General features: G+C 42.7%; 1 protein-coding gene across 5 annotated transcripts; it reads right to left on the bottom strand.

The window, feature by feature from the left end:
- Positions 1 to 31,429: 31,429 nt before the first annotated feature.
- HTR1E (5-hydroxytryptamine receptor 1E) lies at positions 31,430 to 68,350 on the bottom strand. 5 transcript variants are annotated; one of them, XM_027645100.1, is made up of 6 exons: positions 68,109 to 68,350; positions 52,172 to 52,441; positions 52,001 to 52,078; positions 51,758 to 51,878; positions 51,015 to 51,290; positions 31,430 to 34,957 (listed from the first exon to the last, which is right to left on the bottom strand). In XM_027645100.1, the coding sequence occupies exon 6, from the start codon at positions 34,792 to 34,794 to the stop codon at positions 33,700 to 33,702; it is 1,095 nt and encodes a 364-aa protein (XP_027500901.1). In that variant the 5' UTR covers positions 34,795 to 34,957; positions 51,015 to 51,290; positions 51,758 to 51,878; positions 52,001 to 52,078; positions 52,172 to 52,441; positions 68,109 to 68,350; the 3' UTR covers positions 31,430 to 33,699. The 5 variants fall into 5 exon arrangements, with proteins under 5 accessions (XP_027500901.1, XP_027500897.1, XP_027500902.1 ...); XM_027645096.1 differs by having other exon boundaries at positions 51,015 to 51,878; XM_027645101.1 differs by lacking the exon at positions 51,015 to 51,290.
- Positions 68,351 to 72,089: the final 3,739 nt, after the last annotated feature.

Raw genomic sequence — 72,089 nt, 5'->3', positions numbered from 1 at the left:
GACTTGGTATTGAAAAAAAACCTCCAGTGGTTATTCCAGAAACTTGCAAAGAGACTGATCTTGTTGCTTCACTGTTCTCATTATACTGGAAAATTTCAACATTCTGGAGAGCTTTACCCTCAGTGTTTTATCTGTCTCATTTGCTTCAACATTACTTTTGGTCAGAGGGGAGGTAGTTCAGTAGGGTGGTCTTTAAGATTAGTTTAATAACATCAGCAGCACAGGTTTTCACATGAGAAGTGTAATTTCTCATTCTGGGTCATCACGCAAGACACTACAGACACACATGTCAAGCAGCTGCTATAACTGACTCACAATTCCAAGCTGTTGTATAATTTTATTAAACATGATTGATGTGGCTACTTTTAAAGGAGAGCCAGGTCCTGCCCGGGATTTCTGGGTAGCAAGAGAGGAGTGATTTGAAGATGCAGCATGATTACCTTTGGGGATGGGAATGGTATTGCATTTTTTCATAACTTTTACAGGATTGGAAGGGAGGGCAGGGTAACACATTCTCTGAAGTTCGCTTTCAGGAGTGGTGCTTTTTTGTGTTGCCAGCCTTCTTGGATGACCTCTTACTCAAGTGAGCTCCTCCGGCAGTATTGAGTACTTGCTTGTCTATCTTGTGCTGCCCACAACAGCAGGTTGGTGACATGATAAACTTTTGTTTGCGTCTTCTGAACCAAATTCTGCATTTTGCATTGTTAAACCATAGAAATACCAAATAGAGTGAAACCCATGCTTTAAAAAAGGCACGAGATGCTCTAGCCCTGTGTCCTCCTAGGATGCCTGGCGTTTTTTCAGTGGTTTTACCCCTCTTGCTTGTACAAAGCCATTTCGTGCAGAACTTTTCAACTCATGGATCCCTCCCCCCTCTCAGGCAACCTCAGGCACCGAGAGCTCAGCTCGCAAAGTGTGTATCATGAGGATATGTGGAATGGGGGAGCACCATCCCTTTTAAGTTATCTAACTTTTCAGCTTAGAAGTACTAACACAAAGAAAGTAACAAAGAAAGTGATAGAAAAAACACCTAGATACACAAACTTAACAGCAGGTGGTGAAGAAAATAATAAGAAGACCAGAGCCTTTCAGCCACCGGCTGATGGGCCATTATGGATGGCCCTCAGGCACCGCGGTGGGGGGGCCAGCCATCCTGAGCTCCCTAAGCGGTGGGAAAGGGGAGCGAGGCTGCCTTCGGGCGGTGGGTGCTTGGGGGCTGGGCAAAACTCGTTATGGGATATCAGAAGGTGCTCCTGGGACTGTGCAAAATTTATTATGGGACGTTTAGAGGAGTGGCCAAAGGTGGAGAAAGGTGGTGGCGGGGACCAGAATGGACTGGGGAGGAGCAAGCACGGCAAAACAAGGGAAAGGGGCCGGTCGTGCGTGCAAGATGCCAATCAGTATGCTTGTCTGACTGAGTCTCTGACTGATCACTGCAGTCTGTACTATATTGGTATTAAAACCTTTGCTTAACCTTTTTTTCCCCTTCTTTTTCTGTGTAATCCTGCTTTGTATCCCACGTGTGAGTGCTGCAAGGCCTAAGTGCTAGCTAGCAACTTGGAGGAGGGACCCACAAATCTTGGTGACAGCAATGAAACAGACCAATATGCTGGAAACCAGTGTGATAAGGTCAGGGGAGACGTTATCAATCTCTACAACTACCTGAAAGGAGGTTGTAGTGAGGTGGGGGTCTGTCTCTTTTCCCAAGTATCAAGTGATAGGACATGCCTCTAGTTGCACCAGGGGAGGTTTAGATTGGATCTTAGGGAATGTTTCTTCACAGAAGGGGTTGTCAAGCATTGGAACAGGCTGCCCAGGGATTGGTTGAGTCACCATCCCTGAAGGTATTTAAAAGATGTGTATATGTGGCACTTAGGGACATGATTTACTAGTGACTTGGCAGTGCTAGATTAATGGTAGACTTAACGATCTTAAAGGTCTTTTCCATCCAAAATGATTTTATGATTCTGAAAGAGAACACTTATCATCTGGAATGAAATTAATTTCTTCTAGACACATGGGTGGTCCCAAATGGAGAGACAGTGGGTAGGTCAAGTTGTCACAACTGGAGGGACCAGGGTGTGTGTTTATGTGGGAGAGGTCTAAATAATAGCACCTGTAAATACCAAAGTGTGTTTATTTTTCCCACAGTTGATTTAATCCTGTATGCACATGTATGTGCAATTGTATGGGAAATTTTAAGCTGGACAAGTTGGTGAGTAGGAGGAAGCCTGCATCTGGAAGGACTCAAGGTTTGAGGCCATGCTGGGTAGGGGGACAGAGGGTCTGGGCATGGGTGGACTGAGAAGCTGTGCCAATATTCAAGGAATCCATGCCTGTGGGGACTCCTGTGAGATAAGTGTGCAGCACACACCTGCCTGTGAGCAAACTTCAAGGTGGACTGCCCAGAGAGTGGGAGGATACCCACTTACTGGTTAAGGGAGTCCACACATGGATATTAGAGGGCTTTGCAGGCAGGGCTGATATTGAAGGATCTGTGAAGGTAACAACACCTGTGAATCTAGAAAGTGAGAGCACATAGAGGACTTCAGTGCTTATCATTAGAAGAAGAGGAGCAGGACTGGGTTTGCTTACATTTAAGTGAGGGTTGTTGGTGTTTATGTGAGTGGGGCAGAAAGCAAGGCTCTGTAAGGTAATCTGTGCATGCAGTTGCCTTGGTGCTCTCTGTGTGCGTGTGTGTGTGTGTGTGTGTGTTTGTGTGTATGTGTGAGCCTCTCTGGGACAGATGCTCGGTTTTGCTGCTGGCCAAACATGCCCACAGGGACAGGAGCTGTGTCCATCAGATTGGGATGGAGAGTTCCTGCATGCCCACATCTGGGCTGCAGCAGTCAGTAAGGAGGAATTCCTGGGTCCTGGAGTCCATGGGATTCAGCAGCCAATCTTTACAACCTTAACATATCTAAATACATTTTTTGTCATTGTAGCTGTTAGAATCAGGCCAGAATGTAATTGCTATTTTGTGAAAGTAAGTGAAAAACCCAGACCATTGTTGAAAGAGTGGTGATGGTAGGTCAGTGAGCCCACAGTCAGGACTTGGAAAAACAATGCAACATGTCATTATGAAGCTAATACAGTTGACCATTATAGCTAATAAATGGAATATGAATGGGAATATATAATAGAAGACAAGCTAGATTTATATTTGTAGGGATTAAATAAGGTATTTGCAGTAGAAAAGGAAAACAAAAAGAAATATGATACAGTTCCTTTGCATTAGAAAATGGCTGAAATAGAGGCTTGGTTGATCATCTATCTTCAAGAGGGCATAGAGAGAAAATGTAACGAAATCAGAAAAAAGCCTAATCTCTTGTTTACACAGATAGGCAATGTGCATCTTCTATATTTTAGGAACAGAGTATTTGTGCATGGAGATAAAATGAAGTCTTTGTCAGTGTGGTTTATAAGTAGCAATAAATCAGTCAGAGTGATACTGTGGATTAAAAATGCTGAAGATCAAGCAGGCTGAAGATAAAAATATGTTTTTACTGTCACAATGACCTATATAAACCTACATCACCACAGTCCTAATAAAAAATTCATTCTGTGAGCAGAGAGACTAGTGAAGCTTGGTTTCCTGACTATCTGCGCCACATCTCACTGAAGATCCATTTTGCCATGTCCTAAGCAAATCCCTGCCCTTCCTCCCTGGTGGTCCCATCATGTGCCCTTCTGAGCTTCTGCAGAGCTATTAGCCAGAGCCAGGGTCACTGTTCGTCCATCCAGAATGTTTTCTTAGAGTTGCTGCCAACTTCTTTTCAGTCAGACCCCAATTTTTATATTTTGCTATTAACAGATGTTGATTTTCACAAAACTGGTAGGACTTTCCAAGGCTCAGGTCATTACCCATCATCAAATAATGCTGAAAACTGACAAAAAGGTTAAACAGTTGCTGATGAGTGGCTGTCAGACAGCTGTATGGACAGACTGACAATGTGAGTGCCTCACTGCTTTCGGGTGCCAGGCTAAAAAACTTTGCAATGATTATTAGGTATTGTGATTTTCAGTCCACAGCTGGTGAGTGCAGGAAGGGTGTCTTCTTGTCAGAAAGATAAATCTTTCAAGCTTTAGGGATTTTAGTGAACTGACACTTTAGACCAGACTTTTCATCCAAGCAAGCCTGAGAACTCTAAGTGAGCACTAGCCTTCCTTTCGTCTCCCTGTCACCCTGCCTAAATAGTGTTTTTTAATAGTGGTGAGAGGGAAGGAGGTTATCCAAGGGTTTGTGTTAGATAAGCACAGGCTATGTGTTTTCCCTTTACAGCTGGATGAAAGCTCTTCACTAACTTGGAATTCACCAAAATATATTCATATATAGCGGGAATCTCTTGCAGCGGGGGGAAGGGCATTTGGCTGTGTCAAAGAAGATTGCAGTGAAAAATGATTGATTTGAAGATGATGTCAGGAAACATGTAAACACATTTGGCAGTGGAATAAAACTAACAGTTAATCACTTCCTTGGGGTCTGGAGGATTTCCTCATTTAAGGGATTTCCCTGTTGCTCTGCAGCTTCCCATGTCTCTGGCATATGCTAACCCAGTACTTGGCCTGCAGTCAGGTTGGAATAAGATGCCATCTCATTATATGTACATGTGTAAGCAGTAAATCTAACAGTTACTGCCCTGCCAAACCATTCTGGGTGCTGAGGTTTGAGAGAAACCAGTATTCTTTTGGCTGAGGAAGACAGAAAAGCCAGGAAATTTACTCTGGGAGAGGAATTCAGCTCAGTGTAATTTCTTAAGAATTTGGTTTTTTTCATTCGATAATTTGTTTTTAAAATCACCTGACTCTCTCCACTATCTGGATGGTCTAAAAGCATAAGAAATGTCTTTCAGGTCAAAGCAATCATCCTTCTAGCCCAAGCACTTGGTTTCTGACTCTGGAAGTGTCAGATGCTGTTTATTGGAGCACAAGAGTCTGGCCGGCTTCTTGCAGGAAGTTTCCTTTGTGCCACTCCCACAGTATCACGGTATCACTCCCACATGTGCCAGTATCCACACTGGTTTACTGGGCAGTGTTAGAGGTTACTTCTCTTTGTATCTATCCATGCACTTCTTTTGTATTAATTTATCTGTTCTGGTTTGAATCTGCTGATATTACGTTCCTCCATAACTCCCTGTCACAATAAGCTAGAGAAGTATTAGGAATAAGTAGAATGTTCTTGCAAAGTCTGTAGTAGTCACAGTTAGCTTAGTAGTAGGGGCACAGAAAAGTTATTAGTTATTTAGTTGCCCAGCATAAGATAATACAGTGCCCAGAACACGGAGACCAATCAGCAGCAAGGGATAAATATGCAGTAACCTCCATTTGGAAAATGTTGGGGACCCTCAAAGCCCTTAATGAACATGTAATGGGGGACATGTAGTAGGCTTGTCAGGAAGCCTGTAAACCTGGAGTATCTCAGCCAATGGAGAAAGGGGGAGGGACCTGCATTTCGAGCAAAGGGAATTAAAGAGGCTGCAACCTCTATCAAATAGAGAGACCTCACTGGAGATTGTCCAATGAACTCTCCCTTTTATTCGACTAAAAGTTTTAGTTAGCTCCTCTGTCTCTTGGCTAGTTTTGAGGCTCTTAGTACCTGGATTTTTTTTTGGAATAGAAGTATAAGAAGTATAAGAAGTACTTACTTTAATACTTACGTATTCTGTTTTAAACTAATTTCCTGGATATTGTCTTCATTATTATGTAATATTCAACTGTTCCTCTTCTCAGTGCTTTTCTCTCTCTTGCAAAGACCCCAGCATTTTTAGGTTTTCCCTCGTCAGGCAGCTGCTTGATCATTTTGTTTGGTTTTCTCCATACTTGCTGTAACTCTCCTGCATCCTTCCTGAGATGCAGAGAGCAGACCATGACCTGTACTCAAGTGCATATAACCACTCAAATGTGGTTGTACCAAAGGTGTAGGTAGCAGCAAAATGATGCCCTCTGTCTTGTTCTCAGTACCTTTTTTCATTATACAGCTTTGGCTTTTATTGATGACCAGAGGCTTGTCAATGACGACTCTTGAAATATTTTTTCTGACATGCCGCTTTCAGTTCTGTATTCAGCATCATGTAGTTTTGGCCTGTCCTTCCCCGTATGCATTAACTTACATTTATATACTCTGAAGCTTATCTGACACTTCTTTGCCCATTTCATTTTGTCAGGTCTTTCTGGAGTTCTTCACCATCAGCATACGAGTTGGCTGTCTGAGAAAGAGTTTAGTACAATTTGGAAATTTCACTGTGGATTTCCTTCACTAGGTCTCTAATGAATATGTTGAGTAAAACTGATTCCAGCATTTTTCCTTGCAAGTAAAAGGCTTGATTTAGTCTTACTCTTTTGTTTCCTATTCTTTAGCTAGTTTTACTTTGCAAAGTATCCTTTCCTCCAACCCTGTGGCAACTTAAGCTTCTTTAAAAACACTCTTTAAGCATTGTTTTGGCATGTCTCTGTTTTCTGTGTAAAACACCACAAATTTTAGCATTCAGTTCAAGCTGTCTCAAGCTGCTGCTTGATAGAGATTGAACAATCACCCGGTAACTTCTAGGACTGCCTTTACCCTGCTGCTGGGTTTGGAGTCAGGTTTCCTTATAACTGAGTCAGGTTTCCTTTTCATGAAAATTTTGTTACGGTACTTTCTTTTGGAGCAGGTCTAGCTATAGCTAGGCTCAGAGACAACAAGATTTGAAATTCCTAGACCTCTGTGTGGAGAGAGCCTGGAGAAGAGTTGGTCCAGAAATAAAACCACCACTCAAACCATAGCTTCTATCTCTGTTTCTCCTACTTCCAGAAATTACTATGTTAAGTCACTGCTAGCCTGTATCAGCACGCGGTAACTTCTGTGTAACTTCTACCACGCGGTCACAGCTAAGTTGACCAGTGTTAAAAGAGGAAAAGCCAACATGCTCTATTTGTCTGTGTTTTTGGTTTCCCTTGTCTTCTCCCTCTCTGCCCATCTTCTACATAGTGATACTCGAATGAGTGCAAAGGCCCATCAGCCCTCATCCTCAGCAGACAGTGAGAGAGGATGTTATTACTTGTTCTCACTTCTTAACATTAATGTATGCTCATTAATTTGCCAGGTGAGGTGAGAGCAGATGACAGCATAAAGGGAGAATGATTTTTTTTCCCCCTCCAGGTTTTTGAGTTAACTTGATTTGGAACAGCTATGTTTTCACACGTGTTTGTCATTTCACTTGTTTTATGTCTTTATACTAAGTGGTTCATAATGTTCCTTTCATGCAAATATACTCCCAGAGGAGGATACAACAGCAAAGCAATTCTGAAAAGTCACCAAATAAATTAAAGCACAAAACATTGAGCCATATATTCCTGAAAAACATGAGGGTGCACAGTTGCCTGAGAGCCCAGGGGAAAGAGCTCCAGCTGATGGGGCCTCCAAGCATGGGGCTAGATGTAGGAGTCTGAAACAGTTTGAAGTTAATATTTGAAAGAGATAAGTAATTGCATGGCCATTAGTAATATTTGCAGCCATGAATGCAAAGATAATGGGAAACATAAAAAAATCTGGTGCTTCAAGAAGTAAGTTGGCCCTGTAAACATTAAGGAGCAATTTTTTTTAAATTGCTTTTTGGTCAGACCAAATACCTGTTTGTGATAGGTTTTTTTTTTTTTCCATTTCCTTGGGCATGAGGCATTAACCTTGCTGGGGAGATGATACAGGGGTTCATAGTGCAACAATGTTCCTAATAAGGATCTTTTCTATTGTCTTAGTATTACTCAATATTTTCTGTCCCAAGCAGAAGAGAAAACATAGTCTTGCTTTGGATTTGTAGGGAGACTTAAAAAGAGTGGAGTTTTCAGAATTATAAACATGGAAACAGAATGAAGTTATTTTGCTATAACAACTTGCCTTCCTGCACTCTTCAGTTTCTCCATCCTTGGGCAGCATCAGCCCATTGGCTTTTTCTTGGTGCCAAGCGTACGATAGATTTCTGAGAAGTGATTGGGAAGAGAAAGGGTGTTGACATGAATCAATCCAGTGGTTATGCTCCGGATCCACCCAGTGGTTGCACTGTGGACCAACAGAAGTAGTAACTGAGCTCCCGGCTGCTATCTGGATAGTAGAGCTAGGGCTGTCCGGGCACAGACTGTGGGACAACATATCTCATTGGCTGATGTGATTCTAGTGCCCATGTGGCTGTGAGTGTAATGTAATGACAAAGGGGTTTTGCCTTTTGAGTTGTTTGATTGGAGAACGGCTAAGGGGCGAAGATAATGCTGTGAATCAAACATGAGGAATGTGTTAGAACATAATGCCTTTGTTGTGTATGTAATCTCTGTTGAGAAATGATTATGTGTTTCAACTGTGCTTTGTAGTTTCTAAAACCCTATTCACGGTCACTGTTTTGATACTTATAGTTAAAACTCTGCCCTTGATGTTTCCAATTTCTTCTGGTTTATATCACACTGTACTATTAAGTGTAAAAAAATTGTTAACTTTTTCTTCCAGAAAAAAAAAGTTTTTCTGCTTTTGTTATTTTAAATACTCAATTCAATAGGAGCGGCAGAAAATCTTGTGCATAGTAGATAGTATTTTAAGACTGAAAATCACTCCACCCCCTTCCACCTCTTCAGGTAACATAAAATAAGCCTTTTGGGAAGAGGGTTTGGACGAGGTTTGTATCTGATAAGGAGTCCTCTGAGCAGACAGTGTAAAAGAAGACCAGAAGATTGCTCCCTGAGAGCCTCTCCCTGCCCTTAAGCCTTGATGTGAAGAACAGTGCACAGGCTGGGAGAACAAGGTTGTATGTGCAGGACTGTTGTCACTCCACTGTCTTCTTTCTAGGCCTCATAAGCTATACTAGAGAGATAATTACACATTATCATATGTCAAAGACCCAGAGACCAACACAAGTCTCTCTAGAAAATCAGCAACCAAAAACCCTGAGAAGCAGTGTAAAGCTGGGTTTTAAGATACCACCAGCCTGTTGTGAGGAGTGGACCCCATGTGCACTGGGGATCTTCTCTTAATAATATATGATACACTATGTATATTTATTATATATGTTTATTACATATATTTATTATATGTTATACTATATATTATATATTTTTTATGAGCTGCTTGAACACTACAGACACATTCACTGCAATGGAAAGATGAAGCCTCATCAACTGTACACTTCTCTGTTGCGAAGTACCCTATATAGTAACAGGAGAAGATCACATTTTAACTTATGTATTCTGAGATCTCCCCTTCTTTTACCTGCAGGCATCTATCCCCTGAGCTATGGCAAAATCCTCACCAGAAGCAAACATACCCTGTTGCCATCATACCCCAAATGGAGCTAAACTGCACCAGAGCAAAGAGTCCTGAGCACGTCACCAGAAACACTGTGACAAGCACTCCAGGCAGCACAGCCTGAGAAAGACAGCTCATTAAACACCTTTGGGTGAGCGAGACCAGACCACCACCACCACCAGTCACGCTCTCAGCATGTGGCAGGAACGTTGGCTTCCCAAGGCAGACTTAAAAAATTAAAGAGGGAACTAAAATTCATAGCTAGACTTCATAGCAGAAACTACAGACTTGGCAGGAACACTGGTTTCCCAGAATATCACAGCTTTCCCTGATGAGTCTTCTGCTGCTTGTACTCCATCTTTACACAGCAGAGGCTGTGGCTCTGTCAACTCTCATCTTCCAGACTTTCCTTTATAACACAGAGATGCAAGCTATCTTTTTCTTTGAAGGCTTTAAGTGGTGAAACTCAGCAAATGTTGCCTTCCTGAAGCTTTCTCTGTTCTTTCAGACCTGAGGGGATATTCATCTGCTCCAAAACTCACCCCCCTTTCCTAGTTATACCAGCTGGTGTGTAAAAGCAGTTATCTCTCTGCAAACCTGACCCTACTCGCACTCCTAGACCATTATGGCTACACCCCCACAAATACTGTTACCGCTGTGGGGTGCTCTTCTTATCTGTAAAAACTGTCAATCTGTCTTTATTCTTAATGATGCAGTGGAAGTGCAGGGTGGCTCAGGTGGGAAGGGACGCCAGGGGGTCTCCAGCCCAGCCTTCTCTCACAGCCGGCTCAGCTGTGAGATGGGTTGGATTTAATGATGCTGCCTGGCAGTAGGATGTGTCTGAGCTTTAAAGAGGGGATACAAAGGCAGAAATGCTTTAAAGAGCTTTTTGTGTGTGCAGGTGTTGCACAAACAGGGCATTGTGTCTGTGTAGACCCATGGTCAAGTTATTACATCTCACTTTTTCTCTTTCTGTTGGTTCCATATTGGGAAGAAAAAACACAAGTCCCATCCAATAGTTTCCTGCCAACTCATATTAATGAGATGTCTAGATATGACTGTTGGATTCTCCTAATTGGAATGCTACTTTTAGATCTCCTGTCCTACATCCTACATGCATATTCAGTTGCATCTCAGAGGAAAACTCCTTTCTTCTCAGAAACTGTTTTTTCATCTTTCCAGATTTATTTCCTTGGAACTTTGAAAGCATGAATATATTACAGAAGCATTACCAAGAATCCAAAGGCTTTGGACGCTTTGTGTTTTAATTTTCTTTTGCTGCAGTTCCCAGTGTGAGTATTTATGGCCCTTGAATGCCATCCAGTGGTGGAAAAGCAGGGCATCTCCCAGCCCGCTGAGAAACTGCCTCCAGACACGGCAAGTTCACAGGGAAAATTATTTTTACATTAACAGCTTATCATTCTCATGCCCTATTTGTAGTAAAATCAGAAACCATAAAAATATATTTTATATGGTAGGGCATAGTGACAGAAAAGCCATCTGGTGTTTCACAGTTCTTTAAAATGTGAGACAGAAATAAACCCTATTTATAATTTGATTTTGTCTGGCTTTAAAGCTCGAGCTTTAAACAAATGCAAGGGCTGACTTTTTCATCTTCATCAAGATATTTTAAGGTAGAATTTTCTCTTGTGATTTGTTGCTCAAGAGAGCTAAAATGTGAACTCCCATGGAGGGAAACAGTTTTGTTAACACAATTTCTGCTTTTCCCCATCCCTGCCATTTAATGATGGCAATATAAAATGAAAAAAGAGAAAATGGCCAGAAAACAGAAGGAAACTATTAAAAAGCCCACCCCAAAACAACAACAAAATCCCACCAAATCCTCATTTTCTTATTTCTTCTTATAAAGAAGAGCATCTTTTTTTTATATCACTGCAAAAATTTGATTTTCAGTCTTTTAAAGCTCATGCCATTTGGGACAAATTTTCTTACTTAGAATATTTTCCATCCAGTCAACTCTGCTTTTCAGTGACAATTATGTCAAGCCAGGATTTCTTGCCCTCTGGGAGCATTCCCCACTTGCACCCTGAGCTGCGACCACTTACGCTGCTTGGTGCTAAATCACCATTTTGACAATGAGGGTCAGCCCTTGTTCTGAAGCCTCAGGCTCCCATGTGGACCTTCCTCACAGATTGCCTTGCAAGGAGCGCAGAGATGAATGTATATCCCTGGTTTTCCACCTAACAGTTCCCTTCTCCCTGGGAAGTTCTGTCTGTACTACGAGACAGTGCCAGGGGATATCCCAGCTACCTGGACATTCATACTCATGACCTGTTAACACACCCAGGACATTGTGTTGGTTTATGCCATATAGCACAAATCCTAGATCTAGTTCAAGAGAGAACACTTGGGACTCTTCTGATATGGCTTCTGTTTTGGAGAGGGACATAGAGCTCCGAGCTGGCCTCAGGAGCAGGAAGCAGTGACTTGTGCAGTTAGTTTGCTGAGTGTCTGTACCTTTTGCACACAGGTCCTGGGCTTCTAGAATATAGTACTCAAATATTTCCTGAATCCCAGACACTGTTTATAGTTATGTTTGGCATTAATGACGACTCAGTCCTTAGCTATTGTAGCAAGGCACAGAATGGTACCTACTATTTCATCCCGAGTTTTTAAACACCTTGCATGTTTGGGACTGCTATGGAGTGGGGACTATGGGATCAGCAATGCCACTGAATTTCCTAGGTAAATTTTTCAGGGAACCTATTGCAACAACAGTGACACACATTTTGGGATTAACACTCTGAGTTTGCCTGTCACTGAACACTAATTCCAGGAAAGACGTTTTGCTCAGCTCTGTTGGTGTTACTTTTCTTTACTCTTTGCTCTGACAGGCATATTTCCAATGCCTTTTCCATTAAGATCTTGTATACACTTCTCTTGATGAGGCAAATCACATCTCTCTTTTATCTGCCACATATCTCAAGGAACAGAGTGCTCTTAGAAATCAAAATTAGTAGCAGTTCTCCAAGTGCTGAAAAATAAGCACAGAACAAGCATCAAAAATGAAGAACCTAGTGTAAAAGTAATTAAATTTTTAGCAGTAATAGATTGTAAGTTTATTTGCCTGCTAGTTTTACAGCCTTTAGTGGTACCATACTTTCAAACTCCCCTACCTTCCTTGTACCCCCATACCTTGGAGGAAGGCACCCAGTGGAGAAAGACAGGCAGAGGCAGGCAGGGCTGCTCATGGTCCAGGGTGCCTGGTCCTTCCAGCATCTGCCTCTGCTCCCCACTTCAGGGTGTCTGGGGAGTTCAGCGTTTCCCTCTGTTTTTGGTGTTAGCCACTAATTCCTTTTGAAGGGTAAAGTGAGCTGATTCAACCAGCAGAGAGGGAATGTGACTTCTACACTGGTATCATTTGCATGAGTAGGTGCCCTGCAGCCATTGCCATGTGTCCTGCTGGTTCTCAAGATGGTGGAAATACCACTAGGCAGCACAGATCTCCAGTCCTAGCAGAGCTGGCCCCAGCTGGTGCCATGCATAAGTTTTTTTGTCAGTCCTGCACAATCAGAGGCCATGGTTCTCATGTCTGAAGAAGCTGACAAGTACATTGTGCAGCCACGTTGAGATCATGCTATTCTAGTCCCACACAGGTGCTTTTTTCTTCCTTGCAACAGGGCTTCTGCCTGGAGCCTCTCCTCGGATTTCTGAGTCTAGGTGGTTGTGCTATTTGATATGTTCCTCTCTATTTGCATGTAGTGCAGTTAAAGTCTTGTTTCCAGCAGTACAGAAACAAGCTTAGATGCTGGGTGGAGATAATTTCCTGACAAAGCATCACCATTTTTCACCAGAACCTATCCTTGCAGTTCTGTCTCACTTTGTTTTCTGTCATGGGGATGCAAATATTCCTGTTGACAGTCCATATCTGTCTGCTGGCTCCTCTCTACTTTGCAGTGGCATATCCTGTGTCTGCCAGCAGATGCCATCAAAACTAATCAGACATGAGAAACTACACAGAATCATAGAATACCCTGATTTGGAAAGGACCCACAAGGATCATCAAAGTCCAACTCCTGTCCCTGCACTGGACAGCTCCAAGGGTCACATCATGTGCCTGAGAACATTTTCCAAATACTTCTTTAGCTCTGCCAGGCTTGGTGTTGTGACCACTTCCCTGGGGAGCCTGTTCGAGTGCCCAACCACCCTCTGGGTGAAGAACCTTACATCCAACTTAAATCTCTCCTGAGACAAATTCTTGCCATTCCCTCTGGTCCTGGTCACAGAAAGAAGAGGTCAGTGCCTGTCCCTTCGTTCCCTTCATGAGTACCTGTTCAAGGGCGGAGGACAGCTCTGCTTCCTTTGTGCTTTCTCTGCTCTTCTCCAAACCACAGCCAGAAAGGGGAAGGAGTGGTCAAGGATAAACTAAAAATATTTCAAGGAACAGGTTAATGAACATATAAGTTTGATATCAGGCTGAACACATCTGATAAAATAAATATGGAAAGAACTAGTCAAAGCCACCTCTGTATAATTAACAATTATCACAGAAAATTAAAGGAGTGGGGGAGGGGGTAGAGACTTAATGTGCCTACATTTAGAAAACTGCAAATAGGGCTTGAATAATGTCATTCCTAAGAAAGGAAAACTTTCTACATGCCCAGCCAAACTAACTCTGATATCTGACAAGATGTAGGACAATCTTTTAAGTGATCAATCTGTATACACCTCCTCAGGTAAAAGGAAATAGTCAGCATAGATTTGCTGAAAATAAATTGTGTCAAAAAAAGCTAGTTTCATTCTTTGACAGGATAATGGCCTAGGAAAGGAAGTGAGAAGTGTGATTTACCTTGCATTTAAATCAGACGTCTAGTACAGCTATTGGATACATTATTTTAATATTTTTAATTCCTAGTGCACAACTAGCTAGAAAACAGTTTATAATTAATTTTCAAGGACTCACTGTTAAAGAAAGAGGACTTCATAGATGTGGCCCTATGGGACAAGACCTGAGGGCAGCTTTAATCATTATTTTATGGATGACTTGGATGATAAACTAGTTGGGATATTTGCAAATTTTGTGAATTACATTAAGTGGTCAGTGGTTTTATGTACCTTGGAGGAGAAGAATTCATATTTATTTTGATAAATTGGGCAAATGTTTCAAAATCAAGGAAATAAAAAAAAAGGCAAGTGAAAGGAGAGACAAGTCTGACTCTAGTCAGTGCAGAGCTGAGGCTCTATCCAGGTGGTTTGGGAATGCTTTTGGGAAACAGGAGCTTTGAATGTTAGTAGGCTAAAAAGTCATCATCAGAGGTCCCAAGGACCAGGTGGATCTGAACTTAAACAACTCCATAGGACAATAAACTTAATCAGATTGCACTCCAGAAGGGTCTTTAGATTGATGGCCACACCATAGAAGAAGATGACCACACCATTTTTCACTTAATTTCTTTGCCAAGAGGAATCCACGGCTGAAACATCTTCAGGGTAGAAAGTGTGTTTGGTGGAGTTCAGTCCATCAAGGATGGATGGGAAAACTTGCATGAGAAGCTACAGCTTTGTGGCTGCCTGTTAAATTTTTAACTAGGAACCTTTTCCTAGTGGAAAGCGTGTTAATACTCTTGTCTAGAAATCACCTGTAGAGACTCTCCAACAAACGCTGCCTGTCAATGTTCTACTGCAATGTAAATTAAGGGAAAATTTATGTGGCACTTCTTGAAGCCATTTGCTTTCCTGTTGGTTCTACAGCCACAAATGAAACTTGGACTTTGATTTTCTGGGGACTCTGCCAGTTTTGAAAACACATTTTCACGGTGTTTCTACCACTTGCTAATGCAAACTCTTTTCAAGGAATTGTTAAGATCTGACAAATAAACATTAGTTGTTTAATACTGAGGTTAATTGGGAAGACTGCTCTTTCAAGATTCTCTAAGCATGAGTAACTGATGGCCATACTGTTGTTTTGTGTTGCAAATCTCCTGAAATAGATTCATTTGTCTAATGTTATTCCAAGGGAGGAATTAAATATTTGAAAATGGACTTCAGGAAACATAGTTGTTCAAGTCTGTTGTTGCTGCCCTTTTAAATTTCCACCTGTTGCAGCTGCCACTGCACTGTAAAGCCATGTAGGATGAAGAGGAGAATGCATATAGTTGCATTAATGCTATGCTACATACATTATTAAATCACTGAACTGTAAACTGCTCAAGAGAATATATTTGTCTTCCTAAGCCATCCCTGCATCAGGAATGGTAACCTGAGGAAGAAGGGTGGGTAACATACATAACACAGCTAGGAGCCACAGCTGTGCCTGCTGAACTCACCACCCAAAAGCAGTCAATGAATTCTGGTAAGAAGAGTAGAAGACTGGGGGGCTGGTTTTTTCAGGTTGAGATTTTGATTATCACACTGGTATCTTACAACAGTTAAAAGATAGAGAGGACTTCAAATTCTAGGTCCAAATTGTCAGTTCAGCTGAGAAGGACTGGCATGCCCATATTCATGCATTTAAACTGAAATATTGTAGATGTTATGAGAGACATCAGCTAAAATACACACTGCACCTCCTACCAGTAATAACTAAAAGCAGTGGGTGCTGTACTGCAGAACAAGAAAAGGCATTGCCTGCCCCGGGATCTGGAGAGGAAACTAGAGCTTTTCTCTTCACATGATTGATAGCCAGAAGGAAGAGGAATTGCTTTTGCAAAATGGTCAGAGGCCTTGAACATGGTTGATGTCTACATTCAGAAAGCTCAATACACTGGAAATTGAGACTGTTGGTTTCTGAGGTGTAGAGTGGGGCAGTGTGAGTGCAGAAGGAAGAAGTGGGACATTTGTATTTACAGAGAAACCTAGTCAGTCATGGTAGACAGAATATTTTGAAGCCTGTGCTAACTTAAGTGTTGATCACTGCAAGACATGTCAGGCATGTGGGGGGATAAATTCTTGCTCTTCTGCAAAGAGGAGGAACCTAAATATTGTGACTCCGCTGCCTTGTGTGCTGTGATTTCATTTAAACTTTTGAAGAAAAGCTCAGAGAAGTGACAAAACCGAAACTTTCCTCTGGGTTGCTAGTAAATGGACCTGAGTTTTCTCCCTATGTCAGTTCTGTGACTCAGGGATGGAGAGAGACAAACCTAGATCTTTTCCATTGTCACATATTGTGCTGGTTTAAAAGTAAACTCGTAGGAGAAATGAACCCAGCTCAAGAGAGATTACAAGTCACAGTCAAAATTTACTGAAAAGATTACAATAAATACAATGATACACAGAAAACTGGTTTTAACCCACAAACCCACATGTATAACCTAGCACCCTGGGACAGGAACAGAACGGTGTTCCTTAGCCCCTGTGCTCAGCACCACGTGGCCCCCCTGGGTGCAAAGGTTATACCTACATAGTGATAAACTGGTCCCAGCCTCTGCAACTAGGACACATATATACATAACAGAATCTTACCTTCCCTTGGGGCAGAGGTAGGAGAGAGGGCCTAAGGGTGTGTCAACACAATGCACTGAAAGTCATAGTGCGCTGACATCATGCAGCAGTCCTTGTGTTATACCTGGGCTGGAAGGAAAAAGTGGCTGCCTAGTGTAAAGGTTAAGGGAATGATGCTTTGGAAGAATGGATGTCTTCACATGCTCGATTGCCAACTTCTGGGAACTAATTTGGGAGAACTGTCCCAAACTTCTTGAAAGAAGAAGGATGTGTTACATAGAGCTCAGTCTCCCAGCTTTCCCATCAGCATTAGTAGACATATGTTCTCTGCATCTGTGATAGCTCAGGCTGCGTTTAAGCAAGCACTGCTGTACTTGGAGCCCCCAGGAGAACTAGAAATTGAATAGAAGGCTGTCACATTTGTCCATTCAGTAATATTTGGATAGAACAGAAACTCATAATGTAAAGGTAAGCCCAGAACCATAATGCCACCAACTGGTTGAAGAGAAATGGCCCCATCCCAGTGCATGGGCTGAAGAGCACTGGGCTTCGAGCTCTCACCAGCTCACACTGTCAAATCATTGGGATTTTGGAAGAAACTTCTGTTCTGAGGTGGGTAAAGAAACAGAGAAACTAGACTAAGGTGGCATGTGGTGTTTGTAAAAGAGATGTTACAACATGGCATTTGGGGGACAACATCAAGGCAGAGACAAAGACATCCCATCCTGTCCTAAGCATGCGGAGAAGCTCTCTCTTACCTCTGACAGGCTCTGCTACACAGTGTATGTGGAGCAAGGAGGGAAAAAGACTCAAGTGACAAGGGCTGGCATTACTGTACAAATTGGTCCTAGACCTGCAAGATTCCTGGATTGCCATCCCATTCTGCTAGCTGAGAGCACTTGTGCTCTTCTTCCCTAGTCAGTGTCTGTAGAGTTATTTGAGAATGCCACCAGTGGTTATTTTAGGTGCAAGGCTTATGTACTTCACTGAAAAGCAACTTTTTCATGCTTAGGTGTGAGGCATATGAAAAGCAATTGGCTGTAAAACCTAGAGCTCAGAGATCTACATAAGAGATTTATTTTGCTGATAAAGGTAATTTGGTAATTTCTTTTTCTGATAAACACATCCTTGTTTAAGTTGTGTGCTTCCTGTAGTACTTCTCTCCTGGAATAAGAGTGGCTGAAGAGTGCTCTGATACATAAATGTAATACGTATGGTGAATTTCAAACTTGTAAGTATTTCTTGTAATAGGCACTAAATTACAGAGGAACAAAAAGAAAGCGTGTCCTTCTGAACTGCTTATTGACTGTGAGCTGGTTTCTTGTTTTCTATTCCTGTTGACTTGAGGGGAAGCTGATGAGCTTTTTCACTTGCAAGTTCATGGGTCTCAGGCTCCTTGTGCTCTGAGATCTGCAGAAAAACAAGCATCTTAAGAAAAAGTAATTATCTGTGCAGTGAGACTTTGATACTGACTGTGATGTCTCCATTGTTAGGTGTGAGATGGTACTATTTTGTTCAAACATTGCTTCTTGTTTGAATTTTGTTGGAAACTGTATGAAGTCCAATGACTTTGGCATCGATGATGAAAACTATTTTTCTTCACTCAGAGCGGAATTGTTAAATTGCTGAGGTACTAGGGCTACAACTATAAAAACTACAGAGAGACATGACCCTGTACAGGGAGTCATTTGTGCCCTTTGTGAATAGTGAAAAAGACTACATGAGTAATTTAGGTGCCTTATTTCTGGATGGTCAAAACTAGGTAAAATGAATCCACCTGAGTGTTTCTTACAGCACCAGTCACTAACTGATAAGATGAACCTCAAAGTGCTTCCACCATTACATGTCATGATGGTAGAGTAGCATCCACCCTGTTGAGCCATGCTCAGCTTGCTAGTTTGGCCTCTGCAGCGACACTGCTTGGGACCTGAGGCAGAGAGGAGGTCACTGAGGAAAGAAGATGCGGTTGATGGTGCCTCCAGGAGGAGGCTGACTGGTCAGGAGATGCAGAGCACTGAGAAGCTGAGGAGGCAGATCCTGGACAAGGATGCAGACAGTAGGTGGAGATGAAGACTGGTGTTAAATACCTTCTTTTGAGTGCAGTTTCCCGCACTGAGCAGCCAACCTTTTTGGGTGTAAGCTTTCCATATATTTTTCACTTTCCATATACTTTTGTGCAGCTTCAGTTTACTCAGCGAATGTTAAGCAAATTCGAAATTTTGCTGTCAGCAAACACTCTCAGCAGAAGTTGGAGTATAAGTATTAGTGCCTTCTTCCATGGCTGAACTGAGCAGAAGGGGTCTCCGGGGGTCTGTGAAGCAAGTGCAGTGAAGTAGCAGTCATCCTATTGTAAGCCGTTAAAATACACGACATTTTGAGGGAAACTTTTCTGACTGTAATGTCAAATTAGCTGCAATCTCCTTATAGGCAAAACATAAGCAGAATAGGAAGGAAGATTTGTCAGGTGATAAGTGTTCAGAGGCTGCTACAAAGAATAGGGCATTCGATTTTTTCTCTTTTTCTGTGGTAGACGGAATGAAAAGCAGCATACGCAAATTGCAGCAAGGGAGATTCAGGTTCGATAACGAATAAAGCTCTCTGTTGCTGAAGGAAATGAAACAGCAAAATAGGCTGAGGAAGATGAGGCATTGCCATCACTGAAGGACTTTGAGAACAGATTGAACAACTATTTGTCAGAAGTGACATAGCTGTACGAGACCCTGCATTGAATCTAGGGAATGGATGAGGGCCCTCAAGCTTTATGATCTGCTGCTTTCTGAGTTGGATTATCTACTACAGACAAGTCTGTTGGCATAAACACAATATAAATGTGTTTGTCAGACTGTTAGACCACTATGAGTACAGTCAGTCTAACAGACATGAGTTTAACACTTCACATTTAATAGGAGCTAATTTCCTAAAATGAAGCGAAGGATTGAGGAATCTATTTAGGAAGCTTATTCTAAAAAGTTGGAGCATAACACTTGCTGCTTCTAATGTTGCAGACTGGCTTATACAGCACTACGCTTTTTAAAGAACTGAGCAGGGAGACGGTTAATTATTTTTCAAGTGTGAGTTACTCTTGATTCAGATCCTACCCGAATGGTGTAAGACAGACTTGTGTGAATTACAGCATCTTCCTGACACTGCTGGTGCATGTTGCCCCTTCCCCACATGCTCCCTGTGCTTCTCTTCCTGTCTGTCTCTCTCTCACCAGACTTTTGAACAGAGCTGCAGGTGACATGATGCATGTCCCTTACAGGAGCCACCTGGACCAAAGCTGTGTCGAAGGTGGTCAGCTGGCTGGGCAAAGGCCATTCCCAGTGTCCAGTCAGCTTCCACTCACTCAGCATCTGCTCCCCACAGTTTCCCACTGTGAAATGTACAGTTTGGTCATGGTGATCTAGGGAGCGTCCTTGGCTCTGTCTGGTTTTGTAGTTAGTACCAGATAGCCTTTGGCCACTAAAATCTGTGCTTGACAGCATCAGCTGGGGAATGACAACACAGTCAGTCTCCCAGGGAACACTGTGATTGCTGGGACGGCAGAAATGATGGTAAAATCAGCAAGTGTCATCATCATTACACCCTAGGTGTCAGTATAGGTACATGTGTTGGAGGAAGAACAGGGCTCCAGAGTATGCCAGCATCGCATTTGCAAATGATGTTGTTGTTTATGAATTGTGGCAGTGACTCGTGGGGCTTCAGTCTAAGAAGAAATTGTGATTGCAATAACCACTGCTCCACTTTGAGGGATGTCCAGTCAACAGCTGCAAAATAGTCGACATACTGTTTACATCAGAGGGGGTGGTGAGGCCTGGGCTGGGACAGGGGAAGGAGCTGGAGAGGTAGCAGACAACAGCATGACTTGTAGGCTTCTGCGGTAAGGATGGTCAGCTTCTAACACGGGGCAGGGAGGATAGGACACTGATGTGACCAGCTTTCAGAAGAGAAGAGCAAATTATCTGTATCTGTATGGAGATTGAGGGCTGGACATTGGTCAGCTGTCACTACAAAGCTGGTGACCACTCTGCTCTGGGCCCATGAACAGGAAGATCCACATTCTCAAATCATAGAATCATAGAATATGTGGAGTTGGAAGGGACCCATCAGGAACAAAGAGTCCAACTCCTGGCCACGTGCAGGATGCTCCAAGAATCACACAATGTGCCCAAGAGTGTTGTCCAAACACTTTTTGAACTCAGACAGGTTTGGTGCTGTGATCTGCTATGACTTCCCTAGAGAGCCTGTTCCAGCGCTCAACCACCCTCTGAGTGAAAAACGTTTTTTCAACATTCAACCTAAACCTCCCCCTTCTGGCCATTTCCTTAAGTTCTGTCACTGGTCATGAGTGAAGAGATTGGTACTTGCTCCTCCGCTTTCCCTCACGAGAACGTTGAAGACTGCAATGAGGTCTCCCATCAGCCTCCTCTTCTCCAGGCTTAACAAACCACAAGTGCCTTAGAACTCTCCTGAATCAGAAGTACAACGTAGTCCCAACAGGGTGGTTGTGTCATGTCCGTAATGGTCAAGACATAACCAGGTCAGATCTACAACTGATGGCCACAGCTCTCAGCAGTGGGCTGTACTTCTGGTGTGTGAAGGACTGATTGGTGCTGATGCTACTGCTGGGACTCCAATCCCTAAGATACTCCTGCGATATCTGAAGTACAGATGACAGAGAGCATTGTGGCATGACCTCATGTGCCTGGGGTGTGCAAGGATCACCTGCTACTTTTCTCTCCCTTCTTGAATGTGTGGTGGAGGCTGACACAGCAAGATCAAAGGCCTGTGGGTGGGTGGGAGCCTCTGACTGGAGATGAGACAAGGATGGAAGCTAGCTGGAGTGTTAAAACTGCCTGTGAGGTAGCTTCTGTGACTGATATTACCCTGTCTGTCCAGCAGTGTTGATGTGGTTATAGAGACCTGACAGATCAGTGAAGCCATGGACGTGGAGACTAATCCCCAAATCATGCTGCTCCCACACTGCTGTTCTCTTGTGCAGCTGAGCAAACCAGGCTGCCCTGGAGAGCAGCTCTTTCAAGAACACAGACACACTAGCAGTTAAAAAAAATACCCTCAATGAAAACTATGTTAACACAGCCACATGTAGAACATGAACTTGTGAGCAAAGAAGCTGTACTGTCTTACCTGCTACAATTATTCTTAAGCCTTTTGTCCCCCCCTCTTCTTTTTGTGCTGAAACTTATTCTTATCTCAAGGTTTTGCTTGGAATTAGGTGATCCATAAGACTGGCTTTGTTTGCATCCCTTTTCTTGGGGAAACTACAAAAAGGCGGCTATTTCCTTCATCTGAACATATTTTTTCACCTTTATTTCCTTGGGTAGCCTTGCTGTTTCCAGCACCCTGTTGATCTACACATGACTAACTTGCAGAAGTACAGTAGAAAACACTTTTACGTGATTCAAAGAAAGACTAAAGCAAGAGCTTAGTGGGAAAAAGAAAAAAACCTCTCTCTCCCTAGAAGATGGGCTATTCATAGAGAGTGTGTTTTTTTAAAAGACTTTACTTTTAAAAGGTCAAAGTAGAAAACTTATTTTTGCATGACCATGCTTCAGCATTCAAGAGTGTATATGCAGTTGCCTGCACGAGTCTAAGCTCCCATTGAAGCCATTGAAAATCTAGGGCTTAACTGAGCTGCCCACAGGTAGGCATCTAGAGATACCTGAGGTGCCCTAAAGTATCCTGCTGTTGCTTTACAAAAGTACAGATCTGTGAGGTCTTTGTCATACCTGGGTGCAGGTATCTCTTCCAGGATGAAGTGAATTACAACCTGACTCCAAAGGCTGCTTTGGACAGGTCTCTCTTGGCTCTAATGGGAGCAAACACATGTAGGTGCTTCTATACATCTAAATTTTTGTGTCTTCATATGCAGCCATATCCTGTTCCATCTGTTTCCACTTCAGATACTCTCTGATATCCCTCTTGTGCTTCCAATCTCAGACTCATTAGGCTGGGAATATGATGTAGCCTTGACCATTTGGTATTTTAATACATTTTGCATCTGCTGGAGAAGAGTCTGCACTCTCTTCTTTTTAAGGAGAAGATTACATGAAATAATCCGAACTTTCATTTTTGTCTGTAGAAAACAAAGCTTTCATGAATTGGGCACCAAAATGCTTTGAATCCCCAGAAAGCCAAGGGCTACATTTCCTGTACTAGCAAGAAAATGAGCTTCATATAAGGCATAATGTAGCAACTCATCTGATTCTATGATGACTCTATGATTAATTACACTGGCAAGAATTAGAAAAGGAAGTGGCAAAGCTGCTTTAGAGCCAATGATAGGTCTTAAAGCTATGGAAGCTTTGATTTTTGCTTTTAATTAACATGGCTTCTCAAGATGCTCACTTGTCAATCACCCTACATAAAATGGTAGATAGGTTAAAAATATAATTAAATTGTGGATTACTAGGAGAAATGGAAAGACTTATGTGAAGAATTGTGTGACTAGCAGACCTGATGAGCTGTGGAAACAAAGTGTGTACTAAGTTGGTTAAAAGCCAGAAAACTACCATTGGAAAGTATTCAATGTAAAGTAACAGGGAACATTAGTGCATAGAGGCAGTTCATCAACCCAAGTGAAAATCTATAGGAGCAGATTCATCAACGAGCACCTCTGTCCATTTCCTTCTATTTAGCTCAAAATGCCCTTTCAAAATATTGATTTTGTGCTGCTTTCAATGAACATTTTACATGGGATATGTTTGATTTTTAGGCTTGTGGATGTTAGTTTTTGATAACCTTTTGGTAAATTACATATCTAACAAATTATGTTTGAAGTCTGTTTGTGAAATAAACCCTCCTAATAAGCAGAATTTGCTAGTTAACTTAATGAGCAATAGCTTTCCTTTTTCAGCCCGAACTCCCCTCAGGGTACTGTAGCTCTGACACAGGCACTTGTTCGCAAGCTGGGTGTTTCTGAAGTATTTCTGAAGGTGACTGTCTTATGGCCAACCTGAGAAATGGAAATTTCAGGTGTGGATGCCTGGCATGCAGCTGCTGTCTTCCCACTGCCTGCACTGGCGCAGGGCAGTGACATCCATGACACCGATGTGCTTGGCCGTGCCTTTGAACCCAGTGGGGTGTGCCTGGTGGGATTGGTCACTGGCTGCTGCTTAGAATCAAACTTTTCAGTGATCTCATAAAAAATATGTGATATCAGTGGCAATGGGGAAAACAAAGACAAGCTCAGTATAGGTAAAAGTGCTTTTTCTCTAGCTAATAGCACATGAGAGAGCAGGATGCATAGATCTGGTATCCAACTTCCTTGGGATCCCCAGCCCCATCCAGCTGCAATGGACGAACGAGGAACAGTCTTTGGCAGGAGATTCACTTCCACTCTGTTTTCCCTGGAATGTATCATTTCCACCCTGCAATCACATTCCTATGCAGAGGAAGGCAATATTCAACACTGTGAATTAAATCCAGACTTGAGCTGTGTCAGTGTTCAAGCAAAGCATCTGTGACAAGTGCTGTGGGGGTGGCAGTGCGCTGTGTCTGCTCTCTGACAGCCTAATATCAGGGCTGGGGCTGGGGTCAGGCAGCTCTCTCCTGCCTCCTGCATTAGGGGTCTGTGTGGGGGTGTGAAATTCCCACTATGTCCAGCTCCTGGCCTGCCAAGGAGGCAAGACTTCTTATTAGTAAAGTACTCCTTTCAGCTCAGATGACAACAGCCTGTGGTTTTCATGCTGCTGATGGTAGTTCTGTCCCTAATGGTGCACATATATATGTAAAAGCATAATACATTTCACTTGGTACTTCTTCAGCTTGCTTAGCTTTTTCTCTGTCATTATGGTGACAGAAGGGTTGATCTCAGAGTGCCACAAAGTGTGGAGTGCTCTTGCAGAGATACAGAATTGCTGAGAAATACACTGAGAAGATGTAAGGAGCAAATTGGGAGGGTACATAAACCCTCATTCTGGGTATGCTCTACCTTTGCTATGTTCAACATCCTGCTTCTCGTGTTTGCTGTGGCTTTTGGTTAACAGACAGAGGAATCCACCTTCTAACCTACGTGCTGCTGCTAAAGTCAAACCGACCCACTGGATTGAAGGTAATGGTTCACAGGAGAATATTAGTCCAATAGGATTTTGGGGGAAAGTGTGGAAGAGAGGGAAAAGAGAAAGAATCAGGAAACGATCATGCATCTAAAGTAATCAGCATTCAGATATTATTGTCAGATTATAATTCAAGTTTTCAAACAGCCTTCAAAAATAGCTCCAAATTTTGCGCATCAAGAGACTGATTCAAAGGTAGTTGAAGACAGTACTAGATTTACCACTGACTTGTTTAACTTCAGATCCAATTTCCAAAATTTTATAGGTGTACAATATATAAACCATAAACATGATGAACAGATCACTACACTCCAGAATGTCTCAAAACTTTGTCTTCTCCCAAACCATTCTCCTTTAGAAGATACCCTACAGGCTGTTTCTACAATATAGAAATAACTGTACTCTCCAAAGGGATTGCAATTGGCCCAGAGGACCTCCATCCTTTATGTGTTATTAGTCATTACCATGGACTTGGGGTGTCAATGTCAGACTGTTGTCCCAAATGCAGGCTTGTTACCCAGTGTGCAGCACCAATTCACACACTGAGGTGAGGTATTTCAATTTTTTATTCTAGTTTGTGCAAAGTAGGGAGCTAGGTGGTAACCCACAAAAGGCTGGCTCCCTAATCATCAAAAATTTACATACTTTTACATTTTAATAAACAAAGGCATCAGTGTTCATTGCTTACAGATTACATAACTTTTTAATTGGTACTCAAATCCCTATTTGCTAGTTATATCTCTCATGCCTCATGCTAATTGGTCTGCAGGCACAGTTTTTCCCTGCATTTGAGTCTGGTGTCCATCTTGAATAGGTGGTCAATGAGCTGGTGATTGTAATCTCCCACTGCCAGAACTACTATTCCCCCAGTTACTGCTCAGTTCTGCTGACTTCACTCCTGGTGGCTACCATCCAGACAGCCTATTCAGATTTTCTTCCCTTTTCCTTAAAACAAAAGATTAACCAAGCATACAATGTTCACAATGCAGTTACTTAATCATAACTGTCCAGCTATAGCTACTTGAAAAAAATTGTGAAGTTTGATTCAAATCTTGAGGAGTTCAAATCTTGAGGGGCTTGACATGAAGACAGTCAGACTTGGGTGTTCCACTGTGCTGATTCCATCAATAATGATGGATTTTCCAAAGAGCAAGAGGAAAAGCAACAAACATGGATGTGGAAGGAGGTGAAAGAATGTCAAATAACCAAGAGAGTCAGTGAGAGCTGCTCAGGCCTCTCTGTGCCCCATGAACTCTCTTGTGTGCACTTACACGCCTGACTGCTGCTCAGTGCCATGGCAGCTCTTGGTGGTTGCCACACAGCACTTTTAAGGGTGAACCAAGCTATCAGCTGCGGCCAAAACTCCCTTATTCCATGCTTGTGCCCATCTGGAGGGTGGAGAGAAGTAAGGCTGCCAGTTTGTGGTTGCTCTGGGGCTGCAGTGACACCAGCTTGTGATTCCCTGTTTCGGGGGAAAAGAAAGGCATTTGATCTCTTCCATTGCATTTCCTCAGCTGTTCAAGCTGGGCACTAAGCCAAGAAGTTGCTGCCACCTCAACAGGCTCTCACCTCAACTGCAAGGCCTCAGCAATGGTTGCTTTTGGGGACATCGGTTACTACTGTGCAAGGTGTCAGGAATCCCAGCTGCAGTGCTTGGGGGTTAATGGTGTCACTGTGTGGTGGGTTTTTTCAGCCCTTCCAGAGGTTTTGCCAAGACAACCTTTCAGTTGCCTCGGTGATAAGTACTGCCTGTCTTTGTGTGCTTTGTTTGTCTTTGTGTGGGAGCTAGGTTTGGTCTCAGTAACAGGTATCCACTCTCAGTACCTGTGAGCCTGAACAGTCTCTGCAGTGTCTGTAGGAGACACATGGCTTGTTTCCAGCCAGGACTGATGAATGTGGAGGACAAGAGTGCTTTCTTTTACAGTGGGTTTGAATCTCCTGCTTATGTTTTGATCTGTAGAATGTCAGTACTTGTTAGTCTGCTTTAGGGAATGGGGAGGTTTGGAAATTGTCTCTGATGTGACTGTACCTGAGTTGATCTGGTATTGCCCTGGGGGTATGTGCCTCCCTGCCATAAAAAGAACAGTTTGGCAGAGGAAAGCAGGCCAGCTGAGTGAAGCGAAAACATTCCTGTAACATGGGCTGATGTGGCCTTTCTACATTAACTGGGGTACTGCCGGTCAGGATGCTGTGGTCCAAGCTTTTACACAGGCTGACACAGCACAACCCTATTGAGGGGCAATGCTCAGCCCTGGCTGCTGCTTGCCTTACTGTAATGTGCCGTAAGGGCTTGATGAATGTAGCAGGGATGCAGCAGCGTGTACTCCGTCCAGGCAGGTCTGCTTTCCTGGGGGTCTCTGCTGCAGGTCTGAGTGAGGCTGCTGGCGTGGAGCAGGTTTGGTGTGCCGGGACATGGAGAGAGAGGGACGGTGCCTGCCTTGGGGACTGTGCCTTGCTGAGAAGTGCCCAGGGTGTGGTGATTATGCACGCAGCTTGTTTGCAGTCTGTCACTTGTCCAGATGCCTGTCCTGCTCTGTCCTGCACCTGCTGCTTCAATGGGGTTGGGGGACACAACTCCAGTCACTTGCTTAGTGCACAGCCCAGGCAGAAGAGTGGTCCTGTCCTTCATACCCCTCACTTTTATTTGGTCAGAGGTGCCCTGAGTTCCCTGGGTGAAGGGGGAAGCCATGATTTGGCTGGGGGCAGAGTGGGCTCTGAGGAAGACAGGTGACAGCGGTGATACCATGTCCCCAGTGCTCAGAGGAAGACAAGATGTGGTCTCTGCCAGCCATGCAGTCCCAGGTCTCTATTCCATTCCTGCCCATGGGATCTGCATACGTGGTAGGAAAGGGCACAGCCTCCTACCAATCTTAATTAAAACCACAGATAACCTGCTCTTGAGCAAGTAGCCAAACTGCTGTAGTGAAAAATTAATGGATTTTGATCTGTAATTTGTGTGTATATGCAAGCATCAGACCAAGACAACCATGCTTAATTTTGTAATCCTAGATTAACTTCTGTGACCTAATTGGATTAATTTTTTCTTTCTGCCTGCTTCAAAATGACTGTCCAGTCATCATATAAAAATGTTCTGAAATTACAAAAAAAAGACAGTATTTTCTTGTTACTCTAAATTTAAAAAGTGATTCTTTTTATTTCTCATATGCAGACTTAGCAATAAAAGAATAAGGAACTGTACTGCAATATGTATGAATAAAAGTAAAACTCTAGCTGACAGACTTTATTTTAGTGATCAGTTCAATTTAAAACCTCTCAAGCTGGAGGTGTTGGCCTCATTTTTTATTTATTGAAGAAATAAGCTCCTTGAGGCTTATCCCAGCACTCTAGTAGCTTGGAAGGCTGTTCCTCCTTTAAAGGACTGGGATACTATTTCTAGTGGCATTCCGAAAGTGAAAGCCATTTGTGTATAACTTTCTATTAACCTGAAAAGGACATTGTAGAAAGCTTTGGAGAGAAACAATTTTTTATTGTAAAATCCACTGGAAGGTCACTCTGCTTGCTGCAGGTGTGCAAGTTTCATATTTTGTTTCTTAGTGCTCCTTTAAAATTAATATTCAGAAGCTGAGTCATGTGCAAAACAACAACTTACAAAAGAATAGAAATTCTACCCCCCCCTTCACAGAATTTATGTTTTGTTTCTTAATTGACAAAACATGCATATTTTATAAAGTGTAGTTGCAGGAAGATAGTGCTTTATGCCTCTCCTCATAGAAATATGTGCCATTTGCAGTCATGTGGTGTACGAAATGAGTACAGGAGGCGTAGTACTTTGGAAGATTTGAGTATCTCAATGACATGGAATCTTGCACCAGATAGAAATGAGGCTTGAAATTTGTCATGCAGGAAATTAACCCACAAAAACTTCAAAAAGCTGATCTATATGCTAATGCGTTTTAAGAATGCAGTGCAAGCCACTGGAAGAGTGTGAAATGTGAGGGGTGGTGGGAGGAGTGGAGTGGTGCAGGGGGGCACTTCCAACACTGCTTATTGCATCTGGGAATCATGCAAGCTGCGACTTTAGTTTTTACTGACAGAAGCCCCATGGGAGAGGAGAGGGAATTATTAAAAAGATATCTTCTAAAATTGTGACATGTGGGAAGAAATCATGGTTTAATACACAGCATCTTTCATTTGGAAGAATCTCAATGTACATTAAAAATCTGATTTGCAGGAAAACTACAACAAAACTGAAGCAGAATCTGTGCAGAGCAGTGCTATGGAACAGAGCCTGCAACCTGATTTCTGAAAATCAAGAGCAGAGTGATGCTTAGGTTGTGTATCAACACAGCACAAAGGTGGCCTTGCTTCTTGCTATAGGTTATTAGATGCTGCCGTGATGCTGAGGAAGGCTGCAAAGGAAAGGAAGGAGAGAGAGATAAGAAACAGGAGGAAAAATTAATGAACAGGATTCACGGACCAGGAAATAGTGAAATGAGGATGAAAGAAAAGTGATTAAGTAGGAAAAAAGTTGAAATGAATCTTTCTCCCTTAGGTTTCTGAGAAGAGGTTCATATAATTTTCTAATCATGTTTTTTTCCCACAGCTCATTCATGGTTACATCTTCTACTTACATCAGCAACATCAAAAGTGTACATTTAAGGCCCGATTCATAGAAGCATAGAAATTAACTGAGTGGGAAGGAGTAATTTAATCATGTAACATCATCTACGTGTGATCACCTACATGGGATTAATGAAGAAGTAAAATCCCCTAGCTCTGTAAGAGGGAAAGGGAACTATGCTTGCAATGTGATGTATGTAGAGAATGTTAAAGAATAATTTTACAGCTCATGAACCTGGCATTTATCTAGACTCAGATAATTTTTAAAAAATTTATTAATTTTGGCTTCAAGAGAAAAACAGGTAGCAGTTATAAAAGGTGACTGTGTTGCATGGGACTCTTATGAAATACTACTTTTCCAATACAAGATATCACAATATTTACTGTGTTTCCTTAAACAATAAAGGAATTTAAGATAATTTTTCATAGAAATCATTTGTGTATGTAAAGGATGAACACACACCAGCTTGTCTGTTATTGATATTTACAGTGGTTAAACAATACACAGGCACAAGGACAATCTCTCCAGCTGGAAGCCTGTATTTCACCTCAACACTGCAATGCTCTTTACTCTTTGATAACTGGGATTGAAAATAGAGAAGTGGAAATAGAGCCCTTAGAAAAGATTGCTTTATTCTTTTAACATATTCTCCTCAATAAAGTCAATTTGTTGTTGTTTTTGCTCTTGTTTCTTCCTTGTACCTCCAAAGGACAGAGAAGTAAGAAATGATAACTATGGAAAACTGGACAGCTCAGGTACATGGCAGTGAAGTCTGAATAGTGACAACCTTTTAAGTAAACTTGGTGAGACGTGGGCTTTGTTTTAAACCTTCTGGAAAGTTCAATCCCATTATCTATTTCCATTCAGGGAGATGAAAGAAATTGATCTCATGTGCTGTAAACAGCTGGGTACATCATTGTGGTGAGGAACCCACAGCTCTAAAGGGATGTACCTGAAACAAATCTAAGTGGCTCAGGATATACACAGCTCTTAACGTGTTTTTGCTGTGTTTAGGATGTGCTGTGCCCATGAGAGAGAGGTAGCTCACCCTGGGAGATGATGTAATCTATGTGGGAAGGATGGAGAAAAAAGGACAGACAGTACATACATAGTTATTCCTCCACTGCCCATGTTGACTGTTTTCCTTTCAGGAGTTGTATCAGAAGTGGTTTTGAGAAAGAAAAAAAAATCAGCTGCGTGTGGCAAGTGTATGGAAGTGGTCAATACAAAGCTTGCAGAGAAGAGAGTTGAGGTTGGCACTGGCAAAAGAGCAGGAGATGAGTGCAACTAGAGTTACCCGTGCAGGTACAGATGCCTAAAAGTGAAGATACAGATCCACAAAATAGTAATATGAGGGTCAATTTTAATATGGAAGAAAGGGAACAAAAAGAAAGGGTACAGAAGGAAGGCAACAAGATAAAAATAGCAGGTAAAATAGCATTTGAAGAGTCGGTCTTTTGTGGAGGGAAACTGGTTGATGGATGTAGCCTTCAAGGATAGTATGAACTCACTCCAAAGCACTGGCTGCTTACACAGAGCAAAAAGCTTCAGGATATGGCCTGGACACATATAAGACAGAGTAAAATCTGACAGACCTGAACAGCCACAATCATGGGAATTCTGATAACAGTGCCAAGATAGGGGGAGAAAACAGGGACTTGCTCTAGTAGGATCCCACCAAATTAGGGATTAAACAGTCAGAAACACGAAGGCAGGATAGGGAGTCAGGCCTGTAATGAAAGATAATTTTGCAAGGGGACCATTAGTGAAAATAAGACTCTGAGGATGCAAGATGGTTTAGAGAGGCTATGGAAAATGGATGTAGCCTGAAGACCTTGGATACATCACTAAGAGCTTGCCGGGAAGAGCTTGTATTGCACAACATAGTGTGGCTGGGCCTGATCCAGGATAAGTGTGAAGGGAAGTTGCCATGGACAAGTCAAGAAATGTCTCCAAACCTTTTGTAAAAGCAGCAAACACTTAACATAAGAAAAAAAAATGTTGTCAACCAGTGGTGCCAGACCAGCAAAAGTTTTTATTCTCATGAGAAGATAAGTGATTTCTGACCAAGTTAAACTGCTTTAAGTTACCAATCCTCTATATTGTTCTTTACTTTGATTGTGAGCATTTGCAAAACATATATCTTCATTAGTCTAGTGGCATTTGTTGGAAAATACAGCTTTGTGTTTAGCTAACGACTTAATTAGAAAAGCAGTAGTCAGTTGGCAGTGAATGGTGAGTCTTTATTTAACAGGGAAGCACGGAAATTAGCCATCCATCTGTTTTTTCCTGTTAATTACCTCTAAATATTAAAACTGAATACAGCCTTCAACCTGATTGGTAGTTTGAGTGGTAATAGTGGAGTTCAGATACTAAAAGGAAGACATAGAAGAAATGAAGATGATGCAGCACCTGTGTTTTACAACTTTTGTACATATTGCTGAAGCACTTCTACTTACCTAGGACAGCTGCTGTGGAGGTCATGTTCACCATTTCTGGCCCTTCAGCCATACTTACCACTTTAAATGAGCATCAGTCTTGGCAGCAGAATTAACTGAGGCCTTACTTTTCCACAAGAAACATGACTGCACACCACATAGCAGCAGCAGTGCCAAGCTGTGGGTTTGGTACCACTTGGAGGTTTGTTTTTAGTAGGGGGGTTGGACTAGTTGGCTTCCAGAGATCTCTTCCAACCTAAATTATCCTGTGTGCTGATATGCCCTTAGGAGCAGCAGTCAGAGCTGGCAGCTTATCTAATTTTGTTGGTTTTCCACTCTGAAACACCTTTCACCAGCATTGCCACTCCCACCTCTTCCTTTCTTCTGTCAAAGATCCTTGTGCAGCCCACGGCTGAACCTTAGCCCCAGTGACAGCCCAAGGAAGCTGGTTGGGGTATAGCTTCTGCCTCATCTTAGCTGAGTGCCTTGGGGTGGCTCAGACTGTCTGCTGGGGCAGTCTCGCACATTTACTCTTCCCTTTCTGACCATTACTGCACCTAGGCACCCTTGTAGAAGAGCAGGAAATGACCCAAGAGACACCAAAACCTACTCTCTTCTAGCCACAACTGCTCGTATGTCCTGTCTTCCCTGCCATATTCACCTTGTTTCAGGAAATTATGCCCAATCCTTTTCTTTGATAATCATTTCCACTGAGCTTGCTGAAAGAAAAATAAAATTATTCTGCAGCACTTCTTAACAATACTACATTTTATTTTAATTCCCAGCTACTTTTTTTTCCTTAACAGCATAGGTACTCTGGGGAGCTGCTTTGGAAGCTTTATAGATAGGCAGGATAAGAACACACTTCCCCAGTTTCAATCAACAGTTTCCACCTCCAACAAGCTGCAAAAAGGAAAAACCATATGGGATCTCTGTGCTTCCTCACTAAAAAACATTTTCAGTGACTGAGATTAATTTTTCCCTCTTTTTAGGTATTAATGTTAGCTAGAAAAGATTTCCAGTTGTTTAAGTCAGTGGGGTAAGATCAATCAATACATGGGGTTGTTCACTACAAGGCCCAGGTGAAGTGTGGCACAAGTGAATAATATCATTCCAGAACCGACCAAAATACAAGGCCTGAAGAAATAAGGTTAGTGGCACTAAATGTGTGACCAGTCAAATGTGCCATTAGTTTCACAAGTGTGACACCTGCTAGCTGCATCCTCTCAATTCCCAAACAAACTGCACAGGTGTCTGCCCAATTCTTTAAAGATAAATCTGGAATATTCTATGAAGACAGTCACCTAAATAATTGCTTTGGAATAAAAAATGAGATTAATTTTCAGATGCAATGAACTGAATTTTGCTTTCTGTTTTGGGAGTGTATTCCTGAAGAATACACTGAAGAATAGTTTATTCTGCTTCAGTCCAAAGTGGAAATGGTGGTAATTTTCCTTCTAAGTGGCTGTTACAGAATGCCATTTAAAGTAAAGATTTGTTGTTTAGCTGTCATGACCATGAAGTGTTTATTAATTTTTGAATATGTATTTATGGGGTTCAGTTTATACAGTGCATGACAATTTAGATGTTTGATTCTTAAATGGAAAAAGTATAAAAGTGAATATCGTTGTTTGCTTCTTGAATCATTGATTACAAAAATGTCTTAAACATCAGTATCTAATGGTAATAATATCTCTTTTGTTGTTTCATTTATTAAAAATCTTTTCCTTTGTAGAATAAATTTATTTAAAACCCTTTACCATGAATAACACTAGAGATTAAAAAAACAGCATAATGAATTACAGGCTGAGGATAAGTCAAGCAAATAGGCAAACACAAAAATCTCTTTTATCAAGGGAAATGGTGACAAAGTCAAATTATTTTGCTCAATTTTAAGGCTAGGAGTCATGTCAGCATCATCATCTCACAGTATTTTTATGTATGTTCTCGACACCTGATAAGCTTTCTAAAGGCCAGCTTGAAATCCTCATTGAAGCTCGTGTACAGCAAAGGGTTGATGAGGGAGTTGACATATCCAAGCCAGGTCAAGAAGTCCGCTACTTCTGGAGAGACAGTGCAAATGTGGAGGCCCACAAGCAGTTCCTTGATGAAAAAGGGCAACCAGGACAAAATGAAAGCACCTAAAATCAGCCCCAAAATGCGAGCGGCCTTTCGTTCCCGTGTCGTGGAGATCTGCTGCCGGTCACCAGCCAGGTCCAAGTCATTCTCGAAAGGTGGGATCCTCACAGATGCGTTGATTTTATCAAACTCCGTGGTCGGGTCAGACGTGGAAAAGTCTGAGACGCAGAATGTCTGTGTGAGCTTGCAGCTGGCAAAAGAGTTTTGGCTGTCTGTGCTCCTGTTGCTGAGGTGGCGGCTTGAACCCCGCTTTTGGTAAAGGCTCTTTGCAGCGTGGTAAATTCTATAGTACAGGATCAGGATCAAAGTCAAGGGTATGTAAAATGCCCCAAATGTGGAATAAATAGTGTAGATTACATGATCGTGCTGAATGCGACACTCGCTGGGAATATTGATGCTGTGGTGATTCCTCCAAAACAAAGGGGGCATTGATATGAAAATGGAGATAGCCCACACAGTGACTATCATCAGGCCAGCCCTCTTTGCCGTTCTTTTCCTGGCATATTCGATAGCGTCTGTGATTGCCCAGTACCTGTCCAATGCAATGACACACAGATGAAGGATTGAACATGTGCAACAGGTCATGTCGACGCTAAGCCAGATCTCACAGATGAAGTATCCCAAAGTCCATTTATCTATCATTATGTAAGTGATGCTCAAGGGCATGACGAGAACAGCAACAAGGAGATCTGTCACAGCTAGTGAACATATGAGATAATTTGCCGGCTGGTGGAGCTTCTTGGTTGTGGAGATTGCTGCAATTACAGCAGAATTCAGCAGCATAGTCAAGGTTGTGATTGTGGCCAAGGTCAGGGTAACAAGCATCTTTTCAGTTACTGTTTTTGGCTTTGCAGCCCCACTGGCTTCAGTGGTGCAATTTGTGAAATTCATTTTCTCCTCCAGGATGCAAGAGGGTGCTGCTTCAGGTAATGAAGGGTTGCAGGTTCAGAAGTCATCCATTTAGAGAGATGTTCCAGGTGCAATTTTTTTTTTATAATCCCATATTCAACAAAGCAGCAAAAAGCTTCCAGATTTCCTCCTGTTCATTGTTTTCCTAGAAGATAAAATCACATCTATTAGTCAATCGAGGATAATCCCACCTTTTGGTACAGAGTTCTAAATTTCTAATATTACTATCTCAAATAAAATGTTGGTGTGTTTTTCCTTCTTTTCTTTTCTGTTGCCTTTTCTCCCCCCTTTTCTCTGCATTCATGGTTCTCTTTTTTCCTTCTCCAAAGGGCACTTCGGGCTAGATTTCCTGCTGATGTGAAATGGTTATTCCTTCTTTGGTTTTGGAGATTTTACTTAAAGTGGGAGGTCCCTTCTCACAAACATGTCTGTGATCTTTGTGAATTACTGATACCAGGAGCTAGTCCTTTTCCTGCTTGTTAAAATACATTCCAGCAGATGAAGAGCTGAGGAAATTTGCCTTTTCATTTCAATTGCTGTATGAGTGTTATCAATTACTTCTATGTATCACCTTTGAAAAAGAGCAGCAGAGGTATGCTGGCATTTCACAGTTTTCCATTCTGTTTTTTCATATCCATGTCTGTATTAATATATTTGAAACTGTGCTTAAAGATTTCTCAGCTTACCTTTATCATGCAGGTTTCAAACAATGTTTAAAACTTTATGGAGAATGCTTAGTTTTACACATCACATCAGTGTTGCTAGGAGCTTATATAGTTTTGTCTAATTATTCCTGACATTCTACATAGCTCACTGTGAGCATCTTTAAAGAAGACAGACAAAAAGATTTTGCCATTGCTTTGAGATTTCTATCTAACTGTGCTCCCTGTCAAGGAGCCCAGTGTGATGCAAGGTATGAATATTAATTTAAAAAAACCCCAACGTTTAATGCTGTTTCAGGAGTTCAGATGTCTTTTCTGTACATCCCAAACGCTGATTGAAGCCATTTAGCAGTCCATGAGATGCAACTTGGGATATGCTCTGGGGCTTTGCTTACTCATTTGTAATTTACCTTGCAGAAAGGTTGTAGAAAACTGAAAGTCTGAATCTTTTCCCATGAAAATAAACAGAAAGATTGCCTTAAGATTCTTTTAGTTTTTTGGTATTTCTAATTTTTATAAGTCTTATAAGTAGTTACATAGCAGAAGTAGATTTTAGAAACAGCAGCATATACTCCTTTACCCTTTCCCTTAGCACAACCCTAAACATCCACTGGTCAGATTATGTGACCAATAGATCTGTTCTAGAACAAGCAGCAGTCACAAGTACTGAGGCCATGTTCCTGAGAACACAGCTGCTCTGGGCAGGGCACGTCTCCAGGATGAAGGACCACCGCCTCCCTAAGATCTTGCTTTATGGTGAACTTGCCACTGGCTGCCGCATGAGAGGAGCCCCAAAGAGAAGATACAAGGACTCCCTAAAACAACATCTCAGCCTTGGCCATACTGATCAACATAACTGGTCTACTCTGGCCTCCAATCGGGAGGTCTGGAGACACACCATCTATAACGCTGTGGATGCTTTTGAGAACATTCACAGGATCACTCTGGAGGAGAAAAGACAATGCAGAAAAGAACCGTGCCTTGCAGAATATACCACCTAAGGAGTCTTTCTGTTGTGCCTTTTGCAACCGGACATGCCTATCTCATATTGGCCTTTTTAGCCACCAACAAACGTGGGTAGAGCCCTTCCCAAATCTTCATTCGTGAAGCCCAGCCATGATGTAACCCTATTACCCCATTCCACGCTCCCCATATCAAATATCCCCTGAATTCCATTAGAAATGTTTAGTCTCTTGTCAAGGTAGGCTTACTCTGTTTAGAGAACACTTGTACTCTGGCCTAAACCACAAGATACAGCCAAGAACTGAGTGAATGTGTGCCCTCTGTGCTCCGAGGAAGAGTAGGGGGACAAAGCAGGTGGTCCGAAAAAGACCCCAGCCTCAATTCCCCAGGTATGGACTGGGGGTGGACCGGGGCAAAAGCCAGAGGGTGGGAAAACCTCGGATTGGACAAACAGTGTTATAAATTGTAAGCACCTGAGGCAGAGGCCACATGCGCATCTTGTAACCCCATGCCTTGGAGGCACGAATTAAATCCTTTTCTTATCTCACCTTTAATTAAATTGCTTTGGAGGTTTTTTTCCTCAGCTCCTTTAAGCATCACCTGGCTTCTTTTATCAAAGAGTAAGGAGGCTTCTACACTGGTTGTACAGGCTCCCTCAACAGGCAGGGGGATAAGATAGCGGCTGCCAGAAATACACTTGTCCCCCCTCAAGACAAGTCTTTAGGGCAGATGTTATGAATCATGTCCTGGAAATGCTGATTGTCTCTATTTTGACTACAAGTGGCTCTTCCACAGTTGCATTTAGAATACACGCCAGATTTTTAGATGGCTAAATTTGAGAAACAATAATTAGTGATGATCTGCAAACCATTCTCACTGACACCAGTGGGACTTGGATTAGGCTCTGAGAGAGAGTTTGCACGTGAAAGCTAATAGGGAATTAAGAAATTGAATGAGAAATTATGAATTTAAAGCTAGTCAACTGCTTAGTTCTGTGTACATATGCTCTTATTCAGAATTTGGAGTGCCATCTTCAGAATGAGCTGAATGAGGAACAATCAAAAATAGAAACTTTAGAAAAAACTGCTATTTGTGGATAGGCTCTAGGAAAGCTGACTTGTATTGTTATAGACTCTGGATTAGCAAAATGTGAGTTTTAAATTCTGCCCAAGGAACAGCAGAACCACCTTCCCCCAAGGCAGAATCCACTCTTAAGAAACTGCTTTAAAATACGAATAGCCTTGGAGAAAATATCAAGCCTGCTTATTAAAAAATGAGAAGTCAGATGGAAATCCATCCATCAGTCTTCAGGACTGGAAATGGCAATTTGACTGTTTAGGCCTAAAGCCAAAACTTCAGGTCAAACATTTTCATAAATTGTTCATGGGAGTCTTCTCTGACAAACCAAATCCCGATTTCCTTAGTTTGCACCCTTACTATGTCTGATGCTTTGACCAGAGGATAAGGGTTTTCTCTACCTCCCTGAACTCCTGGAGAACAGACTAGAAGCAATTATAATTAATAAACTTTCCTCAGCATTATCACTTAACGAGTAACCTATCCACAAGCACACTGGTCCAAAGACACCTGAAGACACCGTGGGATTCTCATGTCTTCCACAACCACTTACTGAGCCAGTCCATCCACAGGAGAGCTCGTGATGCTTCTTAATGTAAGCAGCATTTCTTTTTGCTGTTCTTCACTTCTCTAGGGGCTCTGAAGATTCATGGTCCTGGCACATCTCCCCATGCTGTGTGTTCCCCACTATTTTCTCTGCTGAGCACTGTCTATATGCATCTTTAATCCAGTAGGAGCTGAATTGCTGTGGTTCTCCCCCAGGATAGCCTTTCCCACTGATGCATCCCAAGGGAAATCCTTTCTAAGTTCTACCTGTTCTCTGTACCACAAGGATACTCCGAAAAATAAATTCTTTCTTTCCTTAATTAACCTGTCTTTAAACAAACTTAATCAGATCAAGCACCAGGTTTCCTTTAGGACAAAGGATACTGCTGATGAAATGGGGGAGTTTGGTCGTTTAAATCTGCACACTGCTCAGTGGAGCCAGCATTTTTTTTCCTTGGAAAATCACTGCAATAATTGAAGACAGGGAAAAATATAAACAAAACATCACCGTTGCAGAACACCAGTCTACAGGTACCTCAGATCAGGCAAGGCCATCGGTTTATGATCAAAACCCATCACTGGGGAATTAATTCAGTTTTAATTCCCAAGCTCCTAAATCTTCGTTCGTGAAGCCTAGCCATGAATTCCCAAGCTCCTTATAGGAAATGAGCCCTTAGCAATTCAAACAACAAAAATACTACATACGAGAATGGTCTTAAGCCAATATTAAGAAAGCATATTTAAATGCTGAAAAGTCATTTCAGTTTTTAAGGGATGAAGGTTTCTTCTACAGCTTAAGTATGTGCCTCTTGTCATCCCTTACCCACTTCATGAGGATACACACTGGCATTATAACTAGTCAGTTATAATTAGTTGACTGTAGGCTTTGTGGCTCCTTTCACCTGCTCTTCCACCCTTGGCTGCTCCTCTTTCCAGGCCATCCTTATTTCTATATGATCTGATTCCAACTCCTGCCTTACAGAATGCACAGGGTCCCACAGCCCCAGCTGTTCACCTCCCAGCTCACCTCCTGTGCTGGAGCAGCCTCAAGCTCCCTTGACCTGCTGCTGCCAACTCACCCACTACTTCTAGGGGCTCGGCCAGGGCTCTTGTCAAGTCTCCCACAGTGCCTGTGTCCCAGCCTTTCCCTCATTGTCCTTGCTTGTCCAACTGTTATCTCTCTACTTTTGAGTCAAATGGTACCTATGTGGAGTATTTTGGCCCAGAAAATGGGAAGTGATTTACCAGGAGATGTCAACGACTGACCTTGCTTATTAACACAGGGCAGGATTGAAATGCTACTTATCATTAATCTTTAAAAATGCAGATGTGTTTGTGGTCATACCACATGTGTTAACAAGGAGAATCTTACTATCTCTAGCCAAGAATAGCTGGCTTCCAGCATTTCTATCACTTGTGTACAATTGCTATATATAGTATTGCTATCACTATAGTAATTGATTGTGGTTTTCTAAATGACATCTTGGAAGGGACATTAATAACAGTTATTTAAAGTACTCTCATGAAAAGCACTGCCATGTTTATGTTTTGCAGCTGTATTCCTTTAGGCTGTCAGTCATTTCCTTCAGAGAGGATTTTACACACCCAGATTAATTTCCTGCATTTGGTGAGAGAAACTCATCTGGGTTACTCCAAACGGGAATCAATCAATCAGGTTTCATATTAGATGATTATTGTTAATGGCGTTGAGTGCTGTCTAGGAGGAAAAAAGGGGAAAGAGGTTGATTAATTGTCCCTTAAAAGCAACTGGACAATTTTAAGCAGTGAGGCAATGTCCGTGTCTGCTCCTGCCAAAAAATATCTCCCACTTTTCCACAGAGGACCATGGTGTAGCAGCATAATCTGAATTTCTGCTGGACACACTGACTCCCACTCCTCGGCTACTGAACTTTTCACCATTTCATAAGACATGGAATAACATCACTTGCAGAGAACAAGTGGAACTGGCACTGCACGTGTATGTGCAGCACAGGTTAGTTCCTTTACATCCATGGTTCTACACTTCCTTTAAACAATTATGGCACTATACAACTGCTACATCTTTGTCCCCTTGACAGCAATAAACCAATTTGACTTTGTTAAAGTCTGAATTGGTCTGAGAGCTTTACACTTTCAATACTTCCACGACTGTAGCTGCGAAGGACAAGAATCTGTGGCATGATTTGTGAGATAGTTTATGGAAAATATAATTTAGCACATTTATGATAATGCTAATATTTCAAACTATGGAAAGATGCTAAACTTCCAATGCTCTTCCTTATTATCTTGAAGAGGTTGTCTCTTCCAAGTTCATATACAAAGCCTGGAATTCAGGCCTTCACGTCAAATTTATTTTGTAAGATCTTGCAATTTTCTAGATCATCCTGCTTTTGTAAAGTCAACAAATCTTCTTGGGCTTCATGGTTTCTTGGTAGTCAAATGACAGAGCTGAGTTTAACTGAAGATTATAAGTTTCCAAATACTTTGTACTGTTCTCTGGCATCCTAGTGTTGCTTTGGGTTTCTGAGGATCTCAGTGCTGCTGCAGAGGTCATGTTATGGCTGTAGTCTTAGGTGGCTACAATTTATGTAGGAATGGCTGGGGTTTGCAGGTGGTTGAGATGGAGTTATATGGGAAGTGGTTGAAATTCACAGAAAAGTAGAGGGGAGCACTGGGGACATTTTGGGAGCACAGCCTCGTCAGACCCACAGCACCTTAGCTGCTGCAACAATAATTGCATATAAAACTTGTGGGAGTAAGTTAAGCCAGCAGCACCTGCATTCAGTGAATTAGAATCAAAAGGGAGTGTTTTGGCATTGGAGCTGAGAAGGAGTGTGTGAATCAAAACACTGAGTTTGTAAAAAGTCCTGGGAATTCTAGTTAACTAAATGACAACACCAGGTGCTGTATAGCAAAGAACCCTAATAAAGGGGAAACTCAGAAAGAGCTCTGTGGAGAATTCTGAGAACTGAATCATGGTGTGTCCAGCCTCATTTCTTCATCATCTGTAAATCTGAGCTTACTTACATTAACTGTGTCATAAATTCCAGATTTATGACAACCAGGACTGATAAGGAGAAGGTAATTTGGTCAGAGTTGTCTATCTGGAGGAGGCTGAGATGGAGAAAGGGAGGGTCAAAGCTGGTGAAAAGAAGGATGAAAAGTGGAAGAAGGGTAACAAGTCAAAAAGGGAGTAAATGTTGCTCACCCACAGCCAAAATCAGGGCAATAACTCAATCTGTTGTCCAGACCAGAGCACATGAGTCCAACTAGAGATCATGGTTGGGAGGTTTGGGAGGACAAGGGCTTTTTCCCATGCTGGCCGGCATAGGGACCCAGGGGAGAGAAGGATGCAGCACCCTGGTGTTGTTGTTTCAATGCCTCCACCAGGCCTGATGGCTTTGGTAGCTACCCATCACCTCCTCAGGGCAATGAGGTAAGCCCATGTCCTCTTGCCTGTGCAAGAGCAAAACTAAGTGCTCCTGCAGGCCAGCTGTGTGTGTGTGTGTGCAGTAACCCTCATGGCTCTGCTTATTTTCCATTGAAAACTAAATGCTGTCTATGGGGTTGCTAAAATGACAAGCTGTGAAACGGTGCTTAGGCACTGTTATTTCTGCCCCTGGATCTGATCTTCTATTGCTCTCCATTTCTTTTGCTGAAGAGCCCAGGACAAATGCCAGAGTGACCATGATGTTTTAACTCTTTCAACATCATAAGGTGGATCTCTCCTTGTCAGGGAGGCTTAACCTTCCTTCCCAGTGGACACTGCCAGCCTGGAGGATTCCCTTCCCAAGTTAGAAGCCTGAGAGAAAACTGGTGGGAAAGGGGAGGTGCTGCCTCCCAAAAACCCTGGTGCAATCTGATCTGAGTCAATGAAAGACCACAAGCTGGCAGTTTTGCAAAGCGTTTTTTTTGAAAGAAATCCATCCAGGATGGAGGTAAGCTTTTCTGGTGCATATCTTGGCACATGCAAATGAGAAACAATAATTAGTGATGATCTTCAAACCATGTTCCCTCCCACAAGCAGTGGCATAATTATCTTTCACAGATGATTACTCATTTTTATCTACTTCAATATAAAAATTAGTAAATCTTAGGCAGCGAAAGCTCCTAAGATGCTTCTGAGCTGCAATCTGATACAAACTAGGACTCAATGCAGACTTAGTCCTGTTTTAAGTCAGCCATAAATAAAATTCACTGTAGTGGTAAAATATACAGATTTCTAACAAAAAACCTACAGTAGCTGTATATTCTAATTGTAATAATTTGTAATATATAATACTCTAAGTTTATAATAATTTGCTTTAAAGAGACAATCAAATGAAAAAATAAACTCATAAAAAACAAAACTCATAATCACTTCTCATAACACTTTAGCCCCTTAGCACTGTACATTTAAAAAGTCTGTTTTGTTTTATACTACACAAAATACCCATGTGAAGTTCAGCTCATTCCTTGCAGTTCACTTCACTTTACCCTTTTCATGCTGTACTTTAAATCCTGAGATGTTTAACCTATGGACACCAGAAGCTGTATTTTACCATACCATGGAGCCAAGAGACATGGGTAGCTGGACCTTGCTGGATATTTTGGGGTAGAATTTGTAGTACAACCCTACACTGTCAAAACATGTAAGTGCTGCCTTTCCCACCAAGTTGTTGCAAGAAGTCCTTCTTCCTGTGCCTCTTCTTTCTACAGAGGTGCTCTATGGAGATAGAAGCCTTCTTTAACTATAAATCTGTGCCTAACAGTGCAGAAAAGAAAAAGATGTTTTGATTTGTCTCTATTTGTTTTGCAGACTGCATTTGTATAAGTGCTGAAATGAGCTGGCTTGGGTACCAGAAACATTGTTACATTAGCATGGAGTGCTGAATGGGTTAATTCACCCAGCTGAGAAATGGTAGATTCTCAGCTCTGGAGTTCCCAGTCACTGTTACATGAGGTGACTTGAGTTAACCTGATTAAAGTCAGCTGAAGTGCTCTCCCCTGATACGTGCATGACATCTATGCTAAAAGAGCTTGTTTGATTGCCCCTCAGCAGCATGTAGCTGCTCCAGAGTTGTGCTTGTCAGCAGACCTTGTCTTAGTGCAATGGTACTCTTGAGCCCTGGATTTCATAATTTATAGACAGCCAGACCCGGGAGACATGTAACCTACACACTTAACCTCTCATCTTGAAAGAAAAATACAGTCTGCAAGTGTTACTGACCCTTGCAACCTTCATGCTTAACTGTCACTCTCACATAGAGACATTATTGTCTGATTAATTTTTTTTTTTTTAGAAAACCTGTGGTTAAGACTGTCTTCCTTGAACTTCATATTTCTAAATGTTTTTCACTACTAAAGAAGACCTTTTCGTTGTGTTATTGGTTCTATCTGTCTTTGTACAAGCATCTTTACAAGATGCCAGGTTACCAACATTCCCTCTCCTCTGTTTTTATCTAAATTTTTAAAGCTTTTAAATTTTTTTTTAACCTGTATTGTTTTATAAAATTGACTATGGCAGTGATCCCTGCTATGGATGTTTTCCATAACAGAACCATAAAAATTTCAAAGACCTGGTGACAGACTCAAATCTCTTGCTATGGAACATGTGATTATCCCAAGGGAAGACATTTGCCCTGGGTTTTGTGCTGCTGCAATACCCACTGCTGCTTTTGGCTTGGCTGTTTTGCTCTGCACTTCCCTTTTGTCTTACTGAATGGTTCAGCAAGGCATGAACACAGGTACAAAACAAAAGAGAGCTGATGATGAGTATTGGCGGGTCCTGGGGCCCTTCATAATCCTTCCTCCTACAGCTCAACCTTCATTCAGACTATTTATTCATTGACTGTATGACTAAGACCTGCAATCAGGTAAAATACAGGTGGGAGGACAGCTTGGATAATGAGATACCCTATCAGACATCGGCAGCTAAGCTGCAAGATTGCTCTCTATAATTTGTAAGAGGGAAGGGCAGAGAAGTGTGCCATTTTCAGCACTTACAGCCCTCCTTGCAAGAGCAACAACTGGGATGATGCTTCACTGATGGGTAGTCCAGGGGCAGCTGTTCATGAAGCTGGTCAGTAAGGTTTAACCGTAAAATGAAGGCACACAACGTATGAATGAGCAGGCAAGTCCATCCCCAAAACCTACAGTTCTTCTGGCAGCCACATCACTCAGTCTGCCAGGCAGCAGCCAAGATGCAGATCCATCCATAACAAGTCCAAGAAATATTTTCCCAAAGCAAAATAAACTAGAGTCACATTTGCCTTAAAGCTAAAACAAAATGATAGTAAATGACTCTAGAGGCCATGCTGTCACAACAATGGAAGGCTGGCGCTGAAGAGATCCCTTGTTTCTTAGCTGGGAATAGCATATACACAATCTTAGTGTTTGAAGGAAATAGAGAAGCACACAACAAAGTGCTGGAGGACTTTGAAAGAGAGGAGTTTGCTGTTATCTTTTGAAAAAAAATAAAACCTCTTACTTTAAAATCTAGATTCAGCAACAAAATGTTTCAGTGTCCCCTTGGTCACTAAAAGTTTAATTTCTCAAGTAAGAAATCTATGTTTCCCCTTTTGAATGGACTTACAAAAAGAAAATCCATTATTCAAACTCATTTTGACTAATGTTTACTCTTTTTAAAAAAAATTCTAGACTTCCTTAGGTTGCAGTTACATGGAGAAGGGAAGAACTAACCATAGAGGTCCAGAAACTGTGATTTTTTTAAATAACATGAGCTATTTTGAAGGTTAGTATCCTCTGAAATAATAATGTTTTGTTTGTTTTGTAACTAGAAACAAAACTGTCTTGTGATTCTCCTCCCATGGTCTTTTAGAACAGAAATCATGCAGGACCTGTAAAATTGTTTCAAACAAAGAACTGTTCATTAGAAAGAAATCTGTTTCATTTGCTAACTCTTAAAGCACCTACTTCACTGGAAGATCTTAAATTCCTCTGAAGTCGACTACGTCTAATATAACTAGACAAAGTGTTTGTGGGAAGAGTTGGGTTTTCTCCCCAGCTGGCAACCCTTATTTTTACTGTCTTTGAGCTGAAGATCCCAACCCAGTTTGCAAGCCTAACACTTCACATACTGCACACAGGCCCTGTGGGAGGCACAGTCCAGTTCCTCACTTATTAACACCTCAGAGGAGAAAAATGCAGTTTGTGGGTGGGAGACTGTGTAAAGACAATGGGATTGACTTGTCCTGCAGTTCCTGATGCCCGAATGCAGAGTTGGCTCTAGAAATTCAACAGCGCTGTAGCCTGCAGATGAACTGGGCTTATTATCTCTAAGCACATGCCTGAAATCCTACCTAATCTTCACTGTTTTATGGCTTAAAGAAAATCTAAATGTTTCTAAAAGTGCGCCTTGTAGGGAAGACTCGTTCCCTGTGTTGAACAGTTATTACCTACCCACCTTTCCTGTGTCACCTGTGGTTTTAAAGGCCTCTGTTTTCATCAGTTTGACCCTCAATCTTCTCTTTCTAATTGAAGAGCCCGAGCACTCATTCCTCATATTGATCAACTGTGCTGTTGTTCCTCATGCAGAGGAAAAAGCCTCTGTATGTACAGTTGCTGCATTATTAAAGATGCTTAGGTCACTTAAGTCCCTGAAACTCTGGCCTATAAAATCCCTACTCTTGTATAAAGATGGTGAAACATTAGCTCCTGGGTGCATATATCCTTTCTGAATATAGGTATGAGACTTCTAAACTAATTAGCTGCTTTAGTTTTTCTTTCTGAGGAGTTTCTCAGGCTTTGAGCCCAGCCACATAGCACAGCATGAGTGACAGGGTCAGGAAACTACTGGCAGAAACCTAATACATCATAGTCTGTTATAGTTTTGTTACTTTGCATTTAAACCACTAACTAGAAAAGGAAGCATCTGCCTTTCAAGGTCTCCCAAATGCATTGAGAGAAAAACTGCAAAAAAATTCTGTGCTGAATTCTCACCTGTGACTGCATTTTCCATCTCAATTTCTCATCTTGCTGCTTAGAGACATGTCAAAGACACACAAATATTTACCAATGAATATCATACATTCAGCTCTGGGGAAATGGTGCTATTTGCATTTATATGGAGACTATCACTTTATACAAACTAAATGTCACTGTACATGCATTCTTTTTCCAGTCGGTATTTGTTTCTTGCTGCTATTACATATCAGGAGACTGGTGTCAATGGGGTTTATTTAATCTCCACATGACTTGGTTCTGCACACAAGTGCTCTGCAATTCATAAAGGCCTCAAATGAGCAAATTTGACAGGCTAAAACTTAGTAGGCCTTGAAGCTTGATCTGAGATCCTTTGAAATCAATGGAAATACTTCTACTGTGAGCAAAAAGGTTTCAGATTAAGCCTTAGTGAATATACACCCGACTTCTCGCTGGTAAAATACAGCAGATGACTCACAACGGCTCTAGACTTGGTTTGAAAGGAAAATTTTTTGTGACTGAACAAATAGTTTTATTGTAGCAGAAGGTGCTGTGGGTCCTTAATCATGTAAAAAAATGTCTCATATTGGTGAGAAGCACTGGGCTGGTGGCATGAGCCTGCTGCCTGGGACTGCAAGCGTGGGATTTCCATCTGGCCAGTGTGCTTGTTGCAAATGCAGGAGAAATGAAGTACTGGCAGCCCACGTGGTGTACAACAGCCTAAAGGTCAAGGACAGACTCCTGCTTAGTGTGAGAAAACACTTCTTCCACAAGTTCTGAGTGCAAATTCTGCTGATGAAGAGGTATTCAGATATTAGACTGGCTGAGCTCTGACCTTCACGGTGGCCTGATTCACCTTCAGTTTGCCATGTGGAAAGAGGGTCCAAAGTTGCTGCAGTACATTTATGGTAATGTGAGTTTGTATTTGAATTGAACTCATGCTACCATCTCAGTCTTAAGGCAAGCTCTAGCTAAACTTGGGCCCTAGGCCACAGTTTGAACAAAATTCTCAAGCTAATCCTGGTCAATGGCTCTTGAAAAATCACATGAAAAAGGGACTTACTGTTTTTATTTCCAGAACTTTGCTGCTGGTAGTGGGAGCCATGGGAACCATTAGATCAATGCCAGACACTCACTGAGCTGACAGCACATACAAATGACTTTTTGGTTACCCATATAAATACAGCACTGTTGTGATACCTCAGTTACATTATTCAGGGTCTTAGTGATAACTACTTCTAGCTGTAGCTTCCATATGAAGACATACTTTTCCCCTGAAATCCTTACTATACTCACAACCAAGCTAAAATATTTAATTTTGTCCACTGCCTGGAACAACTAAACCATAGCTCTGCTTTTGGAGACTTTTAGTTGCGACTAAGATCACACAACTGGCACTGTAACTACTTGTCTGGAGCGCCATGTAAATACAGAATAAGCAAAAAATCATTATGAAAATAATTGAATATCAACCATTTAAGGCATGTCGTTATATGAATTAGTGATAATTACCTGTCAAAACCCAAAAGCATAATACAATTAACCCACAAATACAACATAAATATAGAGTAATTACAAAATTTCCCCCACTAAAATGATTGAGTTGTCCTTTAGCAGGTGTAATAAAACATGATGATTCAAACTCTGTTGGAAGAAGAGTACAGGAGTTGGTGTGTATGATGCAGAAAGAAAAAGGACAGTACTTGGCTCTAATTCTCAGCAGAATGCCACTGGAAGTCATATGTTTTTCAGCTATAAACTACATATACTAAATTTCTATTTTCCCCTTGTAGTAAATTGGTTATACTGAATACAGAAGACTGTGGTTCATGCTAATAACATCCTATTCACATAGCCTTTTATTAATGAGAAAAATGCTTATGTGAACGTGTCTTGCCCTCGATTGTACTTTGCTCCAGCAGTTAATACTCACAACAATTAAGAGATATTAATATCATGCTAACAAGGAAAGGGTCATGGAATAAAAAATTAACCAGAATCCCCCTGCGAAGCTCCCCCCAGGTGCCTGTCTCAGTGGTAGAAGACTGATTTTAAGGGTATAACACATTAGACACCTACCATGTGCATTTCAAATGTATTGTTCTCACTAAGAACAATATTAATTTCTGGATTAAACCAGAGTACTTTAATCAGCAGCACAAGCAAAGCCTTGATTTACTCTGACACACAAATGAAGGGAAAGATGAAGGGGTAGAAGATGGAGAGTGTCTGTCTCTTTTGCTTTATCAGACATCTGCTTCAGGAAGCTTGTGTAGATACAGGCTTGGGTAGAACTTACTGTGGGATCAAGGGTGAATATAGCAAAGCAAAATGCTTTAAAATTTATCAGTTCTATAAAATTAAAAGAGCATACATTCTCTAACTCATACAGGGACTAAAAATATGTGTATTATGTATGTTTTGTACATACAAAACTAGTATGTAATTGTACAACCAGCATGTTATTCCCTAAATATTTACTGAAAGTCCAAGGACCTGAAGACCCTCATTAGTTTGAGATTTTGAATTCTAACCATGAACACCACGACCGTGCTGACTCACCTGCCCCTGAGGTGACAAAAGGAAAGGAGCTGACGTTGCATGACCCCTGTTCACTCCAGCAAGGGCTGGAACACTTATATGGCATTTAAGGCTTCCTCATCCCACATGGGAAGACTTGCTGTCTCACTTTCTAGATGCTGTCAGCTTTACAGCTGATACGCAGCCCAGTATTGCTTGCAGTGAGAGATGATGGACAGCAACAGACAATAATACTAATCCTTTTTGGACAAGCTGCCAGGCTTGACACTCCTCCTGCTTCATTAAATGTGAACATTGCTCACCAGGCAACATTTCTTCTCTGTCTCCAAAGCAAACATATACCAACCTGTGTGAGACATTAATTGGATGGAGAGTTAATTTCTGAACAGGATGGTCCATAAAGACCCTACCAGACTGAGTAAATTTTCCTCAGTCAAAGCTTGTGCAAGGTAAATATTCTTCCTTCACACGTTAGAGTCTCTAGGACATTATACCAATGTAACACAGTAGAACTCGGGGTAAGAAAAGGAGCTGCTGTGATTCTGTGTCACCGCTACATGAGTTTATTTCTGGACTTACATGGCACCGCTTACGATGAGGAATTTAGAATTCAGAAATCACCAAAACAAAATAGATCTGATGGAATGCGAAATCCTGACTGGCCTTCACAGGAGTGCTCTGCCCCTGCTGAAACATCCTATCAGCACACCTGCCCCAAAGTTCAGGGCATCGAGTTTGTCCTGTCCTGCTGAGGACTTCCCCAGTGGGTTCAAGGCACAGCCACCTTCTGCTGGGAGCTTGTTCTGGCACCTGAACACACTGAGAAAGGAGATGGGAGGGTCAGAGGTAGACTCTCATTGCTATGTATTGGTCATACCCCATTATCCTTTGTCTCCAGCTGCAGCATCCTTGGTGGCAGTGAACCACAGAATCAATTAGGTTGGAAAAGACCTCTGCGATCATCAAGTCCAACTTTTGACCAGATACCATCCTGTCTACTAGAGCATGTCACTAAGTACCCTGTCCAGTCTTTGTTTAAACACTCACAGAGATGATGACTCCACCACCTTCCTGGGCAGCCCATTCCAATGCTTCACAACCCTTTCTGTGAAGAAATTCCACTTAACGTCCAGCCTGAAGCTCCTCTGGCACCACTTGAGGCCATTTCTTCTTGTCCTGTCACTAGTTGCCTTGGAGAAGAGGCTGATCCCCACCTCACTACAACCTCCTTTCAGGTAGTTGTAGAGAGTGATAAGGTTACCCCTGAGCCTCCTTTTCTCCAGAGTAAACAACCAAAGCTCCCTCAGCTGCTCCTTGTAGGACTTACCCTCCAGATCCTTTATCAGCATCTTTGCCCTTCTCTGGACCAGCTCCAGCACCTCCATGTCCCTCCTAAATTGAGATGTCCAGAACTGGACACAGCACTCGAGGTGTGGCCTTACCAGGGCGGAGTTCAGGGGGACAATCACTGCCCTGGTCCTGCTGGCCACACTATTGCTGATCCAAACCAGCATGCCATTGGCCTTCTTGGCCACCTGGGCACACTGCTGGCTCGTGTTCAGCTGCTGTCAACCAGCACCTCCAGGTCCTTTCCCAATGGGCCAGTCTCCAAGCACTTTTCCCCCAGCCTATAATGCTGCAAGGGGTTGTTGTGGCTGAAATGCAGGACTGGGCACTTGGTCTTCTCCAACCTTGTACAACTGGCCTTGGTCCATTGATCCAGCCTGTCCAGATTCTGCTGCAGAGCCTTCTGAGCCTGCAGTAGACCAACACTCCCATGAAACAGGGAGATAGGTAATATCTCAGCTGCTTTCTTTCACAACACACCTTAAATCTCCTGAAAAATCATTTAATATGATTCCTTATGTGGCACAATACACTTGCAGGTGACTAACCTGTATTTTTTACTTTTGGAGAGGGAGGTTGGACTAGATGACTTCTGGAGGCCAACTTACATAACTCTATGATTAAAACAATTGTCACATATATTACAAGAAAATATATGAGGGAACCATCATCTCAACTTATTCTAGTTTAAATAGAAAATCCACGTCTGCCTAGGAAAGTTTCTTTCAGGTAAAAAAAATAAACAATGTTAAATTAATGACAACAGCAGCAGTTCCACACTTCGTCTGGGCAGCAGCTAAAGTAACCTGCTTTTCTTAGGTAAGTTTAAGGTATGTAGGTCTGTTCCCTTTAGCCCAACACCCCTGTTTTGCCACAGCCATTTGCTACCTACTGTGGTATGTGAGCCCATTTGACCAAAGGCTGGAAGACATGGACTACACCTCTGTGATGCTCCAGCCCGTGCAAGAAGCAAAGTCCCACCATCCCACAGACTGTGGGACACCAGATTGCTCTCATGCTAAGCACTATCTCAGGGGCACAGGCAGCAGAGCTAGCTGTTGGGGTAGTGAATCTTATCCCTCATAAACCACAAAATACAACAGGAGAATAACTCCAGATAAATCCCTGGAGAGATGCACCAACCTGCTGTGCAGCCTGGGCAATCCCAAACTCCAGAAGAGATTGCAGCCACAGGTGGCCAGAGGCTGGCATTGCCCTCCTCCTTGCCCACTCTTTGTGGGATGACTGCGCCACAGGGCCCTTTGTGGCTCTCCCCACAGTGGTGGGGAAGATGCTTCACTTGGGATATGCTGGAGGATGAGAAGCAGCTGAATGCTCTGGAGGCATTGCACCACCTGTCTATGCAGAGATGCTGGTGACACAGGGACTCCTCAGCTGGGAGAGCTTCTCTCAGGGCACCTGATGATTATAAAAGGGAAGCTGAAACAGCTCGGATGTCTGCAGGTTGTTGCAGCAAATTAAATATGATGAAACACAGTAGACAGTTTTATAGGATCTATTAACTGTATTAGACCTTTATATTGGAATAATTTATTGCTGGATTCTACACAGCCCAGATGAAATTCCAAACATCCTCCAAAAGGTTTTGGTTCTTTGCAAGGGCATTGGCATAGAAGATATATCCAGTCAGATTCAGTAGGAGCTGGAAATTTACTCTGGAGGCTGTCCCAACAGTGTTAAAGGAGTAGCTGTAGCCCTTACTCCTAGTTGTCTTTTCTCATGCTGACATTGCTGGCACACTTGGTAAGAAATGCCAGTCCAAAAGAGTGTTGAGGTTTTGTGGAGACTGTCCAGCAAGTCTTATTCTTCTCAATGACCATGTCAGAAGTACTCCATGTTTCAAATCGGTCTGATTTACTTCTCACCTAGCAATCTGCTGGAGCAGCACTGGTTGTAGAGAAGACCTCCGGCATACTCATGCTGGTGGAGTCACTGCCTGCTTCATCCAGTGCTGAAGGGTGGCAAATACACCCCAGGGCTGAGTGCCTGCAGGAGGAAAATGAGGCAATTCAGAAGTTATTCATTGGTGTCTCATTTCAGTGGTTGCAAACAAGAATGCTTGTGCTGCTCCTCATGCTACTCTGCATTGAGGAAGTGCAGGCACTCACCTTTAATGGATGATTGCCTTTGGATAAGTTTGCTAATGGCTGCAGTTATGTCACTCAGGAAAATCATCTTCGCGATTTCTGAAAGACCCCATTAACACTGCATTAGAATCCTGATGGCTTTCATTCACTGAATTATTTAATTACTTAAATTTTTTAAACATATCAGAATACCTTCTAAATCAAACGTGACCTCCCAGTCTTCTGTGAGAGAGGCTGACCTTGAGCATGCTTCCTCGGGCTGTTGTAGCCTTGCTTCTCTCTTCACACATGCTCTCCCTGCAGCACTCAGCTTTATACCTTCAGAAAAAGTGTTTTTGAGGGAAGCAGCATGCTAAGTGGTTTTCTTTTTTTTGTGATTTATCCAAGTGCCTGTTTGCTCCCACATGCTGTGAGTGGATAATAGCAGTTCTCAATCAAAGTTAAAATTACTAACGCTCTTGTCTGTGAAAAATTTAGTGCAGGAAAAAAAAAAGGTTAATGATGCTGCTATACTACCAAGCTTACTATGGTTTGTCTTATCTTCATCCCTGCATCCTTGTGAGCATTGTTATATTGACTGGCTATTCCGGTCGATCTCTCAGCTGAAACCTAGGAAAGACAATTGTATTTGATATTTTGCTAAGATGGTGGAACTAGTGTAGAAAAAGCCATGTAAACAGAAATGAAAAAACAATGCACATCATGCAGTAAACACTCACAATTCAACAGTGTACTGATGGCACAGTGGTTAGCACAGAAAATTACTCCATCCTCCTCCTAAATATATGTTTATAGCAGTAAATTTTGCCTATGTATTCCCTCATAGCTGAAAGCTGTCAAAATTATTTGGCACAGGATGTTGGAGTAGTTTGAAGAAAAAAAAAGGCAACAACAGCAGCCACTCTCACTTCAAGTTATTGACGCTTCAGTGTCTGTCTGCAGTCCCATCATACACAGGTACCATACTATTAATTCTCTTTTTGTATTGTGTTCACTCTAGGGTCTTTTGTGACTAAAGTAATGACTACTTTTTAGTTGTAGTCTGCTACAACCTTTGTCAATGTAAAAGGGCAGAGAGATGATCCTTTCACTTATACATTCTCAGTCTTCTACTGAACACATTTAATTTATGGGAACTGGAAAATGAGACAGCATTACAATTTCATATATTCATGTACAAAGTCATTTCAGTTGAGATAGATGAACTCTGATGGATTACATTGCGTCAAATTATATGCTTCAAATTATATAGCGTAGTGATGGAGTGGTTTGACCAAGTCACAATAGGTTCCTTATCTGAAAAGGTCTTATATCGAGCATCTGAAACCACTCTTGGGCACTTAATCAAAATCAGTCTGGTTTGTAGGGGTCATCAACATGCATAGACCACTGGCTAAATTACTCTGTCTGTATACTGAGTAACTCAAATGATTGCTTGCTAGGTAGTCTGGGATCAAGTCACCCTTTATCAGAGTGCCTGTCTCTGAGAAACTGAAGCCTCCAGCAGACAGATGAAGTTATCTTTACTTCATCCCCACTGAATACTGCTAGTTCCTTGTGGTGCTTTAGAGAATAATTATCAAATTTCAAACTTTACCCTAAAGATATAACTCTGTCCAAAGACTGTCCTCCCCTGTATCTTGGATGTTTTCAGTGTGCCCTGATGTACTCTTCCCTGTGATATGTGAAAGCTTTGCTGGAGCATGTTGGCTCCAGTCCTCAGATATGCAGATGCATGAGCTCTTTATATCACTCCATACCTTTTTTCACAGGTCTAATACAAAGCCTTTGGCAGATAGTGAAAAGATTTCCATTTTCCCACAAATTTTGGAAGAATCACTCCAAAATTGCTCAATTCCAGTTTTCCCAAGACTCGATGTTTGCTGGAGTCTTGCTTCAATACAAACCTAAATTCAGAACACCTTAAGCACCAACCTAACATGAAATATGACAGTATTTCCAGCAGTACTTGCTGGGTCTGTTGCCATGCTGAAGATGAGACAGGTATTTAGTTCCCAGTGAATGACCCTTGAGGATTCCCCGCACAGAGCCAGCATAGGCTGAATATGTAAGATGCTGCCCTAAGCCATGGCTCTTTCCCAGAAACCTTGCAGTTCTGCATGTGTTGGCCTTACAAGGCAAAAAGGGAGCTAATTTGACGCATGTGATAGGGCACCCCTAAGACACTTCTTGCCTTAATTATATTTACATAGGAATAACAACGAAGAGAAGGAAAACTCTGCTCTTATCAGCACAGCTTGACATTCCCAGTGCATTAGCACATTAAATGATCTGGTGACAGAGTAAATAAGATATGAATTACTTTTTCAAAGCTTTTACAACAAGGTTTAAGATGCTTCCATCTCAAGGGTGACCTGTAATTGTTAATAATTTGCAGAAACAACCCCATCAATGAAAATGAGGGTTTCAATACAATTATCATAAACGCTTCAACTAATCAAGTTATTCAGCACAACTAGATTTAAACATGCCTTTTCATTTTCATCTAAGACCCTATGACAACTGGACTGCCTGTATAACATAACAGCCAGCAGCAAACATCTCTGTGGGAGCCCTCTGCTTTTGCAGAGACAGCAGAGCTTCCCTGCTGAACACAAACATTTTTGGGAGCCCTTAAAAAGCATCCAGCTTAGTAACCCTTCTGGAGGCCCCATGGGCTGAAGCTGGATGTTGTCCAGCTATGGCAATCACAGAATCACAGAACAGTTTAGTTGGAAAAGCCCTCTAAAATCACCGATTCCAACCATTAACCCAGCACTGCCAAGTCCACCACTAAACCATGTCTCTAAGTGCCACCATCTACATGTCTTTTAAATACCTCCAGTGATGGTGATTCCTCTGCTTCCCCAGGCAGACCATTACAATGCTGACAACCCTTTCAGTGAAGAAATTGTTACCAATATCCAATCTAAACTTCCCCTGGTGCAGCTTGAGGCTTATTCCTCTTGTTCTCTAGCTTAGAGACTGACCCACCACCTACAATCCTCATTCAGGTACTTGTAGAGAGTGATAAGGTCTCCCTTGAGCCTCCTTTTCTTGAGGCTAAACACCCCCAGCTCCCTCAGCTCCTCTTCATAAGACCCGTGCTCCAGATCCTTCACCAGTTTCATCATACCCTCTCTACACTTTGTGTCACAACAGTGACTTCATTTTGTCTCACCACCTCTCGAGGTGTCACTTGAGCAAAGAGCTGGCAATTTGCTCTGGACATCTGAACAGCAAGTCCACATAGGCAGAAATGGGCCACATCAGGGTACAGTGTCTGTGAGCTGCTGTGGTCGGGTGTGCTGGCAGCAGGGTACACCAGTCCCATTGCATTCTGGGTAGGACTTCAACATCTTGATGCGATTTTATGTAGGTTTTATTGCCAGCCTCATTTTATACCCACCAAAGCCAGTGATTTATTTAGTTTAGAACAGCTTTATTCAGAGATGTTTACCCACAGAGTGTCCCAATATGGAGGTGTGGGAAAGGAGATTACTTACAATTTCTTTAAATTTTTTCTCTGATTATTTTCAGCAGTCCTCTACTGAAAATAACTTGGAGCTGTGCATAAAGGCTGATTATCAAACCTATCTAGGGGATTGAGTCACACAGCTGTGCATCTAAATCTAAATTGGAGATGGTATTTTTGGATTATAGATGGCAAAATGGGAGAGGGAACAGCAGAGTGAGAAACTAAGTGAAAGTGTGACTTCTGCATAGGGCTGTGAGGTTTCATCACCAATGCTGGCATGGAGGGAAGAAGGATCTCCTTGGCCTGAGAAAACCTAACAGCACAAACTGCATCTAGCTCTGTTAAACTCCCCAAGAAGCATGCACTAGGACAGCAGCACCACTCTTAAAAATACAGCGTATTTTGCACCTGAGGAATTCAGAGTTTGACAATTTAATACCTTTGGAAGAAGCTGCAGATGGTGTGCTCGGAAGAGTTTCTGTGACCTGCAGGAGTAGGAGTTGAGACCCAGAGTTGACACAGTTTCCCGATTAAGCTGAAACCAACACAATAGAGCTACCTTTTCTCCCCAAGACCCAGCCTTATAGCTTTGCCAGATTATTTTGACATGTTTTCCACACACTGAGGATTTTAGCTTTACTTGTAATAATACCTTTTAGCTTGGAAACATTGTTGATTGCAGACTCATTCCAGAAATGAAAAGGGGAAAAAAAAAGGAAAAAAAAGAATTCATTTCCAGACACTTGAGAGTAGAGGAATTGTTCAGGTGCTGAAGTCAAGGCAAATTATTAGATGATAAGTAGGAGGCTCAAATGCTAAAAATCTCAAGGTAGGAAGATAACGATTTGAACAGGCCTTCTCTCCTCCAATACTACTGGGAAAGGATGATATTACAGTGAACCTCGTTAAAATGGAATATTCCCAGCAGAGAATAATTGATGCTAGTACTGCTGTCAAACTGAAGATCTGAAAGGGACTAATTACGTTTTCTACTAGGAATAACTTTCCATTTTGTCACTGCTTCCATACCTGAGCAATCCCATTAATCTCAAACATCTGAATCTCAGATCCTCTGCTTAATTTCTGCTGGGAATTGAGGGAAATAGCAAAACCAGCACTGCCAGAGCTACAGTAGCTGAAATTGATGCCCTTAAATCAGAAGAACATATCAAAACATTCCAGGCAGTCTTTAATAACTCCTTTTAAGGAGCATGCAGATATGAGAGTAAGCATACAGAAAGCAGGGTGTCTCATGGGGGGTGCTGGTTTGGCCATTCACGGCTGTGACAGGGAGCGAGGGATCCCATCCCCACAGTCCTGCGTGGGGTGTTGGGAACATACATAGGGCTAAAAATGCAAGCTAAGAGGGAGGATGGCTCTGCTTGTTAGTGGGAAATTTCTCTCCCGTTCTGTCTCACTGTCATTAGCTCTTGACAGGGCAATGAGTTCTTCCTCCAGCTTCCATATGGCTTCTGTAGAGGTTTCTGTTTGGTCTTGACTTCTAGACTAAAGGGAAGCAGTTAACTACTTCCCTTGAGTTTCAGCCTGTTAAGTCTAGGCTGTTAGAGAGAGCACATCAAGAGAAAGCATCACCTATTGTTTCAAGAGAAAGCACTGGCCAGAAATGAAGGGGATTAGCACATGGTCTACACAACTACAGCAGCTTTGAAGTGTTCCAGGGATATTCCCTACCTCAGTGTTTATTCTGTTCCTGAGTGCTTCTTTATGGTGGTGTGCATTTTCCCCACATTGCAAAGGATGAGAGAGATGTGGGATGAACAGTTTTTAGACAACATGCTGCACTGCAAGAACCTTGTCAGATGATTTAACATTGGCAAAGAGAAGACAAGTGTAATCGCTGAGAGCTGGGATGGGGGATATCGAACCACATTTTATTGGTTTATTATTATTATTATTCCCCAATAAAGTGGAAGTTTTGGCACCCTCTCTGAAAAGCATGAAGATGCCACTTATGTGATGCTATAAAAATGCAGGAGCCAAGTCCTACTGGAAATGCCATGCTGGAAGGGACTTTAAGAGATTATGCGACCTGGCTCCTCTGTGAAGCAAGATTAGCAAGAGCACCACTCATCTGGGAGTGCAGCCTGTGTCTCCTCTTACCCAGGGCTGCACTTTCAGGACCAGTTTCCTCCCCTTGGGTATGAGTGGTTCTGCTGCTTGCCTGCAAGTAGTGACCAGGTGCAACAGAACTAGGGAAAAATTGAAAAAAACCTCACTTGAGGAATACTGGGGTGGTTGAAAGTCTCACCAAAGTCAGAATTCTGGAAAGGCTGAAGAAAATCAGAACTGAGTTCCCTGCCCTCTATCTGAACATCCTGGAAAGACATTGCTTTGAGAAATCTCAACTGTAGAAGAACCAGTGGGCTGGTAAAACTAAAGTTCACCAGTAGGACTCCTCCCGCAACCAAACCCAGACCCTTTCCTTTGTGTAGTCCCAGAAGCAGTATATATAACAATAATACTTTCTACTTAACGAAGTAGGTTTTTTTTAAAAATAGCTGATGCTAAATATATCTTACTTATGAGGACATTAACAGAGCTTACAGGTGCAGGAGAACAGAGCTCACATTTGATCCCAATCAGCACCATAAGAAATGGTTTTCTTCTTAGCTAGGTTATGTTTGGAAGATGAAATGTCATAAAAATGCAAGTGGTTTTTTGGGTCATAAGAAGTATTTATTTTTGCCTGAATGACATTGATTTAGAAAAGAGTTTACAGGTGAAGGTATAGAGATCTCTACATGATCAGAGGCACTCCGGTTCTTTCCAAAGGTGCTGACTATATCCACGTCCATGTGTGAATTCGGTGCGAAAGATAACGTAACTGGGGATAAATGCTACCACAAAAAGGTTAACACTGGAGGGTAATTGGAAGTAGGTGATGCATTAACATATCTGCCCAAACTGATGATGAAGGATCAAAAATGTCCTGGAAATGGCTTCAAGGAAAACTTATGCCTAAGAAGCAGACGAAATCAGCAGTTTGGGGTACTATTTTGTAGCACATCTGACAGACATGCAATAGAAATTGAATACAAATTTTGAGGGCCCAGAGGAATTAGGTAAAGAGACACCATTTTGGAGACCTACTAATAGTCAGTTGTCCAGAGACATTTCTAAAAGCAACATTGATTCTGTAAGAAGCACTGACCAGCTAGATCTGTCTGTGTTGACACTTCAGTGTGGGAATGCAAGGAGCCACCAAGGAATTTTTGTCTATTTAGCTCCATTGTTAGGCACAGCCAGGATGTGACATTTATCAGTGGGCATAGCTTGCTGATGATTTTCTTACCATCATCTGGCTGGCAATCACTGGCCAAGGTCTATTTTCACATGTACTGTATACTTCAAGCTCCTTTCAACCCCATAACATGCTGTTTCCTGCCCCCCCCCAACTCTATCTGCCAAAAAACCTTCTAGCAAAAATGAAAATTCACACTGATTGATTTTCAGAATAATTTTCATGATCACGCAGTATTGCTCAGCCTTGTATTACACACAGTTTGAACCACTCATGCAGGATTTCATGCCTCATGAAACAGCTTAAAGTATTCTATCTAAAAGGGCCCAAAATTAGATCAGTGTTGGTACTGCTGAACTAGATAGTGAAATGGTTTAAAGGCTGTTACATTAAAAGTTCCATTAAGATATATGTTGTTGAATCAAAAATGTAAAAACATTATGCTTAAAATACTAAAAATAAAATTACTATCATGCTTTGCCTGCTGAAGACAACACTTTAAAAATATTATTTTATAAGTCAGTTTCAGAGAGAAAACTTATTTTTCTGAAAATAGACCATGGTATCAACAGTATCAAATACACAGAGAAGAGAGGTATTACATGCACCCAAAATATAATTTCTGAAAGAAATATATTTTTTTTCTCCCCTTCTGAATAACGCCTATTGTGTGCCTGTAGAAAACAATAGCTTGGTTATGAAATAATGGAAATTTTATCCATAAAAATGCCGCCCTCACATTAAAATCATCACACAGCTCAGAGCATGCTGTCTGCAAGCTTCTTGGCTATAAATGTATCAGTAAATAAGGACTGTTTTACTGTGGCTCTTAACATTAGGTGAATGTCTTATTCAATGGTTGCACTAGAATGTGCTATACATGAAAAAGAGAAGATCGAATTAAAAATTAAAAATTAAACCACAAGATGAGATAAATGCTAGCCTCTTCATTTTTAACCTACTTTTACATTTTACGTTCTAAGTTCTAGCTCCACAGTCTGTATAGTAACAGCCCTACTGCTTGCTCCTGGCTGTGTACTCCTGGAGGTCCCAGAGGTCCCAGGACACAGCTGCACAGCAGGGAGAGCCCCATGAGCTCCCCATACCTGTACCAGGGCGGTCAGTGACACAGGAGCTGGTCATACCTGAAACACTCATAAAGCATGGGAGATGGATGCAACTCAACGTCATTCACTTTTGGGAAACTGCTTTAGTTAAGGGTGCAAACTCTCAGGTTTCTCTCCATCATTTGTCCCTGGCTGCTCTGGAACCACTCTTTCAATCCCTGGATTTTTCCAGTGCTCCTCTGATGCCCAGGCAGAAGCACTTGCAAGGGACAGCCAGGGTGAATATAGACATAGGGAGCAATGAGATACTTGTTCTACGGTCTCAAGTCTCACAGAGTGGGATTGAGTGTGGCCAGAAGATGGTGATAATTGCCAGCCCACCTTGTCCATGAGGGAAAGCTACAGGATCATTTTAAGTGTGACGCAGCCTGGATCTCATATACAGTGTATGCAAAACCTTCACATTGGGAAGTGTTTGCTTGGGAAAGAGCCTGCACTTAGCTCCATTCACATCTGCTGAATCCCCCAAATTATAAAGGAGCCAGGATAATAGCAGTTTACCTTAGAAAACTCCCTCAGCAACCAAAGAGTAAAGAAAATGGGCTTAAGAAAAGCGAAATGTTTCAATATGGTGTGGAAGAAACTTAAGTAATATTTTCTCCCCTATCTGATTTATATATTAATAACTCATTTACATTCTCAGCAGTTCCCAAACCTCTATTGGCTCCAGTTGGCATCTACAGTGCCTAAAGGATGTGGACAAAATGCCCAAACACATGCAGCGAATCTGTATAGATATCAGGGACTCAAGAAATTTGACAGGATTTTTTCTTCTAATATACTGCTGTAATTGGGCCAAGTCCTCACTTCTCCCCTGGGCTTTCCTGGTAATGTCAAATGGTACCTTAATATGAACCTCAAGCTCAGATTCCACCCTGATCTTGGATGTCCCTAGGGCTTGCTGAGGATGTTCTCACTTGTTCTTCTGGCTGCTCTTCAGCAGCATCGGGCAGGGTTCTCTGCTAGCACTTATTAACAGGAACAGTTAACAGAAACAGTACGATTATAAGTTTCCAAACATCCATGACGTGCTTTTTGACACCAAGCAAAAAAATTGCAAATATCTCCACCAGCAAATCCCAGTATATTTATCACCCACCTACATATCAAACCTGCCTCAAAACAAGCTGTGCCTAAATCTCTTGTGGCTCCAGTTTTCTTTATGATGTGTTTTTTCTTCTGTGTTTGAAAATAGTTCTTTTATTATCAAATACTTGGGAAAATAAGCAAGTTTTACTTTTGTATGACAAGCATTTACTTTTAGCAGCTTAGTATATATGTTAAATCATAACTCAGAGACAAAAACCAACAGTGATAGAAAACTGGCATTTTGACACTAAATACTGTAGCCTTTTCAAACAGACAATTGGACTACACTAAGTCATTAAAAAATGTCAATTGTCATTTAATATGAGAAGGTTTCAGAGAAAGTTTGGCATCATTGCTGTTAATGGAAGATTTCTCCCTCTTTCACAGACACTTCTGCATCTACCAGAAAGAAGAGAAAGTCTGTGGTTGCCTCAAACTCTACAGGACAGAAATCATCACAATTAACAGGTTAAATACAGGGCTAGTTTAACTTCTTTAATCATGATAAGAAAAATTCTATGTAGAAATTTCCCTACTTTCTTTTTATGAACTTCTCCACAAGTAGGAGCAACTAGAACTGTAGTCCCTGCCCCTAAAAATCAGACAGCATTTTGGACTCCACCAAGGCTCAACCAGGAAGCACAGTCCCATCATAGGAGGTCTTCTGACACCAGCCTTCAAGCACAAACTGTAATGATTTTGGATAACTACTATTTCTAGTACTAGATTAAGAATTTACTACTATTTCTTACTCTCTTTTCTTTGGTTGATGAAAATATCTCCATTTTTTCCTAGAGAGAGTTTTGTAGACTGTTGGGCTATAACTATGCCTAAGTGGATACAAAAGAGGGGGATTTCTTTTGTATCCATGCATTACCTGACACAACTGGAAAATATCTGAAGAAGGAGACCATAGGTTTCCTAATAGCCAAAGGCTCAAATAGCTAATGAGACCTCCTCTTGGCCTTCCCTATGTGTCTGATGGGTTAGCTGTTTTGAGGACCCACAGGAAGAATTCAAATATGGACAAGATGATCACTGTTTTTCAGAGGAATAGTCTGTTTTAATATCCCTGAAAGCTCTCCTAAGGCTCAGCAAGAAGCTGCTGTGTGAAAGGCAGCCCAGAGAAAGGCTCATACACATACAGCAGGAAAGTGCAATTTTAACCCAGGTGAGTGCTCTATTCATACAAGCTCCTAATGCATAATTTGTCCAACTATTCAGGAATTTCAGACATTTGTTTCAGTCCAGTAAACAAAACCAGTGATAATCTGGGCTCTTAATTCAAGAAGATAATGCCCAGCACAATTTGATTTTTAGCTGTCTCTTACACTGTGCAGTTCACACTCACACCATGCAAAGTTTTTATCAAATATTTACAGCTCTGTGAGACCGCTTGGCTAGTTTATGCTAGTTTATGAAATATAACAGCTCATCAAAAAGAGAAAGGTGGATTCTTGACTGTCACAACTCAGGGAAACACAAATTGTACAGAAAACCACCTGAGCAGAGACAGCTACCACAGCAAGCAGCATCAAGCAGAGAGCTGGGTGCACGTGTGTACCCAGCTGGACCACTTCACTTTGGTCAGAGCAGGCACATGCTGTTCTGACCCTTAGAAGCCTGGCAGAATCAGTTGGAAAACATCTAGTAAAGAAAATGTATGTGTGCCCGCTTGTGTAACCCACTTCAGACCTCACTCAGTTTGAAAATTGGGCGATAACTACTGAACCTAATCTATTTCAGCAGTTTAAGAATTACTTTGTTTTGCTATTTCGGTCCTTTAATGAATTGTCATTGTAAATGGGTCAAAATGAAGTTATTGGCTGTATAAACCTGTGAATTATGCCTGTGTATTACAATCGCCCACTCCCATGACAGGATCTTGCTGGGCAGCCAACTTCAGTTTTGCACCTTTGGATTTTTTGGGATGTGAAGTTAAGACACAGCACAGATACAGTTTTGCTAAGCTCCAGGTATTTTCCCTCATGCAGAACCTCTCATACGTGAGAAATGCTACTAATGAAAAACCTTACTGCAAGAATGTGGTGTTGATGGGAAGTTGTCCATTTTAAAATTAAGATATTAATTTGACTGGCAGTCATTGTGTGTTTGCAAGTCAGAAAGACATAGTTACAGCCCAACAGTCTACAAAAGTCTCTCTAGGAGAAAACTGAAAGATTTTCATTAACCAAACACTTGAAGCAAGGCAGAGAACATTTAATTCTGTGAAACACAGAATAGTGGAATTATCCCAGCAATTTACATGTGAGCTCTGAGTCAGTGCTTTCAGGCAGGGAATAATTCCACATATGCATCCCAGATGAAACAGGACCATAAATCTCTTTCTGAATGGTACTTTTCAGTTTATATGCTTGGCTTCAAATTCACCTCCTACAGGAAAGACACTCAGAGACAGAAGCAGCTCCAGGCCCAACCCATGGAGCACAGTTCAAGAGAGCATTTTGCTATGATGACATGCTGTCACAGCAGAGGTAGCTCCAAAAACACCTAGAGGCATGAAGAAGGTGTCTGGAGGGACAGGAGACAGCCAAGGGCTCAGGTAGCCCACACTGGGACTGGGCTATCCAACTTAGAGAGATGGATATGTGTCTGACCCCTTCTCTGAAAGCTCTTCCCAAGAGATGCTGCTACATCTGAAACGCAGGTTCATTAAAGGGATCCGTCCTGGCCTTCCATGACTTCTAGCTCTTAAATAGGCATAAATTGGTAAACCAACTGCAGCATAATTAGAAACTATCAGCATGATATTTCCCCAGGATATCCAAACTTGGGAAGTCTTTCAGGAAAAGAAGGATAATTCTGCAAGGGTGGTGCTGGAGGTCTCAGTGCAGCCTGTTCCCTGCCAACCTGAAGCTGTGGTGTTTGGCCAGAAGTGTGAAAGAAGAGGGTTTCCAGTGGCAGTAACCAAGTGGCAATGCTGGGGGCTAGCAATGTGCTGCCCTAGCTTTTAAATCGTATTTGATGAGCTGCTGATATTGTACCACCATGCCTTTTTGAGAGTACTGCAGAGATTGAATAACCTTTTTCATTTTTAGGATCCCAGACAGACCCCTGAGAGGACATGGGTAACCCTCAGAAGCAATTTTACTATGAGCTTCTGCAACAGACAAATACTTGATTTGCCTGCTTCCAGTGGAGATGTCCTTTTGTGTCTTCCTGCAAGAGTGAGGCTGAGCAGGGAAAGGCTACAGCCCATGTCCCACAAGCTCTTTGGTAAGGGAAGTAGCCAGCCCTTATGGGTAATAAAGAAGGAAACTCTGGCAGTGTGGAGTGAAATCCAGAGCAGAGGCAGGAGTGGAAATGTCCCCTGGCCACGGCAGTGGGATGAGGAGGTGCTTTCCCTGCAGGTCCAGGGAGAGCAGGCAGACTCTATAGGCCAAGAAACAGCCACCTAACTGAAAGGATTCAGCCAGCAAAGGCAACAGAAGGGAAACTGGTATCCAGGAAGACTCGGTCAGCAGCCACAGCCTTGGCAACTGCCATGTGTAAGACTAAGCCTTGTCTTTAAAAGGGTGGTCTTCGTTTTGGCATTTTGCCACCTTGTTTCTGGATGTGAAGAAACAGTAAGCAAAAGGGTTGTTCCATGTGAGCAGAGGAGTTAGGTGATGTGGCTCATCAATGTGCTTCCAGGAATTCTATATAATTTAAAGGCCCAAACACTTATGTCCAAGATGACTTTGCTGTCTGTGAGACCAAAGAAAGATATCCCTTTGTAGTAGGAGCTCCTCGTTACAAAAGCACCCTTGCCAAGTCCTACCCAAGCCCAGGATATCTAAGGACACCCTGTGACTCTTTCAGGGTATCTCCTTGCCTGGATGGGAGTACAGCTGCTGCTATGAATGTGACTGAGCCTTTAGAAACTTTTTCCATGGGAAGTTTCTCAGCAGTCCAGCACACTGGTTTCTCTAGCGCTTGAGCCCATGCTGGCTTCACAGGGAGAAGATAACACCCTTCCTCTTTTATAGATCTGGGGGCTATGAGCATGTCCTGCTTCAGTCCACTCTTCAGGTTAAAGAGCCTGGTGAATCTCCCTCAGACCATATTTTTAAGCCCTTCCTTGTACGCTCACCAGGTAGCTGACACACTGAACAGCTCTGTCCTCAGCTGGCAGAGTCCTCCAGCCAAGATCTCACCGATTCTGACCCACAGGACCAAATCCCACCACATGTTTTGTAGGGTGCAATCCTCCTTGTGCAGCCCTGTGAGATGTCAGGTTTTCTCTCAGTACTGCTTTTTATTTCTGCAGAACTTCTACCAGGCAAGCTGCTTCCCATACTACATTTGTGCAGCAGGTTATTCCCAGGTTAGCATGATGCTTCCCACCTGGCGTTCCTCAACTCACTTCTGCAGATCACATCTCCACCTCAGTTACATTCAAATTCGGACCTGCAGAACTTCCTGCAGAGACCTCCACAGACCCCACATTTGTTCCTGCCAGGATTGTCAAGAGCATCAAGTTATCTATGTAGAAAGGTTCAGAAGGGCTACTCCACCATCTGTTTGCAGAAGTAAAACCTTGGGCAGGTAGTTAACTTTACACAGGTCAAACCCTGTTGAATTTATGAGGGCTGCCCCTAAGCAGCTGTATTTACATACATGATCTTGTAGAGAAATAGGTGCTGGTGTTTTTAATACACTAGTTACTTTATTAAGGAGAACCAGACTGATATTTTTTTAGTCAATTGTGTCAGGGATTAGTTGACAGACTTAATGTAATTAGATGGAGATGAGTTTGGCCTGGTGACCTTTTTCTTATTGTGTCCTCTCACTGTTTGACCAATGACTCTCCAAATAGCTTTGAACTGATTTAAGACTTTTCTCGCTGTTTACTTTGAGATTTTTTCTTCCTTTTTACTATACATGACTACTCCCTTTGTGTCCTGGAAGAGATCTTCATGTCTTAAATATGTCATTCTTACAGGAAGGTTATGATAAATCCAAACCCCTCAGTCAGAAGAGGGGCTGCTGCCAGGTTCCCCTTCTACTCACTAACGCGATTGCCAGTAAGGGACACCTGGATTTCAGCAGGCATACCAGGATCAGGGATACACGGTTTTAAAGCCAACATCCACTGTCTTTAGGTGGCCACTTGATGAAGCTGGTGGGTTTTACAGTAAAAGAAAAAAAACCAAAAAACAACAACAAAGCTCAAGGCACATCATCAAAAGCAACAGGCTAACGCAGAACTGTGAAACCAACACTGCTTCTGTCAGTACACTCCTCAAGTTGTTAAATAACAATACAAGCGAAAGTGCATCTTTATTGGAGCTTGTAAGGCAGGTGTATTTATCTGCGTCCTGAAAAGAATGGGAAGATACCTAAGGATACAGATGATTTCAGCATGTACAGGACTTCGTCAGCAGAGAAAAAACAGGTAACAATTAAGTACCATTTTCTAATTTCACAGGAATAAAAGAGTACCTTGCAGAAGAACCAAGCTACTTAGAAATAAATGCTAGTCCTTGGACATCTTAATTATATAATGTTTTCTTTCTTCATGCTCGAAAGTGCTCTGGTTCCTGACAACTATCTATCTGTCGGATGCCTGACAATAATCTGGTTTTGGTGCTTCTAAATGAATTGCAGATCATAGTCTTACCAAATAAGAGATTCTCTACGTGCTTGCACTTTTAAAATTGGATAGAGCATATGAAAGCTACCCTCCCAAGTCCTGGAGTTTGAGAGGCGACTGAAATGCAAATGTAGGCTGAAGCCAGCCCATGATCATGGAGGGCTACTGGCTCTTATGAGGTTGTAATCTGCATTTCAAGACAGTCAAGAACTGCTCAGCCCATATTTGCAGACCTCCTAAAAAAAACACAGGAAAAATCCACAGCACTAGTGATTACCTAGTTCTGTGCAGAGAGACTGATGCTGTTCAGTCCGCGTTTTCCCTGATTTGGTTTGCCTTGAACTTTTGAACGACTGTGATTCATGTGACTGAATGCTTCAATGAGCATTACTTAAGCCCTGGTTTTGAGAAACACAGAAGCACATTTGCCTTCAGCCTTGTCTTCAGCAGCTCAGTAATTCCACCGAAGCTCATGACACCTAAGCCCCCACCTGAATTTAACAAGCATTTTACTGTGTGGATACCATACTTACATGTTTCTCTATGGCAAAGTAGTGCTATTTCTATATCATCGGAGTTACAGATTGGTGTGGGTTTTTTCTGGTTTTGTTTGTTTGTTTGCTTTGTTTTTAAACTTATAGCCCCAGTACACCCAGATTACATGCCAATTCCTTTCTTTTGAAGCTGAACATTTCAGAATTTTTTCAGTAAGAATCCCAGCCACCAGGAAATAAACACAGATTAAATTCCTTATGCTTTTAATAGCCCATTATTTAGAGTCAGCATGAACCCAAATAATGAACTTTAAGTGTAAGGTTGGTTACAAACAACAAAATGAACTAGCCCTGTTGTCTGCCCCCTATCTCTCTACACATCTATATTGAAGGAGACTCCAGACTGTGACCAAAGGAAGATGTCTATTCCACCTGATGCTCGTTTTGGGTCACAAAGACTAACAGGTAGATCGACAGTCCAAGAGCTGTATTTCATGCCCCTGGAGGTCCAGTCCTGAAGCGAGAAGTACAGTCTATCTTGTACAGTACTAAGAATAACTATTTTCACATCCTGTGAATCATTCCACCACTCAGCCCCCACCCAGGCATGGGAAAGCAGAGGGCAGAGCACTGCCCTTTCTACCTATTTAGAGAAAGGGCCAGTACTTTAAAGACAACCTCACACCAACACGAATAGCGACAGGGGATACCTGGACAACCCTGGAGAGCACGCTGCTTACCGGGACAACGGGAGCGTTGGGCGCCGAGGGGAAGCCGCGCTGGGCGGGATACCCCCGCTACTCACCCCCGCTCCACGGTTCCCACGGACACTGGAGCCGCGCAGCCCTCAAGGACACCTTCGGGAGCCGTCTCAAGCTCACGAAGGAAAACTTAGGAATGACTACAGGGCGGCAGCCTGCTGCCTGCCCTCCCCTGTGCTAGCGAGGTTTCCCCTTGCAGCCCGTCTCCTCGGGGCAGCAGCGGGGGATGCCAGATGAGGCACCCCGTACATTCCTGCAGCTCCCTGCGACCCCCGCACTGTCCCGTCCCTCCTCCCGCAGCTACCCAGCCTCAGGCACTCACCTGGGCTCAGGCGGTAGCGGCTCCTGCTGCCCCTGGGCGGGGGTCGCCACCCCGGGGAGGGGATGTTTGGGGAGATACGTCCTCTCCCCGCAGCGCGGCAGCCGCCAAGTGCTGCGCTGCCCCCCGGCACTGGGATTTATCGGCGGCGGAGGGGTGGGGGGGGGAAACGCCGCGCGGATCCACTTCGGGGCGCGCCGCGACTGCGGGCAGCGCCCGCTGCCTTCCCGCCCCCCCTGGGCGGGGGGAGCCGACGGGGCCGGGCCAAGGCAAGGATGAAGATGCGGCAGCTCCTGTCAGCTCCGCTCCGCGCCGGCGGGGACACGGCACCGGCACCGGCCCCGCTTGGCCGCGCCCGCCAGGGGGCACCGCCGCCCGCCCACAGCCGGGTGAGCCGCGGGGACACCCGGCCAGGCCCTGCCCCGGCCCTGGCCCCAAGCTGCCGCCTCTCCCCGCTCCCCGGCGTGGCTGTCGCCGCTGCTCAGGCACGACTGTCGCCGCTGTCCGTGCCAGCGATGCGTGGGGGCTGGGCCCTTGTCAGGGGCGCTGTCGCTGCCCTGTCGGGGCGTGGGTCGGCGGGCGGCTGCCACTCTGCCTGGAGCCCGGCTGCGGGGCTGGGTCACCCCGCTCCCAGCTGGAGCTCAGCCCGCGCTGGCGCGGGCAGCGGCACGGAGAGTAGGTGTGTCGGCGGGCAGAGCGCTTCCGAGGGCTGGTACCTGCTGCGGTGACTGTCTGGGAACCTGGAGCCTGCTTGGGGCTTGCCCGCTCCTCGCAGCCCATCCGTCAGCACCCTGTGCTGACTGGTGCCGGAGACGCGCTCCTGGAGCAGGCGGGGCTGTGGTGTGAGCCATGTGCGTTTGCGAGCGTGTTTTGTGATTATAACATTGCATCCACGCTGTCTGAGCACACCGGAGTGAGGTCGCTCAGTTCTACGTTGTATAGCCTGTACAGAGTGACAGATACCCTATGGAAGTACACCAGAGAGAGTTTAGAGGCCATTAATGATTCAAAATCAACTACCTGTTCCCTCTGAGAATGACATAATTTCTACCAGCAGTGTTTACATTGCCAAATGCAACTTTGATGCTATATTTTCTGCCAAAACAGGTAGGATGGAAGCTTCCCCACACATCAGACCATTGGTATAAAAATGCCACAGGACAGTCTTAAAAGGTTTCTGCTTTCGTAAGGAAGGATGGATGCATGGGATACAAGGAAAACAATAAGTGAACGGAAGTAAAAGAACCTCTGCTTTGTCTAAGGAAGTTGTCACTAACCAGAAATCGTATTATTTTGCACAGCTGTAGATACTTGTGGTTTAATGTGGAGGTTGTTGGTTTAAAACTCCTTCCACTAAGTCTCTGCTCCTGTCTCTCCTACTTTAGCGAAGGATACTCTCACAGAATCCTGATGGACAAAATGTCCAGCACACAGCTGGATAAACACATCATGTGGTGGGTGAGCAATTGGCTCGCAGGTTGAGCACAGAGGGTAATAGTGAATGGGGTAACATTAGAGCGGTGACCTGTCACTAGTGGGGTTTCACAGGGCTCCAACTGTGTCCTGGGGGCATCAGGCAAAGCATTGCCAGGTGGTCGAGGGAGTTGCTTGTCCCACCCTGGTCTCCACTGGTGCAGCCTCACCTTGAATACTGGGTGCAGTTTTGGGCACCACAATATAAGAAAGATATTAAGCTACTGGGAAGTGTCCAAAGGAGGGCAATGAAGATGGTGAAGGGCCTTGAGGGGAAGCCGTATGAGGAGCAGCTTGGTCTGTTCATCCTGGAGAAGAGGAGACTGAGGGGAGACCTCACTGAAGTCTACAACTTCCTTGTGAGGGGAAGAAGAAGGGCAGGTACTGATCTCTTCTGGTGACCCCTGACAGGTCCTGAAGGAATGACCTGAAGTTGTGTCAGAGGAAGTTTAAGTTGGATATTAGAAAATGGTTCTTCATGCAGAGGGTGGTTGGGTACTGGAACAGGCTCTCCAGGGATATGGTCACAACACCAGGCCTGTCTGAGTTCAAGAAGCATTTGGATGATACTCTCAGGTACATGCTGTGACTTTTGGGGATGGTCCTGTGCATGGCTAAGGGTTGGACTCAATGATCCTTTTGAGTCCCTTCCAATTTGGTATATTCTCTGATTCTATCCTGGTGCTTTCTGGTGTTCAAGACTGCTGGAGGGCTCTACGGTTTAAAATGGGAGTGGAAGATAGCACAGATCAAGAAGACCAAACACTTCTGGATCTCATTAATGATGTGCTAATACTTTCCTCAAATTTTGAACAACAAAGGAATGAGATTCCCAAGCATTTTTTATGGTCATCAGTGCTGAAGAGAGTTTCTGTCTTGGACTTCCTATAGAGTCTCTGACATCTCTTACTTTTGTTTGGGGATTAGAGGAGGATGGTAAGGCTGGTATGTGTTCATATGACATCAGCCATAACAGGGCCATAAATTTCAGTGGGGCCATCATCATGCCGGTCAGACAAATAAAAACTGAGTAGTATTTATTCAGACATGTGCATGATTGTATAAAACATGGCATGTGTCTTGTCTCAGGGAGTGACTCTGCATCTCACCCATCCTCCCCTAACACACTGCAGCGACAGGTGAAACCTGCTTCTAGGAGCAGGAGGTAGCTGTGTCAATCCCATACACGTGGAGAGCCCTCTGTCCAGGGTGCCTGACAATGAAAATACAGATTTGAAAAATAAAAGCAATATGACACAAAACTAAGCATGGAAGGAAGGATTTTAACTGAGACAATGGACTCTTAATGAAAGACACAAACGTCAGTCACTCACAGCTGAACGATTACAAGTTGATCGGAAGCTGGGTGGAGTGACAGCCCAGAAAGCTTCACATTAAGTCAATTAAATCCCATTATTCTTTAGATTTTTTAAAAAATAATTAAATTAATTTCATGTGACTGTGAAAGGAGCTGAAATGACTGCCAAAAAATGTTCTTGTGACAGGCTATAGAGACAGGATTAGTCAGTAATTGTGATACTAGGCTAGTGCTCAAGAGAATTTTGTGTTTTATCTTCCCAACTCTGAATGGTGATAAGAGGACTCTTCAGTTCCCACAAAATAGTGCTGGGGACAAGTACTCAGCTTGCATGGTGGGGAAGTATCTCCAGGTATCCCTGGATCATCTCTTACTGCATACCAGCAAAACTCCTTCAGACCTGATCTGTGATATCTTGGGCATATTTACAGGTAGATGATGTAGAGCCTGCTAAGTTGCTTCCTTTCAGATGGACATAGATGTCTTGCTGTGAAAAGGAACATGCCTTTCAGAGATTTCATATGCATTCAGATATGTGTGCATGCACCTGCTCAGTCTGCCAAACTTCCATCACGGCAGAACTGCAGATGTAAGGGGAAAGGTAGTGTGAGACCATCTTGTGGGCTAACTACCATCTCCCTTACTGCAGTTTTGGATAATTCAGGTATAACTAGTCATAGTGAGCCATGCTGTGTTGGGCAGGAAACATCCAGCAGGGAATTGTTGGCTGGTTGCTCTCTGTAGATTTCTTTTACTCTTTATCTTTAGTGTATTGCCCTTCTCCTTTCCTGACCCATTCTTTGCATTTAGATTGCTTCTTCTTCCCTAGGAAGTCATTGGATATGTCACCAGGCACGTCTCAGCAGGGCAAGAAGAATCCACCAGAGTTGCTGTCAACAGTGTGCTCTGTAACCCCCTCCCTTCTGTCTGCAGGGCTGGCTGCTCAAATGCTAATGCACTTCACGTGGGATTCATATGCCTTTAGCTTCTGACATGGTGAGTTAATCATCAGAGTGCAAGCTCATCACCTCAGGCTCTCTGTATAGATAATGGAGAGAAATAGACACCTCCAGAAAGCAACTCCTCTCATCCATCTTAGGCATCTATGTGAAGATGAAATGAGCTGCCTTTTGGAGATGCTCATTTCTCTCCACCAAGTCTTAAAGGAGCCCAGGGTGACTTGCTTAGATGGA

The sequence above is a fragment of the Corapipo altera genome, unplaced genomic scaffold, assembly GCF_003945725.1.
Source record: "Corapipo altera isolate COAL_440 unplaced genomic scaffold, ASM394572v1 2, whole genome shotgun sequence".
NCBI lineage: Eukaryota > Metazoa > Chordata > Aves > Passeriformes > Pipridae > Corapipo > Corapipo altera.
This window is presented reverse-complemented; position numbering and strand designations above follow the sequence as displayed.

Bases quoted from the DNA above. Each gene is read 5' to 3' on its own strand.
- HTR1E (XM_027645096.1), bottom strand. From the start codon at position 34,794: ATGAATTTCACAAATTGCACCACTGAAGCCAGTGGGGCTGCAAAGCCA.